Source organism: Argiope bruennichi, chromosome 3 (assembly GCF_947563725.1).
Source record: "Argiope bruennichi chromosome 3, qqArgBrue1.1, whole genome shotgun sequence".
In the NCBI taxonomy this organism is placed as follows: domain Eukaryota; kingdom Metazoa; phylum Arthropoda; class Arachnida; order Araneae; family Araneidae; genus Argiope; species Argiope bruennichi.
In genome coordinates, this window is record NC_079153.1 from 73,239,085 (window position 1) to 73,311,173 (window position 72,089).

General features: G+C 29.1%; 1 long non-coding RNA gene across 1 annotated transcript; it reads left to right on the forward strand.

Annotated features, from left to right (window-relative positions):
- The first annotated feature begins 10,877 nt into the window (after positions 1 to 10,877).
- LOC129963106 (uncharacterized) lies at positions 10,878 to 38,847 on the forward strand. The gene is made up of 3 exons (XR_008783954.1): positions 10,878 to 10,962; positions 18,886 to 18,959; positions 38,539 to 38,847. It is a non-coding gene; the product is annotated as an uncharacterized LOC129963106 (long non-coding RNA).
- The last annotated feature ends 33,242 nt before the right edge of the window (positions 38,848 to 72,089 follow it).

The following is a 72,089-nucleotide window of genomic DNA, read 5'->3' on the forward strand; positions in this document are numbered from 1 at the left end:
ATGAGGAAAGCATAGGATATAAAAGACAAAATCATTGTTTTTGTTTGTTTGTTTGCTTGTTTGTTTTTGCCTAATAGTTTACTTTTCCTTGAAAGCTTGGATGTAGAACTAAGGATGGGATAAAGTTCCACTTTTGCTATCTTATAATTGCGTTTAGTTTGTTGGATTCGTTTCTTAAAAGTAAAATGTTTATCTATTGTAAGCCAAGGTAGGTTGTATCGTAATTCCAAAGCATGTTCTTCTTGAATAGATTAGGTGGTAGATTTCTTTTCTAAGAAAAGAAAAACGCTTGGCATTTACTGATGTTTATTTGTATCTTCCATTGAATGAGCCATTTTTCACTTAATTCGAGATAACTGGAAAGCTTCCTGACAATGAAATTGACATTTTTGTTATATATAGAAGAGGGCTTCATCTTCAGCAATGGGACTAATTCTGATGTTTCGCAATCTTGAGATATCTTGATGCAGATATTGAAGCAAGTAGGATCAAAACAAATCCGACAAAGATTTTACTGGTGTAGAGAATGAGTTTTTGACTTGTACAATGATTCCCTGTTGGAGAATGAGGAAGAAAGGAGTTTAATAGTTCCATCAAGAATTTTCATATGAATCATTTTGTATGATGAAATTTTGTTAATGAATTGGACAAAATCGGTCAAAAGTTAAACAAGCTGGGTTTTTTTTGTCTATTCTTGTGAGAAATATCTTAAATATGTTAGCACGAATTGCACTACATTTATCATAGAATAGAGCATATGCCTGTTCGTCAACAGATGCCTAAAAAAATGATAAATAGAACTTTGTAAGTGGGAATCAAATTACATATATAATAACATATATATTTATTGTCATATATAAAATGACAAAATATATGTAAAGCAATTAACATGGCTTTAATGTTTGGCAATTTATCGGAATCATGGACATGAAATTATACTTAAATGATTTCAATGACCTTCTATAAAACAAAGATCCCCGGTGAACAGATGGAGAAAAGCTTCATGAAAGACGAATAATTGTTACTTAAATTATAATTTTTAAACTCCAAAATGGCATAATTTGATGCATGAACTAAAAAGGCATATTATTATTAAAAATATAGGCATTATGAGTTGTCTTCTTAATTTGGTCTTCACGATCCAGCCAGTTATTTTTATAACAATTCCTTTTCTTTTAATTCAATTAAAATTGAAAAACACAATAATTGAAACATGTTTCATAAACATATAGCATTTATAATGGTTTATTGACTTTTGATGCCTGAATTACTCTATAGTGCTTACAACTTCGTATCATGAACATTCAATATTTTATTTAAAATACAAAAATGAACATAAATTATTGGAATTTTGGTTATTGATTAGTGCCATTTTATCAGATATGATAATTTGTGAAAGGCTATAAGAACATCTGGTAAAGTTTTTAATATAAATTCTTAATGTAGAAAGGCAATTCATTGAAAATTGATTAAATTTCTTTGGTACATTTCTTTCATTGCAATTTTCATTATTGCTCCTTTACATCAGAATGTCAAATGTTTTGTATAAATTTAAAAAGAAATTATTTTATTTATCAGCTATCATGTGTAAAAATTAAATTTTCAATTTATGATAGTTTTGCAGTTTTTTCTAAAAAAAGAAATCAAAAAATTTAATTGAATTGAGGTTACCAGTTTAATTAAGAAAAAATTCTAATTCGAATATTCATGCAAAGTAAATTTGGCATTAAAAAATCCATATTTATATTCTTGGAGTGAAAATATAATATATACAGAAGTGTTAATTGTTCAAGGTATGCGACAGCAAGGGCATTGAAATAAGTTTTCTAATGGCTAACGATCAATATATTTGCTTCAGTAGAATCCTCAAATCATAATAAATATTAAAAATAATCGGAATATATAGCATATGGTTTGAAATATGAACAGGAAGAAAGAAATCACAGCAAAAAATCAATACAGAAGGTTTTGCCTTGATCTAATAGAAGGCCTTTTGATCTGGCGGCCGTGTGGTCTTAATGTGAATCTTTGGGATGGTCCCAGATGGCAGGTTGACAAGTCAGACGCACAGGTATCTGCAGGTGAATTCACACAACACTTCTCACCTTTGTTTAACTGCATCATCTTAATTTGTGCGACCCACAACATGCGCTTGCCAAACTAGATGGCGCCGAGATGTTTTGAATGGGCACGGACATTTGTAAACAAAGGATAGCGAATCTTCTGGACTAGGTATTTCAGGCTGTTTTCATGTAACTTTATGCAATCGATTCGCAAGTTCTTGATGTCGTGGAACTGGTTATCTAGAAGGTTCTAAAAGCTTATAATAGCAATGATGGAATATTTTGGTTAATGGGACCTATATGTATAAACCAAAAAAATTAACAATATGAATTAATGGAAATGCTTATAATGAATTCTGCAGCATATAAAAATTCGAACACCGGTTATTTTTGATGTTATACATTGAAGTTAAAAATGTATTAGTGTCATAAAAGGCTCATTTTTAACGATTCTCTTTATTTTACTTTATACGGTGAAATAAAAATGTCGCTATTGCTAATTCCTTTTGATTGACATTGGATCTTCAGTACTTCCCTTGTTTCTTCCATTCCTCATGGCTATACTGTAATAGCATGCATTTCATCGAAAATTCATTGAAACATTAAGACATATAATTTATCGTCGGATTAACGTCTGTGTAGAACTAGCTCTAATAATATGATTCACGTTAAGTATTATCGGCAGGATTAAGTAACATCGACAGAATTATTAAAAATCGCATGTAATCTTACTTTATTTATTTGACGCATAGATATTTATTTGTAAATAAAAGTATTCAGTGTGGATCAAGTGTCGATGGCTTATTACTTCCATTCATATAAAAAAACTGGCAACAATCAGTTGGTTCGTTGAAGCAAATACTTATTCTCTTTAACTTGAGAAAATCTCTAGTATATTTCTTTGGTCTTCTCAATCGATCTAAGCAGTTTTACTAATTCTTTGTCTTATATTTCATGATTTGGAGCTCTAATTTTTTTCGGTTCCCTTTTTTTCGGATTTGTATAATGCTTTTTAAAAATTCGGTCTAAGACAGATTACCCAACGTTTCCGAATGTAATTTGAAAAATTACATTCGGAACGCTAATATTCGCATTCGAATATTAACGCCTTTTGAGTAAATAGTAAGACTAACTCTTGTATTATTCACAGTAAATAATATCAACAAGATTAACACAAGTACTAAAGTTACTTATAGATTCAGATAAACGATTCTTTCTGACTGTTTTATATGATTTGCTAATTGTATAAAATTTTGCTTTTAATTTTCAAATGTTTGGGTAGCACTGTCGTGTACTGGAAAGTCAAATATGGAATTTATGGTCACAATAATTTTTGTTCTCAAATCAAAATAGCATTAATCAAAAGGTACCTGCAAATAGAACTCATGATTAGTTAAAGTTAATTTTCTTTTAGACAAAATGAAATAAGGCTATAAATATCAATTTTCTTATGCTATTGAAATCGATAGTTCACAATTGTTCGGTAAATATCATAATCTAAATCTGTTAATAAACATTTAGCAGACGATTCCTTTTCAGACATTTTATAAATGCTACTATTTTTATTTCTGTTAAAATATTATTAAAAAGTAAAAGCAAATGATTTTTTTTTGATAAACATATTTTATTAATATTATTTCGTTTATTTTTTGTATAATAGCTGATGATGAATTGTAAACCTTCTGGAATCTGGCAATGTTTGTAAGATACGCTGTTATGTTTAAAGAATAAACAAGCCGATGGAATTCTAAATTGCTTGGAGTATTATTTTAGTTTTAAGAATTTAAGATGCTCTGCAAGCTATAGTTTGAAGCTTAAGAAAACGGGTAGTTTTCTAGAAAGCATGCAAAAACAATAACAAATGGTGCTCTCAAATAATTCATTACTAGTTTCGCCAATGGCAGTGCAAAATAAAAGTGCTTAAAATAATAAGTGAGTTGTTGCAAAATTATTTTATGAAAAACGCACTTGTTTTAAAATTTATATTTAATGAAAAAAATAAAAATTTTAATATTATTTCAGATTTTAAATGTAGTAATTAAAAAGAACAACTAAGTCAAATTCTTCAAACTTGTTTGCTCTCTCTATATCTGTGTCTGCTCTCAGACCAGTTTCAATCCATTTTTATTCATTAATGATAAAATGAATGAGATCAATAAAAACTTAATGAAAGAGGCAGAACAACTGCTACTCGTCTTACAACCTAATTATAGACTGTTCCTCTTTAATTAATAATCAGAAAGTGAATGAATATTATTTAGAATTGTATTTTAATTAGAGTGATTTAACAGTCGTTATAATAACATAAAAAATGCGTTATTAAAAAAAAGGAGAAAGTTACGCAATTCATTGAATACATTTCAACGTAAGGTGATTCTTTCCTATACACAGCAGGTTTAAGATAAGAAACTGGTGAACCTTGATCACAAATTTATGCAGATATGCGGCAACCTTGCGAACTATTCCAGTCTAGAACACCATCCAGGGTCAGTGAGTTTTCTATCTCATGGGTATTAATTGACACTTTGTAGCAACAAGGTTTGGGGTCATTTTTTAAATGTGTGCTTTTATTTTTCAAAAATTTTGTGAATGTTTCTAATTATTTGCTCGGAAAAGGAAAAGGTTTAGCTTTGTTGAAAATGAAATAATATGGTGAAAGAGTTTTCCTTTTAGATATAAATTCAATAGAAAAGGAAAAGCATGTTATATAAATTGATTTCCTGTTTAGAATTGCTGAATTTTCATCTACTCATCACAGAAGAAAAAAATTGAAACTTTTCTAATTGCCATTTTCTTATACACTTATTTCCTATTAGAGACATGACATATAAAGTAGGGTAAAAAATGATAGCTTTCATGTGCTACTCAATAGAGCGATATGGATTCCCAACAACAAAAATTGTCTAGAAGTATCCAAAATTCATTTTTCAAATGACGGTATTTTTCTATTATTATTATTACTATTTTGGAACAATTATCAATCATTAATAATAAAAAAAATTTGGGAATATGTTATCAGAGGCAAATAACTTTTATAATTTTTTAAAATTCAAAGTAAAATTTTGTTCAATGATGTCAGTTTGATTATAATATTATCTGTCTTTAACTTCCACATTTCTTAGCAGTAGCAGTTTCCGTTAAACTAAATTAATTATTTATTTGAGACAATGGAGCCATATTAAACGCCAATAAAACCGGAATAATCGTTTTTATTTGATTCCTCCCCTTATTTTTTCAACAATGAATAAGCAACAAAATGGTTTTAAGCTTGTCATTTTGTTTTCCTTTTGCAAATATAAGAAAATAAATTAATTTAAAGAAGTAAAAAAAGTAGTTAATTGCAACTTTTTTCATTTAAAGACTCTGTATCAGATTAAATTATGCAACTTATTCACCGTACATTATCAACTAGTACTAGTTATTATTCAGAAATTATTAAAAATTTTTAGTGTGTAAATCATTTGTAAATTCTTTTAATAATTCAAGCTTAGAATTCCAAAAATAAAATAAATGGTAAAAAGTAAAACTGTCTACACTATAGATATTAAATATATGTACTCAATCTTATCTATCTAACTCTCTTAATTTTGTAATTATCGTGTAAACTTATATCTGAACAGCCGGATTTCTTTGAACAGATTTTACACAAACTTTGATAGAAATCTGTAAATTTGGTGTTAAGACCGTATATCAAATTTAAATCGTCTAGCACAAAGCGTTTTTATGTTATATTTGTCACAAATAGACAGACAGACAGATATTTTCTAAAAATTCGTTTTTTTTTTCAAACTCATGGAGGTCTAAAACGTGAAGATTTAACAAAATATCGAGTTCAAATTTTTTGGCGTTCACTATACTTTATGTTATATATATATATGAGAAATTAAAAAGCACCCTAAAAAACCCTATTGTGTTGAATCTACAGATATTCTCTCTACAACCATGTGTAAGCAAGATATGTCGCCATTACGACCTCCATCTTATCAATCAAAGCAATTAAATTTTGTTCTGAACTTTCGACAACACAAATGTCACCGGCTAACAGTGATTTTTTTAAAGTAAACAAATGAACAAAAATAAAATAAAAAACAATCTAATGTTACAACAAGGAGTAAGTAATAAAGAACAAAGTATAGAAAAACAATATAAATTTTGCACAACTTCGCTTCTTAAAATTTCCAAATTCAGCTACAAAAGAGACTGATAGTACTCCAGTTTTAATAAAAAAAGCAAATGATTCAGCAGTTACTGATAATGTAGATTCAATTTTTGTATATTCCAAGCTGAACCTATGCCACTGAACAATCTCCCAGCTCACAATACTGAAGATGAAATTGCATCAACTAAATATGAAATAAGCTATTACACATATGAAAAAAAAATGGTGGGAAACAACCCACCAGTTCTCAGCTCCTTTTCATTACAGATTTAAATATTCTGAAAAAAAAACGACACTGAAATAGAGAACTGTTAAATAATTATTTTAAATGAATTAATGTCAAAATATTTTGCAGTTTACTGTATATTCCTATACATGAAAAATACTTGAAAAAATACTCCTTAAATAGATTTCACCGAATTTTACTCCTTTTAGAACTATACAGTAACTATTATCATAATGTTTTTATATAATATTTGTTGTTTGGTGTTCATTCGCTTGTTATTTTAGGGAGTTTTTTCAATTTTACCTTTTATCTAATGTTTTATATAAATTTAAAAAATATCCTTTATAATTAGTATACAATTCTCCAAAACTGGCTCCACTACTTACCATCTTCTCGATTCTATATTCTTCTTTAAAAATCTTATTACATACTGCTCTGCAGAATGAAATAAATTTAAAAATTCAGCAATATGTCGAACTGAATTACCACTATTAATAAGAAAAATAATTACTTTTCGAATTCTTCTTGTCATTTCTTTACGAATAAGAACAATTTTAAAATAATAAATAGAACATAGAGCAAGCAACAACAGTAAACAAGCAAAGATTAAAGCCAAACGATTTTTAAAATGTCACCAAAATGAAAAAATAAAAAAAAATTGACGATAACTTTAGTTATGAATTTATCTGAGAATTTTTCGATTCACGATCATCCAGTGACAAGCTTTATCTTTGATTTCTTTCTTATAATTTTTATTAAAAATAAAAAAATGAATAAATAAGATAAAATCTGCTTTTAGTCCAAATTATGATTTTATAAAGAATTAGACATATTCAAATTCAATTCCAGGCAACAATCCTTTTCCTTCTTATTTGAAAAATGTATTGAACGCTATTGGGAATCACAGTATGTCTCCACGTTCTGTGCCCCGCTTCAGGAACAAAGAAGTGAAATTTCAATTCAGGCTCTATCAGAATCCCTGGTTATTTAATGTTTGAACTCAAGATTGCTCGGCTATATTATGATATTTCATGATAATGAAATTTAAAAATATGTAATATATAATAAATACAGCCTCACACAGAAATATTATTTATTTTCCTTTCCGTTAATTTGTCAAAATGACACACTTACAGTAGAAATGAGACATGTATATTGCATTCAAATTGCTAGAAAAATCTAGTTTTTAAGTTCGCTTTTGATTTTGTTCGGGCGCATGTCTTGCCTTCTATTCTTCTACAGTAATCAAAGTGCATCTTAAAAGTAACTAAAAAGTAAATTAAAATATGAAAAAAAAATTTCATTAAAAAAATTGCAAAGAGGGTATAATTTTAAGATGATTCAAAATTCTAGATATTTATGAAATCACCATCTTATGAATGAAAAAGATAAATGATTTGAAATCCAACAAGCAGTTTCATTTTTAAAAAAATGGGGGGGGGGGCATTGGAGAAATAAAATTGCAAGTACCTTTCATGGAGTATAGAAAGAAAGGGAACAAAGGGAGAATAGTATATTATATATATATATATATATATATATATATATATATATATATATATATATATATATATATATATATATATATAAAGATTCATGTCAAAGGACATTTTATACCAACAGGGAAAAGTAATTTCTATCAGAAAGAATTGTCGATTTCTGGTTAAATGCTGAAAAGTGAAACATTAAGTTCAGAGATGATACAAGTATAAATGTGCTCCAATTACCTTCGTTTAGCGACGGATTCAATCATACTTTAATTAAAATTGTTGAAAATTAAAATTAGGAAACAAAAATATTATTAGAATCTTGACCTCATCCAAATGTATTGCTGGAAAGCAAAGAAATTTGCTGTAAACTGCAAATACGACACGCAATTTGTAAGCAGAAATGCGTATTTATTGGATTAATTTGGGTTTTTTTTCAGTCTTAACAATGATAAAACATCGGTTCGTTCGTAAACTGCGCCACTGTATCTCACTAAGAAGCTAATGTAAACGTCATCGGCTTTACTGTCAAAATTGTCATTCGCAGTTGCTGGGAAGCAATCAAAACCGGTAATTACAAGTGCTATCTTAGAGAAGTATGATCACTTAATCACTATCGAACTTTATTGCGACGTCTATTTTTGAAAGCAGGCGAAGAGTCGATTAAAATTCAACCTTGCACCGTTCATTTGCTCAATTGAGGTCAATTGAGGGTCTGATTGTAGAAGGCTGAGATTCAAAACAAACATTCTGGAGAGAAAAATATGTGTACTCGTAAAATTCCAAGAGCAACTGCGCGGGAAAGCTTTGTTTTCAAATGAGAGGGCATTGATCTCAAAGCAACGTCAGTGACGATAGGGTCTCTAAACATTTTTCAAGATGTTGGATATGTTTATTATTTTGTTCCGCATTTGTTAGCGAAAACACATGCTACTAGCCCTTCCTGATCTTACTTTTTAACCATTTGAGAAATGATTTCTTCGAAAGAAAACAGACTGGTTCGAATAGTAAATCCTCGTGCAGTAGATGCTGATTTTAAACCAATAACTTGATTTAAGTTGATGAACTAAAATATAATGTTGACTGATCTAGTATGATATCAATTAATTTGACTACTGATTTTGACTTGTCTTCTTTTTGCTATCCTTTTATACAGTTAACATGGAAATGCGACTTAAAAATTTTAGCTTTTCCTTGTATTGCAAAATGCCGAATTTTTGTCCAAAGTCAATAAGTATCGACGAGTTCATGAATGTTTTAAAATCATTCAATAAATAGTAATGGAAATATTAAGTTTAATCAACTAAAAGGCATTCTTTTACAGGTAATTCATTTCTTGGTGTGCTAACTGTTCTTCAAATTCACCATCTTTTCCAATGGAGAATTCTATGTTGCATAAGCAACATAGAATTCTCCATTGGAAAAGATCAAAAACGACAAAAACGACTAGAACGAAAAACTACAAAACGAAAGAACTACAAAACTACAAAAACGACTAGAACGAAAAACTACAAAACGAAAGAACTACAAAACTACAAAAACGACTAGAACGAAAATCTAAGAAGCTTTTCAAACAATTTCAATATATTTTTATTTAGTCAAACTCATTTTAAGAGGCATAATGAGCTTTTTCACATAGTATAAAATAGCAGAAATTCCTAATTGAGTTTATGCAGTATTTAAATTTTAAATCAAAAGAGATGTAACCTAAATTTTTCAGACAGCATTAAACTTTAAAATTTCATTATCTTAGAATTTCTATACAATTTTGAACAGAAACATGAATATCATTTTTACTAGAAATAATACATAAAGTAAAAATGCTTTTCTCTTGAAAGAAAACTAAGAAATATAGTTCCAGAAGAAAAGGAAATATCAAGGATATAAAAATTGCAATATGATCTACAATTTGTTTTTCTGTAGTTGTTAAAAAGTGTGTTATTTTTGATGATCACACATTTTTGATAAGCAAGCAGATATACATTTTTTTTTGTTCATTATACGGGCATAGCCATGGAAGCAGAATTATGAACGATGTCAACAAAATGAAAATAGAAAATAATATTTCTGTTTGGATTACATGGTAGAAAACATTTTTAATGTGTTAATGAATATACTAAAATTGGAAAACTACAAAACGTATCATCTAAGAAAATTTAACTGAAATATTCTAAGAAAATTCGACCAAAAAAATTAGAGTGAAACGTGTTTTATATGTTTTTTGATATTTATACACTTGCATAGTAATTTCCTTTGTGATAGATGCAAAATGTATGATTCAAAAATTACATACAACGCTATACAGGGCAGACCTCTGAGACTAGATCGACCAAATATGACATGAAGTTACTTCTTGAGCATTATATCTCATAAAAAAATGAGAATTTTGAAACTTTTAATTAAATTTTTATTTCAAAATCAACTCAAATTTTTTATGCTTTCCCTCAATAACTATGAAGTATATTATCACTCAAAATCATCCTAATACCACTTTAAAATTAAAAATTAAGATTTACAGTGATGGCAGTTTTATTTTCGTAAATTTTTTCTTCAATTTTAATATATTTGAAGTATTTTTTAAAATACTTTTTATTGCATAAATTATTGCGCTTATGCAAATGCGCGTTTTAATAATACCAAATTACATTTTTTGTGTGCACTTTATAGCTACTTTATAAATAAAATCAAACTTTAAAACACAATGAGACGAATCAAGCATTAAAACTTCACCGAACCAAATACAAATTCCGTTTAATTTTGCTTATGATTGCTCTCAGCGTTTGTACATATATTTTTTTAATCATTCCATTCATGCTACGTGGCAGTTACTGATTAATAACAGCGAAAAACAAATATATAAATGGAGCAATTAAAAGGGAGGGCCGTGGAAAGTGTCCCTCTTTCGACAAGTCACCAAGGCAATAAACTCCCACTCACAGAAACCTCGTTTCCCGAAAAAGTAGTGAAATTCGTGCCACGACCTGTTCTGGAACGATGCCAAGTTCGGTACGCATGAACTCGCCAACGGTAATGAATTCTATTTGTCTTGATTTGCATGTCTAGTGAAACATCCATATTTGCTCAATCGGCAGGGGGGAAAAAGCGCAAACTCATAAAATTATGTAGATGTGAAAGCGGTGATTATCTTTCATTACTTAGCAGTTCAATACTGTAAGCGATTTTCTTGCTTTGTGTCAGTGCTAAATTTCTTATATTGTGTCAATACAATTTTGGCACAAAGTTTTAAATGCATTAATTTGAATATATCAATTTATTTCTATTTACTAGGTTTCGTACTAGATAAAATTTAATGATTCGCTAAATAACATTGAGCTCATTATTAATAAATACATTATACTGAATTTTTATTATAAGGAATGTTACTATCAAAAAATTTGTCTTATATGATATTCAAATTAATTATTCTGTGTTTTGTATTCGCTGTTTGAATACTTGATTCATCTACATTGCATCTATATTATCTGCCTGATATGAATAGAAATTAAATGGTGAGTCAAAATAAAAAAAAAGACATGTGTTAAATATAAGCATTCAAATTTTTTCCAATTCTCATACTAAAAATAGAGAATATAACTATTTCAGGCTGTGGAACAATATTTTAAAATGGTGAGTTAAAATTTAAAAAAATGCCTGTGTTAAATTTATACATTCAAATTCTTATCAGTCCTCAAACTAAAAATAGAGAATATATCTGTTTCAGACTGTGAAACAGTATTCAAATAATGAGTTAAAATTTCTGTTTTAAATTTAAGAATTCAAATTCTTATCAATCTTTAACTTAAAAATAGAGAATATATCTATTTCAGAATGTTAAAAATATTTTTTTAAAGTTATGTTTCTTTTATATTTAACAGATAAACCTAAAATAAGCATTCATGTAATGTATTTTTATGTAAAATTACTTCTCAGAAAAATTTCAAAACATTATTATTCTAAATATGAAATATATTTTGAAATAAATCCCATATTACTCTGAATAAGATTCTTCATCTAAATTTGCAAAATACTAACTTTTTTAAATATATCTTGTAGTTGATAAGAAAAAATTAACTATTGCATTTTCAAATTTTTTCGAGATATACAGTTTTTTTAAATTTCCTTTCAGAATTTACAAAAAATCAAAAATATTTTTGAAAAAATGCAATGAATATTTAAAAAAAATGGAGATAGTTTTAATTTAAACTTATGCTAAGATTTAAATTATATAAAAAAAATTTTAACTTATACTAAATTAACTTATACTAAAATTAATTTTCTTTATTTTCCTCATTTCTTTTTTTAAAAAGAACATTTTATAAAGGAGTAAGAACTGCAAATAAGGTAAACTTAAAATTAAATGTTTTGAAATTTACGGATTTGTTTAAAATATTTGTTTGCTATTTATAATATTAAAATATTGTTTACTTAAAATATAGTTTGTTATTGTATGCTTAAAATATTTGTTTGCTTACGGAATTTTACATATTTCAACAAGTATCACTGTTGCCATTTGTTTCTATTGCATTACGGTTCAACTTTTTATCTGGAAATTTGTTTTGCTGGTTTAGAATAAATAAAATGCTACGATAACAAAGTCATTACTATATGTTATTTTGAGTGATAAAATGTGGTTTAGAGGATATTATAACGGTGAAAATTAAGAACGCTGTGCAATATATTTACTAATATTTTTTACAAACTCATGCAACTTGACTAATTTTTTTCACACTTCCTTGTTATAAAAATTTACTCAGCAATAAAATGTAGATCGATGATGTATATCATGGCTTGTCAAAATCATGGTTTGATATAATGTCACCTTGTTATGTTATTTTCTACAGCTTTTTTCATCATTATATAAATTCAGTATGTGAAACTACTGTATGAGGTTGTGTTTGCAGAGGTTATAATTGGTTGTTTTACATTCACTGAAAAATTCTAGAATGTTACATTTGATGACGGAACAAGCTGTAAATGCTACCTTCCCGTGTAATATTTAAAAAAAATTCTTTAAAAACTATATTATAACGATTATTTAAATTTATATAACAACATTTGTTTTGTTTTTTATACATTGCGAATTCAGTTACATCATCACAGCTGTACATTTCAAGACGTGAATCTTTCATAATTTTGAAATAGTTAAAAAAGCAAAACTCTGGAATATATAATTAGAGTAGTGTCGCTGCTTTAAGGTGATGCTGTGCATTTAAATTAAGTATTATCACAGAAAAGAATTATATAATAGATTATTATTATAAAATTTAAACACAACAGAACAGCATATTCCAAAATAGCCATTCCTTAAACTGCAAGAAAATTAAAGCGAAAAAAAAACATTCAGGAAACTTTGGAAATTACAAGAGTACCAAGAGAACTATTGAAAATAATAAAAGATTTTTGGTAGCTGCGACAAAAATCATAGTCATTAATTTCAGAATTAAATTTGTTGTTGGCGATATGAAAATCATTTTGTGCAAGTTTATTTCAAGCTAATTCCAAATTCTCAGTTAACAACTCAATTACCATCCTTACGATCCAGCATTCTCAAATGGAAGAAAAGAAGTCGGGATTATGAGGAAATAAATCTGGGGGTGGGGGCATTCAAAAGACTCCATAATAATGGATACCAGTTGCGAATTTAAAACTTCTCAAAATTGTCTCTGTTAGACAAATTATAAAAAAAAAAAATTATAATATGAGAATCTTAGTTTTTGTAGGAAATCCTTTTTTTTATTTGTAGTAAATGAATTTCAGAAATAGAAATAAACTTAAAATACAACGTATACTATCAGGAAAATAGCAGCTTTCTAAGTTTTAAAAGCATTTTATAAACATATATCTATTAAAATATTCCAATGGCTTGTCTTAGTTGCAAACGCAAAGTGCTTATCGTACTTCTTCAGGGTGCACAATTTCATACACTTGATATAGCTCTGCTGTTGAGATTTGCAACAGTATTTATTATGTTTATTTCAGATTAAATAAAATTAAAATTCAAGAACAATTATAATTATTATAAGTTAAATAAAATTGTTATAAACATATATTAGTATATTCGAAACTCACCATTTTGCTAACCGAGTATATAATATCCTGTTTTATGCAGACACAACTATTTTATCAATCATATCTCAATCTTATTCATAAAGATGTTATAATTCTTTGAACCTAATAATTTAATTCATCTAACCTAAAATCCAACGAACAGTTTAAAATTCATGAGAGATAAATCTTATGAGATAAATGGCATCGCAGAAAAAATAAGTTAATTTATTTTACTTCTCCCAAGATAACATCAAATAAAAATAATTAAATAACACATTTCTTTTATCGAATATCGTTTATCACTATTAAGAAATTCTTCTGTAATCATAGTTATTCAAATTACTTTAGAAAGTTGTACATGAATTTTTATTTTGAAATAACGATGTGTATCATTTTTCATTCTTCCTACATATCAAACATACATCAGAAGGTTAACACGTCCAAAAAAGTTTTTCCTCCTCTTCCAAGGCACGAAGAGGAAGTATTATCCCAAGGAAACATACTTCGAATTGAAAATAAAAAGATCTGAAGGCTCCCAACAATTAAAAGTTCTTAATTAATCACCGAAAGAGACAAAGAAAGCGCATGTGGATTCTTTGCCGTACTTTCGTTTACACGCGTCTTCCCACAACATCCTTGGTGGCCTTCAAAGAAGATGCATTCACGAGCGACCACACGCTGTAACCTTACTAATCAGAAAGCTGTCAGGTGTCAACTTCGTAACTATTCTACAGATAGCATCTGGACGTTCGAGTTCTCTGACGGACAGCCTCGTGTTCGAAGGGGAAAAGAGGAAAAAAAAATTACATTTCGTCTAGCGATTTCATGGATTCAGGACTCCTGGCTCTCTTCCAAGACTGTTTTTCATTTAATTTCTTCAACTTCTATTCTATTGTCAAGGATCACATTTGCAATTTGAAAGGAAATTTAGATCTAAATTTCAAGTTGGATTCACTGGCATTCAGTCTACTTACCGATTCCCATTAAATAGAGCTAATAGCAAAACTGCATTGTATTTTAGATAAGAAAGTTTTATATGAGCAACATTAAATTGTATGTACAGTACATTCCCGAGTATCCAGGTTCGCGACAGTCCGGCCTAGTTTCCTTTCATCGTAGTTAATATAGGAAGACAGGGCGTTACATTGGCAACATTGTTTATATTTCCTGCATTTAAGTTAGGCATTACAGAATTTATGATTAAATGTGAGCAATTTATATCCTTTAACTTACTTTTTCCATAATAAATTCTTGAAACGTGCAGTGCAGTATATAAATATATATAAATTACCAGTATAGAGCCTTGTATTTTAACTCGACACGTTATCGAACTCCTGCTATGATTTACCAAGCCGTGGTAGCGTTAACATTATACGTGACTTGAAATAAATGAAGCGTTTAGTACTCAATAAGAAACGAGAAAATACGCATTATAACAGTGAGCGTTGGTATAAGGTATATGAGGTGTATGCATAAGTATTGTATGTATAAGTATTGTTCTGGTATTAGCGAGCAAAGAAATGAGTTCATAGAACTCCAGCCTATCCGGCCTACCCTTCAGCCACATTAGGCCAGATACTTGAGAGTCTACTGCATTTGATAAAAGCACTTGAAAAAAAAACATTTTATTTTCAGTTTCAACCATTTTCACTTGAATTGCAATTACTCTTGTTGGAGCTTATAGATATTGCAAACCCCACCTTCTCTCCCAAACTCGCAAAAAATCGCCTGAACATATCCTGTTGAGGTCTCTCTTATGGAGTACGGTCAGAAAAAAATATTCTATCTCATGGGCTGATAGAGATCTTTCGAAACTTATTCATCTTTCCTCTTTTAAGTAATTTTTTACTGAAATTCTATAGTTAATGTTTTCATTCTGGTCTTTGAATTGGTATTGATATTGCTCGATTTTTATTGCATTCATGAAATAGTGCCATCCAATTGCAAATTTTGTTTGATTGTTATTGCAATGATCTTATTTTGCTATAATGAATTTGAAAATGTAATATGTCATTATTCAAATGGAAAAACAGCGGAATGGATAGTCTTCTGATGATGTGGATCTGAATGGATGGCATGATATTTGAGTACTTTGCGACTTGCACACACCGGATGGTGTCTCACTCGAATGATCTGGAGTTAATTTCTGAATATATAGGGTGATTTCCGAAGTCCCTTTAAATTCAAATCGTATAGCAGGGAAGTAATGTTTTCCTATTGTAAAATGACTATGTTGAATCTATTGAGACAGATTAAAGCATCTCTGGCGTTGGAATAAGGAGGTTGTAAAAAATAACTAAAAAAGTAATGGAGATCGGCCAAAAGTTCAGTTATGAAAATGTATAATATAAAAACACACAAAAAACCGCAATAAAAGATTTTATATAATTATTTGCAAAATTCGTATAGAGATATTTTCGAATAATATTATGAACTTTATATCACTTATAAAAAGGTTAATAGAAAACTGGGAAATGTTTTCTCTGGTATTATCAAGCAGTTTTCCAGAGTTAAGAAATGACGAAGTGAAATTTCGGCAACGAAGGAAGTAAATAAAATGATTAATAACAAACTTGAAAAAAAAGAGCACTCGGAAGAGAATCTGAGGGTACGTTTTTCAATTTTATTACAACTCTTTTTTTCAATTCACCAAAAGTTTATAAATTTAATTGCAAACATCTCTGCCAGTTTTACAGATAACCCCATGAAACTTTTCCCTTATTTTATTAAAATATAGTGTACCTTTTCCTAATATAACTTTTTGCTGATCTCCTTTTTTTTTTTTTTTGTAACTTTCTTATTTTGTCGCAAGGGCCGCTATAATTTGCCTCAGCATAGTCACTCTGCTATATTATTTCCTTGGCTATACGAGACGCTATTTAAAATTTAATGAGTTTTAAAAACTTGACCGATTACTCTGTATGTAAACAACTTTTAAATAATAAATATTATAATAAACGGAAATAAAAAATATTTAAATATGATTAACCTGTAAGAGAATTAATTTCATTATCTTGCAAAGGAAAAAAAAATTAAGTTTGAAAATAAAATCAAACAAAATGATAAACAATTTACAAAATTTTTTTTAATACAGTTTAAATATTTTAATTTATAATTTTCAATGTTGCTGACATGAAGAAATTCATCCACTTTCAAACTACGCTACATCTGCAAGAGAATTTTTAAAAAATAGAAATAATTCCTAAATCTTATATTCTAAAATTTTACGGCTCTAGAAAATTAAGAGGGGGCCATAGCTAAATTACCTGGAAGATAATGAAAAGCAAAAGAAACCTGAGGCGTTGGAGTTTTTTACAAATTTGTAGGGTTCCTAGGTAGTTGCTTGCTTGGCAATTTGAAAATCCTACCTTGACAATAGCAAAACAGATCAATTGTAAAAGCAGATTACCAATGTTCTGTTTATTTTCATATAAACGTTTCTCCTTGCCGTATGCAACACAGATGTAATTTCAACACTTCTTGAAGAATGAGAAAAAAATTTAATTACAGCCAAAATATGTTGAGGCAATTTTTGTCATTTATCTAGTTTTTAAATTTTAATATGGTTCATAAATAAACAAACTTTATAAACTATTTATTTATTTATAAAGCTATAACTTATAAAAGAATCAAAGAAATAAGCTTTTTTTTATATATCAATAATTTTTCAAAATTATCTGTTTAATGGTTGTTTTATTGCGGATATTTGAAATTCATTTCTTATCATTTCAAAATAATGGACTTAAATTATGGGAGACATGTTTCAACCAAGCAGTTTATCCAAAGCATTCGTAAAGTAAACACATCTCAGGCTGGATTTACCATACTTTCTGAATACCTTCTTTTCCACACACAAACTATAAATATAGACACAAAAAAAAACTTTAATTAATCGGAATAAGCAATTCAGTTAATCAAAAAAAAATTTTTTATTCTTTTTCGTTAAACATTGTACTAAAAAATAAATCCAAAAAATATTTTATTTATTCATCAATTTATTAGAATTCTAATTTTTGTTCTCTTATTATGGTTCTGAAATAAAAATCTGAAATTGAAATTTACTGGCTGCTAATATAATATATTTACTGGCTGCTATCTCTTATATTATTACACTACATGATGATTAAACATTAAAAAAAATGGTTTGTAATAATAATTGAGTTTTGAATTCCTCTAATTTTTAAATATTGTTTTTATTTTTTAGAAATATTCACATCTAAAACTAAGAACAATTCAACATTACAATTTCAGAACAATATTTTTACAATTTTCTGCAAATTTTTAAAGAAGGAATGATTAAGAATCTTATTCATATTATGGCAATTATATATTTCACAACAGATTTCATTATTTCGAAAATACATAATTATTTAACGCTAAAATTCAAAAAAAAATCACAAAATTATAATAAACTTTTTTATCAGGTCTTGATTAATTGTGTAAAAAAAATAAGAATTTAACATTAATATTTTGTCAATCTTTAATCTTTGAACAAAAAATAAAATATACCATTTAGCCTTGCAACTTTTACTAACTTTTTAAAGATTTGTCAATATCTGAAGAAAAAGAAACATTTATAATTTTCTGTTAATAAAATTCCACAAAAATACTGTGTCTGTGAAAGGACTAACAGTTTTTCCAGTTCAGTTCAATGAAGCAGGCAATTGTTGAAAAACTTTTTCGAGTTTTAAAAGTCATGAAAACTTACGTTTGAAAAGAATCAAATTGTTTCTTTTGTTTATACATCTAACTTTACCACAGCTTCAAAGGTAAACGCATAAAAAGGATTTATTCTGTTAATACATTTCAAGAAATCGTTTATTTTGTAAATAAAGTTTATTTGCACTTCTTACTCATGAGAAACATTTTTAAATTTAGTAACTTTGACGTCTGTTCAAATAGAAAGACGTTGTTCAGGATGCAGATCACTAAGAATGACTCAAAAGGCGATTGCGGTTTTTTAAAAGTCTATTCAGGTAAGTTTTTCCTTATTTTATGTATTTATTTTTTACAGAATAAATAAGTCAGTTCAACTAACTGTTTATCGCCATCTTGTAATTTAACAGAAAATATAATTTTATACTCTCAGCACAACAGATCTTCCTTCTATTAAATTAGTTATTATACTTTACTTGATTTTGTTTCATGTTTGTGACGTGAAGAATTCCCTTCGAGTCTGCTGCAAAATCTGGAGAGAATCGGTTGACCGAGACTCCTGGCATCGGACACTGTGACAGAAGCATACTTTGAGATGAAGTGCGTAGTTTTGAATCAAAGCCCAACAATAAAGATAATCTCCCCCCTCCCCCCAATCAACCAATTAGCGAACACTTAACACTTAATCTAAGATTTAACTTGCATCGAAATCGTATACATAATGAACAGTTCATATTCACCGTGGATATAATTGCTAAATCAAATTTTCTAGTGAGTGGTCTCAGAAACTGGAACACTCTAATTCCAATGCCGAGATCTTACCATCAGATCAACTAGGCCGCTTACAAACAATGACTTTTCTTGGTTTTCACATTTCCTTGCTGATATAAATACTTTTCTCCATCCATTATGCTCGCATCATTAGAGTTCATAATAAGGTAATGTTTAGAGGCAGGTGTTTAATTATTAATGCCAACAGCACCATGCTTCATGTGACATGCAGAATTAAAAATCACTCGGTGTGTGTTGTTTGAGCTATGAGATTTTGTTTCTTAAATAATAGCTTTAACAATAGCTCAATTAATTGGTTTTTAACGATTTTCCAAATAACGTTGGACAAAATTTTACAGTAAATTTCAAGAAATAAGCTTTTGAATATTATCACTTTCATTTCCTTGCTATTTTTTCACTAATTTTATAAATTTAAAAATTTATAAAATTAGAGATTCAAAAATTTATAAAATTTAATTAGTGATAAATTTAAAAATTTATAAAATTTGTTATTAAATAATTTTTTAATAACTGTACTTAATAAATTTTTAATAAAGTATTAAATAAATTTTTTAGGGTACATACATTACTATTGTTACAATAATAAAAAGTAAATTTCAAAAATAAAATAAAATATTATATAAATATTGCAAATTACAAAACAAATATGTCCCAAAACTTTTAAGATCTTTGTTCCCTTCAATTTTGATTTATAAACCTCGGCTATTTACTTAGAAGTTCAATTTTACTGTTAAGAGAGAGAACACCTTTGATATCATTCTTTTTTTTTTCTTTAATAATTTATATAAGGAGATATGACGGCATGTGCGACTCCATTTGTATACAAAATACTTTTAACTATTTCGGAAGATAAGAACATTTTTCTTTGATAATTGGGAAAATGTTTCAGTTAAGAGTAAACCCATTTTAATTGAATGCATAAAAATAACATTGAATCATAATGAGAACGGACACGCAGATTTATTTGAGTTAGACAAAAATTCTAATTCTTGAGATGGAATATTCATTGTTTAAGGAAAACGTGACTTAGAAGATATGAAATGTGAATTAAACTAGGTTATATCAAAATGTGTAGTTTTATTTTCTCTAAAAGTTACCAAGTTTCTTTACGAGGAAGAAAGAGAAAAATCTTGAAACATCTTAACAAAGACTACAAGATAAGAGATCAAGAAAATTCATGCCCTCAGTTCGTGGTTATTACGATTGAATAACAAATGAAAACAGATAAGAAAATTTACATGGGATTTTAAAAATTAAAAAAGATTCAGACTCATAAAATTTTGATTTTATTATTATTATTTGGAAAAATTGTTTAAAAACATAGAAAAAGAAAATACTCCGAAATTTTCTAAAAGGAAATCAGAGCAGGTAAGGAAACTTTAAGAATAACTATACTATTAGTTTAATATTTTTTTCTTTAAACTGATTCAGCTATATTTGTAGATTCACAGCGTATTTTCTTTAAATAATTAATTTGCTCAACAATATATTTTTTCTAAAAGCAAATTATAGACCGTAATACAGCAATGAACATAGTTAAACATAATGATATATAGTATTCTCCATTTTTTTTCATTCGTATTTGGGCATTTTCATTTATCTAAATTTTAAGAGGAAAAAAACCTTAAGAAAATATCTTTTAATAAGTGCATTCAGTCCTGGTAACTTGATTGAAAATTCTACTACTTTTTAAATAGTAGAAACAGTTCATATTAAATTATGCAAATATATATATATATATATATATATATATATAATCTAGATATTTATCCATGATTACATATTATATTTCGATATGAATTATTGGCACAAATTACGTCAGGCATATTAGTGATGAGACTATCAAGTATCGTTGATTTCTTGGCCAGATTAGCCGTCCTACTCATGGTGCAAAAATGTCTGACTGGCCACGGGTTAAAAGTTTCACATAATTCTGATAAAAGTTATTTCAATATAATTTCCACAAATAATTAAAATATTGCATTTGCAGTCTATTTATTATTGTGCCATTAGCAAAAAAAAAAAAAAAAAAAAAAAAAAATCTTGCTAATGACTCAATAATCAACAACTGACTGTAAACGAAATCCTGACTGACTGACTCCTAGATAGACTGAAATAAGTCAGTAATTACTTTGCATTAGCCAACAGCACATCGATGTAGTCAATAACAATAAACAAGATTACCATTAACGAAAATTAATATTGTCCAAAGGAGTTATGAAATTGAATAGACATTATTCCGTAAAATACAGTAAACACATCCCCATATGAAAACGAAACGAAATAATTATCTGGAGAAATTGGAGAATTTTTTCTGTGTGTCCAATATATGAATAAAATGAAAATTCTAAAAGGAGAAACTAGTATTTAATTCTAATCTTTCAGAAACTAATTTCTTTTAATTATTTCTACCCAACATTTTTTTAAACATTTTAATGTAAATCAGTTGATAATAAGTAAAAAATCTAGCAGTCTGGAATATTTCATAACAAACCGGAAAAATGCTGTTTTTTTAATGAGGGCGTCTAGTTACCGTAATTTATTCACTTCAAAGAAGCCTTTTCAAAGAATGAAACATGAAAACATGTAACTTGGCGTAGCAAAAATAAAAAGATTGAACAGATCTTATTGAAGATATCATCTTCAAGTGCCAAACACTTCATTTCCTGTTAAAAATTATCCTCTTGAAAGGTCAACAATGTTTTCGAATATCTTTTCTTGCGGTTTTTACACTGAGATTACTTTTCTTTTGAAATGTAACAACTGTTATTCCTGAAATAATATTTTTACAATACACGAAGACAGTACATTTTTAATATATAATATAAGAAATATTTCATACAAAATTTCTAAATATTTTCGCAATGAAAAAGGTGTTGCTAAAAATAGCGGCAACAGATGAAATTACTCGTTATTTTTATATTTAATAAGCTAATATTCTCGGTATATGTTTTAACTTTCAAATACATTGATGTATTGGAGCGCAATTGTAATTTAAATTTAAGCAACTATTACGCTGTTTAATAATTAACTCCTACGCAACTAAGACACATGAGGTGCGTAGGAGTTAAATTATTTCATTATGTTATTTGTATACGGTCCCCACCACAATTAGAGTGAATTTGGAAAAAGACCGAAATTTGAAAACCATTTAATATCGGAATTGGCTGTTTGGCATAAAAATTCTGCATTTCCTTTGGCAATGACTACTTTATATTTTCACTTGACCCCCCCCCTTTCCCCATTAAAGGATTTAGAGAGCAGCTCATTCACAAATTGCTAATAATAACATAATAAGCCGACTATCTTTTCTATAAAAAATAAAAAAGCAAGAATTAAAATTTAGTCTTTTTATAAACTACTTGAAATAGCGACTAATAATATTCGAAGACATTATTAAAATTCTTATCAACTTAAAAATATATTTCTCCCACAAGAATCCGCATATTGCATATTCTACGTTGGAAATTAAAAAAAAATATTCTACATATTATTTTTGGAGAAATAATGTGTACAGATAGGTGTAAGTAAACATTTCGATACTCATTTCCTAGTAATTCGGCTGGTTAAGAGATCTCAGGACTCAACAATTACCCATGGAAGCAATAAACTCAAGCTTTACCGACAATTGTAGAAATCCGATAAAATAAAATATTTTAATAAACTTATATTTTGTCCATTGTATAAAATCTTTCACACCTTACATATTCATGTGACATCTCAAGAATCTACTGACTTGTTTGGAAATCATTTCTGACCTTCAGTTTATGATGTCAATTCCTAAACTAAACGAATAGTTTCAAAACGGAGCATTAACACATGTTAATATTCAATCATATACATATATATATTTTCAAAAATAATATAGGTAAAGGAAGATTTATGAGTATTCAAAAAAATTTCAAATGTCCATATCAAATATATTACTAATATGAAAGAATGAAAAGTATTTACCACTTGAAAACTATGCACTGTAAATTTAATTATTTTCTATATTCATATCAGCTACAAACCAGCGGAAGGACTGAACTGAAACTTTCTAATAAACATATTATTCATCAACATATTCCCTAATAAGCATATTATTCTTCAACATATTCCTTAATAAACATATTATTCATCAACATATTCCCTAATAAGCATATTATTCTTCAACATATTCCTTAATAAACATATTATTCATCAACATATTCCCTAATAAGCATGTTATTCTTCAACATATTCCTTAATAAACATATTATTCATCAACATATTCCCTAATAAGCATATTATTCTTCAACATATTCCTTAATAAACATATTATTCATCAACATATTCCCTAATAAACATATTATTCTTCAACATATTCCCTAATAAACATATTATTCATCACCTTACCCAATAAACATATTATTCTTCAACATATTCCCTAATAAACATATTATTCATCACCTTCCCCAAATTGTGGACCTTCAGCAAAATTAAGATTTTCAGAGCACAGCACATGAACGTTTTGTGCTTCATAGTGTGTTGTGAAGGAAACTTTGGATAGCCAATTGAAGCTAATATTTGGTACAGAACTTCAGTTTATTTCATGGTTTGGTAATAAGATCACATTCCAAATTTCATTTATCTAAATCATTGCGTTTTTAAGTTATCGCATTTAACAGCATGCGAATGTACAAACCATCAGAGTTGACAGAATCCATTCAAAATCTGACATAGATCTACACTATAGATATTAAAATTGTGTGCCAAGTTTTATCTATCTAGATCTTTTTATTGTTTGGTTATCGTGCTCACTTATATTCGGATAGATAAACTTCCTCTGAACGGGTTTTGTTCAAAATTTGAAAAAAAATCTACAGATTTTATGTAGACTACATACTTTATAATCCGCCAAGCTCATTGCATTTTCGAATTTGATTGTATTTTTAATCTACAAATTTGATGTAAAGACCACACACTAAATTTCATCCGTTTAGTTCAAGTATTTTCGAATTATTGTGTTCACAGACATATATAATTCCGAATGTATTTTCCGGGCTCATTGAGATTTGAAATGCGGAAGTTCATTAAAATTTCTGTTCGATTTTTTTAACGAATACCATATTTTCACTTTGTACACCTCGTTTATGATAAAAGAAAACCGTTTTTCTAGTCTGAAATTAAATAAGCAAATTTCACAGATCATTGAACTCTACTCGCCGAAGACGCCACGTGAATGTACGTCTACGCATTTTTTTTTCTTAGTGAGAGAAATTTCTCAAAAGGGCATGAATGAATAAACTATAAAAAAAAACTACGAAAAAGAAATTACAAAACGATTCGTTTAACTGTGTTGCTGTTATTGAGTAAAGTTTAAATTATTATTTGCAAATTTTTATGATGGCTCTTCTGTAAAACAAAACCTTATGTAATTTCATCTAAAGATTTTATGCATGAAATAATACAGAATGAATATTAAAGTCAAAACATAAAAAAATATCTTTGTTACTCAATTCTTACAGCCAACGGGAGTAGTCTCCACAAAGTTTTCTTGCATAATATCTAACAAGGTACTATCGCCTAGATCAAGCAAAGAATTTTGGACCTTGGATAAAGCCACAAATGACTTGCATAGTATAGACGAACAATAGTCACGAAATATATATCTTTGGCTCGAATTAAGTATTTTTACTAAATCTATGTGTTCCTTGGTGCTTTTTTTTTTGGCAATTAATCCTTGATATGCGATTAATAGAATCTCAAAATAGTTTTTAGACGCGTTTTTAAAAACCAATCAAGACCCAAATTCGAAACAGAACTATAATTGTAGTCACACACAAAATCTGATATGTTTCGGCCATTGCATTTTTGCATTGCTGTCGCATTTACATACTGGTAAAAAACGAACAAACAGAAAATCAACTCTTTTTTGGAACTTTTTTTCAAATATGACAGATATCTACACTTTAGATGGTTAATCTCTATACCAAATTTTATCCATCTAGTTCTATCCCTTTTGTAGTTAGCTTGTTAACTTATATTCTAACAGCCGGACGTACGAACTTCTTTTAATGGATTTAGTTCAAAAGTTGATAGAAATTTATAAATTTAGTTTAAAGAACGTATATCAAATTTCATCCATCTACCTCAAAGCGTTTCTGAATTATCTTCGTCACAGACAGACAGACATAATGCCGAAACTGTGTTTTTCGAACTCAGGGAGCTCTAAAATATGTAGATTAGTCAGCTCTTGAATTTGAACTTTTTAATGATTACTCTATACCTCATATACAAGAAAGTAATAAGGATTTTGTTATAGATTTTAATCACCAAGATAGTATTATTTTGACCACTACAAATCAATTTTGGTGCATTGCCTTATGAAAAAGAAAATTATTAAGAGAAAACTTTTGAAACAAAAATAAATCTAGAAAATTTATATATTCAATTAGTATTCTGTTTTATTTTACTTGAGAATAAAGATAAAACATTTATTTTAAGCGTAATTATGACAAAATGCCCATTTGAATAAATATTAGACAAAGTATTTGAACTTCCGAAAATGCTGTCTTAGTGGCTGCATGTGTAACATGAATACACCTGTTAAATCTGGACCCGCTAATTCCAAGTATTTCGGTTAAGAGTTTTTTTTTTTTACATGTAATAACAAGTCAGTAATGATGAGTAAATAAATGAATCAGGACGCAAGTTTTAATAAATGTGTAATAAAATGTTTCCTATAAACCTTACAGCATGTTTTATTGCTAAGTCTGCTTTCTTTTGCAGCAAAACTTTTTTATTTGGTTGGTTATGGCGAAAGCGTATTTTTTTTAATACAGCGCTTTGTCACTATGAAAAATTAATCTTTTTTTTTTTTTTTTTTTTTTTTTTTTTGTAGAATGCTCGCTTTTTTTAACAGCAGCAGAAGCAGCAATAAATAAATAAATAAATAATAAAAAAATAAAAATTAAAAAATTAAAAAATCTCGTATTATATTTGTGGATTGCTCCAGCTGTAATATCTCAATCTTATATTATCAATTCTAATGTAAATACAAAAATGTTCAGCTATTCTTGAATATCGGACATTCTTAATGATCAGAAAATACGACTTCAATCTATACTTATATATAAAGCTCAATGTGTGTGTGTGTTGGCGCTCTTCAGAAAAGACCATTTGACCTACAGCTACCAAATTTGGTACATGTATACCTTGGAGGTCGGGAATGTGCACCTGAGGTCCCTTTTTTTAAAATTTTTAATTAGAATTTTAATTATTAATTAAAAACTAGCTTTCCCGCCAAAAAAAATCTTTTCATTTTCCCCACCGCCAAATGAGTAAGGGTTCAGTTTTTTTTCCCAACAGTAATGAGACTAGGCTTAAGATTTTTCGGCTGATTATTTCAAACGATTCTGTTTATTTTCTTAATGTTTGATGCATTTAAAATTAAACATTGTTAATAAATCGATCTTTCAGATTCACTCTGAAGTACTTTTGAGTTAAAATAAAATAGAATAAAGGAAATTAAAAATTTCTAATCTGCATAGCGTTACCCCAACTGGAGTAGAAAAACTCACGCATTTGCGTTGCCGTAACTGGCGGTGAAAATTCACGCATGCGCATTGTGTTCTGATTGTTGACATGACAACCATTATCAACGGATGATTTAAATTATTTTTAGGTTAGTTGCCTGCTTTTGTAATTAAATTGTATTTATGTTAGTTACATATTTTTTGTATATGCTTATAGTTTTAAGTATATCGTTTTTTAAGTAGTTTTTTTTAAACCGGTTTTGAATCGATTATTTTAAACGATTCGTTTTATTTTCTTAGTGTTTGATGCATTTAAAATTAAACATTATTAATTAATCGATCTGGTTATGATGAATCTGAGAAAATTTTGTTGACAAATTCTTGAAATATTACATAAACTAGCCGCCTTTGGCGACCAGCCGGTTCGCCAATCTTAATATTCGTTTAAATTTTAATAATTAAATAGGTTGAACCTTAGTTTAACCCCCTTCTTCGCCAAGTTGAGATAACACGCCAAAGCTGGCAATCTTTATTATATACTATAATTGAACATCTGCTCTTGAACATTTCGCAAGGCCGTTGTTGGCGATTTTTAAAAATGGCGCCAAGCAGGGGGTTAAACTCCGGTCGTACCATTAAATATTTTAAGCAATTCCAACTTTAATAGATTCTTCAGCAAAATATTTTAAAACTTCAAATTTTGATAGTCATATAATTCACTCTTAATATTATAAAGGCCTTCAGTCATAACGTGATATGTATCTCTCTAATTTTCTGTTACCCCTCGTAGTATTTATGTTTTAAATTAAAGTGTAAATGATTAACCTGCAATTAATATAATAATATTTTTTACTGAAACAAAGCATTTTCTTAATAATATGATTACTGATAATAGAGTCACTGAGCGTTTAAACTTTATGGGCACTAAAGAATATCTTTCTTAATTTATGTAATATCTCAAGAATTTGTCAACAAAATTTTCTCAGATTCATCATGAACAGATCGATTAATTAACAATGTTTAATTTTAAATGCATCAAACACTAAGAAAATAAAATGAATCGTTTAAAATAATCGGTCGAAAACTGGTTTAAAAAAACTACTTAAAAACCGATGTACTTAAAACTATAAGCATATACAAAAAAATATATAACTAACATAAATACAATTTAATTACAAAAGCATGCAACTAACCTAAAAATAATTTAAATCATTGAAAACAAGTTTAAAAAAACTACTTAAACAACGATGCACTTAAACCTATAAGCATATACAAAAAATATATAACTAACATAAATACAATTTACTTACAAAAGCATGCAACTAACCTAAAAATAATTTAAATCATCCGTTGATAATGGTTGTCATGTCAACAATCAGAACACAATGCGCATGCGTGAATTTTTCTACGCCAGTTGGGGTAACATTATGCAGAATCGTTTGAAATAATCGGCAGAAAAATGTTAACCCTAGCCTCATTACTGTTGGGAGAAAAAAAAACTGAAGCCTTACTCTTTTGGCGGTGCAGAAAATGGAAGATTTTTTTTGGCGGAAAAGTTGGCGGTGGGGAAAATGGAAGATTTTTTGGCGGGGAATTTAGTTTTTAATTAATAATTAAAATTCTAATTAAAATTTCAAAAAAAGGGACCCCAGGTGCACACTCCCGACCTCTAAGGTATACATATGCCAAATTTGATAGCTGCATGTCAAATGACCTGTCCTGTAGAGCGCCAACACACATACACACACACACACACACATTGAGCTTTATTTATAAGTATAGATTAAGAAAAATATTCTTTAGTGCCCATAAAGTTTAAATGCTCAGTGACTGTTTTCAGTAATCATATTACAAAAAAATACTTTGTTTCAGTAAAAAAATATTATTATATTAATTGCAGATTAATCCTTTCCACTTTAATTTAAAGTATAAATTCTACGGGAACTAACAGAAAATTAGAGAGATACCTATTATGTTATGACTGAAGGCGTTTATAATATTATGAGTGAATTATATGACTATTAAAATTTGAAGTTTTAAAATATTTTGATGAAGAATGTATTAAAGTAGGAATTGCGTAAAATATTTAATTATTAAAATTTAAACGAACATTAAGATTGGCGAACCGGCTGGTCGCCAAAGGCGGCTAGTTCTTAATAAACATGAGCAGTTTTCGTAATAAAATTCATTGATCTCCATCCATATCTATGGATGCATTTTTTTCTGGTCTTTAATCATTCACGTTTTACGAATAATGAAATTAGAAAATACGTCCGGTCGTAGACTTGCTATTATTAACTTATTTATTTTTATCCATTTATATGTTTATATTATTTGTTTATCTATTTATTAAGCCTTTGCAATCGTAAAGATAATTCGATGCATAATTATTCATTTAATACATGGATCTATTTATTACACCAAACCAATAAGTTGAGTTTCTCTGAAAAATGAATTTACATTTTTTTTTAATATTCTGTAGGCATTTTTAATAATGAAATTTTAAAAAATAAATAAATGAAATGTCAAAATGATGCACCATCTTGAATGGTGACTGAGAGAAGACATTGGAGCGCAACGGGTAATTTAATCAGACTTTTTTTCTTTTTTTTCTTCTTCATTCCTATCTATTTTTCCCGAATTAACTTTGCAGTTTTTTTTTTTTCATACTTTATCATCCACATACAACTCGAAGTTTTAAATTAATCGAAACAATAATAATAAAAAGACGTATGCTTAAACATAATTTCAGTGCTATTTTTGCCATTGTTACAATTAGATGATTGGTTTAAAATTCTGAGAATAAGCCAGAAATTCTAATTTAGGAAAGTTTTTGCTAAAAAAATGAATTTAAATGCAATGGGCGTCAAAATCAATCAAATCAATGGTAATCTAAACTGCGATAAATTAATTCAAAACATAAATAGTGCCGATCATAAGCAATGCACGTGATAAGTTCAATAACGTCTGACAAAGAACCTGCTTCGAAACATAAACATTCCCATCCCGGGGCTGTCTTTTTCTGCTATTTGGGGCGGATCCCTTATGTAAACATTACCGGTCCAGTGCATCCTTGGAAGGACGGTTGCGACAACGGTGTCAAGGACGACCGCCCAGAATCCAACGACTTGCGCCCCACAAGTGTGTGAATGAAGCTCCGTAAGACGGCATTACCATCTTTCCCGCCAACCACCTTGGCGTCACGAGGCTCGAAAAAAATCAGGCCGAATTAGCAGATATTGATAAGAATCTGCATTCTTAAGTTCTATATTTATGAGCATAATCCTATCTTCCCTCCAGAAAGCAATAAGTTACAAATGACAAAGTCACAGGATGAAATGTATGGGCCAATTGTATTTTCTTAAGGGCAAGGAGAACGTGGCCTTCACATAAGTTTAAGGATAAGGCGTGTTTAGAATTGATTCATCCTCATTTGCAGTCACCCACATGAGATTAAGGATAAGATATATGTAGAACTGATCCATTTTAATTGTAGTTACATGAAATTTTCTTTATTATTATCAGTAAAAGTGGTACGTAATAGGCGATACACAAGATAAATGACAACAGTTTGGTTTATTAGTATTGCTTTAAAGTTTTGCAAACATTTGCCTTTACAAATGAGAAGATATTTTTTACTATTTTAAAATAGTGATTCTTTTCTTAATTGCCCATTATCAGGTATTATAGTTCGACTTTTATAGAATCCAGTTATTTAATACTTAAGTTGAATGAAGACTTTGACGCTCATTTGAATACGTATGCAATTTTTTTTTCAAAGTTTGGTACCAGAGTTTCAGATTTGCAAGTGAAAAATTCTCTGGTTGAAATTTCTAGCAGATAGATGGTTATATGTGACGAAGCATCGATATGATTTAGAAGATTACGTTATTGCGTATTTTGCAGCTTGCCTGTGACTTCTTTAATTTGCTTGAGATTATATTTTTTCCCATTACGAAATTGATTAAAAAAGTGTTATGTTACTTAAAATGTTACTTATGTTTTATAAGTTATAGGTTTTCCTGCTTATATTCAAAGTCAATATTCTCATTATATCTTCAATTCCAGCCAAATCATTCCAATTTTATCAACTGAAGTAGTCCCTAAGCTCAGATAAATCTTCCTGTAACACCAAAGTTAAAAAAATTATATGCCTTATAGATTTATGAATTTTTTAATATACATAGCTGTAAACAGTTACTTTGACCATGACTTGATAATGATTCAGCGTCTGTATCATGAATCTATAACAGTACTTGGGAGATTGATTTGACATTGTTGTTATACCAGTTTAAACCATTTTCCAAAAACGATCTTAAAATAAAATATTTGCCAAACATTTGACATAAAATCTATGCTTTTTAGAACACGAGTAGGAAAATGTAACTACCGCCGCCGGCGTCCTGGCATAGGGGTAGCGCGTCTTTCCCGTGATCTGGGCGTCTTGGGTTCAAGTCCAGGTTTGGGCATGGTTGTTCTTCCGTTGTTCTATGTGTGAATGTGCCCTCCTGTAAAAAGGGGTTGTGCAAGCGAATGAGTGATCCGTGAGTAACAACGTCGTGCTCTTGGCTCTAGTTGGCACTACTAAAAAAACAAGAGGCGCACCCCCATCGGCTTAAATTGCTGTCTTCGTAACAGCGGGCTTGTCCATGGCGAGTGCCATAAGAAATAACAACAGCAGATGTTCTTATCGATTTGATAAATTTTGTTTCCCTGCAAGAAACAATGTTTTGTACCGTACATGGATACTCTTTAAGACATAATACAATTGTAATGATAAAAAAACACTTGGTTAGTCACTGTTTAAACAAGAAAGTGCCATCTGCAGATACTATTTTGCATTTGAAGTGAAGTGCTCTTCCAGATGTACCATTAATAGACAGAAGGACAGTTTCTTGTGCTCAATCTTTTAAAAGAAAGGAAATTTATCGAAAATGAGAAGAAATTTTACAATAGACATGAAAAAGGATCAAAACGAGCGCTGATAGCTTGATCAAGATACCAGCGCTCTTACAGACGACATCTGAAAACAGCTATTCTATATGCACTGATGAACAGAAAGCTTATTAAATAGATTCCAAATAGATATATCAATCTGGTATCTTATTTTAATATAAATCGATAGCCGCTTAGACATCATTCTGTGTGGGTTTTTTTTTCATTCAACAAATATTTCTTGTTTGTATATTAATATTACGAATATAATTTGTGACTGTGATTAGATGAATTTTTTCATACATTATCTTATTAATTTTGTTTATATGCCGGAAATTAACCATCCAGATTATAACAAATCTGCAAAGATGTGCGAATTTTATAAATTGAAAGCAATTGCTATATAGGCTAAACAAATTACATGGATCCATATCAATTAATTAATTTAGGTCCCAGGGCCAGAGTATTTTGGAGCCATCAGAACAGTAATCTTTATCTAGGCAAATTAATTATCAGACACTGAAACGAAATATTTAATTGGTTGTTTTTCTCAACCGGAAGTATACGATTGTCGAATAACTATTCTGATTGATTGTTATTTATACTTGCGAATTTCTTTTTGTCTTGGCTCTGCAATCATTGCAGCAGACTGCAAATTAAGTTTCTTTTAAACTTCTTTATCACGTTTTAATTTTTATTTAGATGCTTGGAGTTTAAATTTTCGTTAAATGATGCTTGCTCACAGGATACAAACTGTAACTAGGAATATGTGCGCTATAATCCAATAAAAATGCTAAAATGATAAAATAATGGCATAAAAAATAAAATCACTTGCTTATTGATTAAAGCCTTATAATTTATAAGTAATTTTTAAATTCCCTTGAATTAACGGTATTTCTGAGCTACACCCTAATTAACCAATTGATTAAGATTGCCTTAAATTTACACATAAATGTGAAAAAAAATATACTTGTTGAAAAATTAGCTTTGTATTTTATTTTATCAAGTACTTAGTTATGGAATGACATAATTTTTCGCAACTTACGTTTACATAAATCACTGAAATAGAGAAAATATTGCTTCAAACGCTTGCAACAACAGCAACAAAAAAAGTTGCATGGTTTTTAGAAACATTTAAGTGCGTTTTTCTTTCAATTTGCTTACTTTATGGCAGCAACTGCTGACATGAAGTGATGACAATCTCCTGAACTTTGATGATGAGAACTTTCGTGTTGATTATTTCTTTTCTCTGATAAAATATTTTGTCCGATTTCTTATCGATTAAAAAAATTTTGTCTCGCACTACGGATATAACCATTGTTGACAACTTTCCATGGGATCGGTTGTTTTACTTACTCCACGTGTCTGAAAAAATAATCGAGTAGTAGTAGTAAAAGAAAAGGGTGTGTATTTCCACGCGCTCCGAAGATCGGCGGCCGAGTTGGTGGCTTTGGCCGTGAAACCAACACCACGTGACTTCCTGAACTACTGGCATTTCTTTGCTCTTACGAACAGATGCTTTCAATTGCTTTTTTTTTTCTCTCTTTCCATTTTTTTTCTCAGTTGTTCAGTTTTCAGTTCTGTTTTCCGGCAACACCACCCACTCTAGAGCACATCAATGAAGATTCAGAAAAAAAAATGACAAGAAAAATCAAGAGGAATCAATTCCATTGAATTTCAGTCATCAATCATTATTTTATTTTCGAATGTTCAAGCTTAAAATTGATTTTAAGACAGTAGAAAAATCTGTATTAATCTGAAGCAAAATTATGCTTATTTATTACAAAGCGAAAATGACTTAAATCTGCTTTTGTAAGTAATGCCAAATGAAAGAATACGTTTGAAAAGTTAGAGTATATGTTTATATTTCTTTATACTATATGTTTTTCTTTTGTTTTGTATCTATCAATTGGTAAATTCCTGGGAGTAAAGATTATTAAAAATGCTCCTGGTAAGATATGATTATCTCTAGGATTAGTGATATTTTGAATCAGGAAGCAAGAGTTTTTTTTTTCTCTTAATGATTTCAACTTATTGAATCTTTCTGGTGGCATCATTCTTCCAAATTTATACAAGTAAATGCTATTTGTAAGCGCATTTTGATATTTATAAGATTGAATGAATATATGGTTTGTGGCAGCAGCGGTAAAGAGCTCGTTAGTATTTATATTAAATAAAAATAAGAATTTTGCTGGCAAAAAGCATGTTTTGAAACACATTAAAACAAAAATTTATAAGGCAACTTATAGTGGATGCAAAAAGAATACAAAAAAAGAGAGAGAGAGAGAGATAAAGAAAATAATGATAAAAAGTAAAGAAATAAAAAGTTTTAAAAGGAAAAATGACAGGAAAAAAGTGAAGCTAAAAGAAAGGAAGAGAAAAAATATAATATTAATACTGAAAAAAGGATAAAAAGAAGAAAAATAATGGAAAAAAAAATAGAATTCACTGTTGTTTAAAATTCTAAGTAGCTCAGACCAAGGCAGAGTTCACATCTGAAAAAAAAAGGCTGAGCAGCTCAAACAACAGCAGAGTTCGCTAAACAATGATTAAAATTGAGGGGCTCAGAGAAGTTACAGAATTAACTTGCAATAAATTGAATAGCAACAAAATGTTCAATGAAAATGTCTAATCCAGTTATAAAATATTATTCTCGTGTATTCGCTATTTGTATGGAAAATTGAGACGAAACATCTTTTTATGAGCATATATCTCAAAAACTCTTTTGAAACAATGAATCGGTGTTTTTATCTTTATTCATTATAGAAAATTTAATGTAAAAAAATCACTAAATTAGTATGTAGTTGCATGATTGTTCGAAGTTATAACAAAGAAAGGAATTCAAAAATGCTTGAAATATTTTATCATAAGTTCTTTGCGTTTCCAAAGATTCTGAGAGAAAATTTGAAAAATTATTTTTAAAAATGATATACATTATTTCACTTTATATTCGATGTAAATATCATCATAAATTTAAAACTTGACAGATATCATATATTTTTTTTAATTATGCTGGCAATTAGAATTATATAATAATTATAGGAATGCTGTGTGAAAATTAATAATTAATACTGAGCATTTTTATACAACAAATACTGGATAATTGTATACAATTATCCATACAATTATAGTTCAAGATATAAATGAGTTATGCAGTTTTTTTTCTCCCATTAGCTAAATACTCTCAAGAGATATAATATAGAGAAACATGAACAGGACAAAAAAATTTGACAGGGAAACGTTGTTGGATATTCACGTTATAAACATTCTTACGTTTTGAAAAATAATATTAATTTTATATTTGACCTTGCATATGTGGGCCATTATGAAAAAATTATGAGTGAAATTTGGCGTTTTATCAAAACTGCACGTCAATTTCAAATTTTTAATTAAATTCATCCAAAAAAAAGTACCTTTCTTAATCTAGTATATTCAAATTTCTTCACCCTAATATAAAATTATTGAAAAGAGACCACATTTAATAAGTTTATTTTTTAACACACACACACACAGATATATATATATATATATATTACTTATTGTGTTTTTTAATTACGTTCTGCCACTTTTTCATATACAATGAAACTGATTTTACAATTAATCACTTTTTTTGTGGATACTATTAGACAATATTTAATTTCAGAATACAATGCATAATCCTTTTGTCTTATCTTGCTACAAGAAAACATGTAAAGTAAGTTGTGAATTATAAGTAGAAATAATTATAAATAGAAGGCGCATAGAGAATCAATTGGATTCATTTGAAAAGGATATTCAAATCTCTCAAAATATTCAGTCACTAAAATCAAGATTTTTATGTAAAATATTTCAAATTTTCTGGATCAATTTTATTCACATAATCAACGAATATTGTAAAGAACTTGTATTATATGCTATATTGATCCTAAAATTTATGTTAGCAACATGTATGTAACACCTTTATAAAACAATATGTCACAATTTAACTACCTTCTAAACCTTATGAAAATGACTACTGTGATTGAAAAGTATATGGAATGCTTTATCTAAAATACATCTATATTTATTAGATATGATAAAATTCTTATAAAACATTTTTATGTCTTCTATAAGCATTTGGCAGCATTCAGAAATTTATTTCATTTCATCGTCTGAAAATTAATTTGTTTTTAATAAGATAAGAATTTTAACTTCATCGATTTTCCAAAATGGTAAATGTAATCGAAGAAAGAATATATATTAAAATTTGTTAGCGCATTAAGCTATAGGAATATTTAAAATGTCGCAAAAATCTTGAAAAACAACTGTTTTCAGAAGTAAGAGTGTTTGAATGGAATAAAATATTTAAAGAAAGTAGTGAATGTGTCATAGATGATTCATCTCGTCTTATAATTAACATGCCGCTCTGAATACAGAATTGGCGCTTAATTATCGCCATTTTACAATAAGAGATATTATTGAACAAGTCCTTATATGGAAAACTTCAGAAACAATAAAAGCTGTAGAGGAATAACTCATGAGCGTCGCAAAACGATAATGCGTCTTTTCACAGTACCATTATCATTCCTGAATTTTTAATTAAAAAATTATCAAATTTGGCTACACAATATCCATACGCATCTGATATGGCACCGGGTGACTTTTATTTTCCCATGGTTGATATTGCTTGTTCGTGATCACGGGTTTTGAGTCCATTCATTAGACAAAAGGAAATTAGTTAAGTACTCTGAATTGGTTTTAAAAAAGCGACTTAAAAGTATATTTTTGCTCATTGAAAAAATAATAACTTTGGCAGAACTGTATTGTAATTGGAGGAGATTACAATGTAATATTTGAAGGAGTTGTAATAAATTTTAAGTAATAAATTGATACCTTTTGTTTCATGCCACCATTCCGAAATTTTTTTATCATAGTAATATTTCAATAGAAACTGCAAATTCATTTTATCGCTGTAGAATTAATTAATATGCAAATTGGTTTCCAATTATTTCTTATTTTTTCATAGTTTATCGAAAATATATTAAAAAACAAGTCATATTTTAAGTGGCTAAAAGCAATACAAATAAATCTTTAAATGCTGAAAAACCTTCAGAAATTCTTGAATTTACATTTTATTAAAATATGCCCTAATAGGATTCGATTTTTATAAAAAATCTTGTAGATGCTCATTGTCGGCGCTGCCGAGCTTTTTTATTAATTCTTATTTCTCATCAGAAAAATTAATAAGGCAAAGACTGCCCTTTTAGTAAATAAATGTAAACGAAAATAATTGGCCTGACACCATATTTAAATTTTTTGATAACATTTAATTGACGTAGGACGAAATATAACATATAAGAACACTATTACAAAATTTAGTACGTTAACATCATAGAACTTTCCAACATCCAACAACCTTCTCAGTTCTCTCGGCCCCCTCTCTCCCGCCGTCCTTCTTCTCCACCTCTTCCCTTCAGTTCGTTTTCTGGTTCTAATCATCCGCAGCGCCCTCACACTCATGCCACAAATACAGTAAGCATAACGAAACAGGATTTATCATAAAACAGGATTAATTCACTTAATGAAGGTGGATTAATAAAAAGGCCATTCATGGGATCGTCGCTGTAGATATTATAAACAGTAAACAAAAACAGTCCTTGCATTATTATGATAATAAGATCTGCCTTTTTTCAGTATAATAAAAGGTTCATTCTATTATTTCAATTATCTTGCACTTTTCAGCTTTTATACTACAATGATTAACGATTAATATTTTTGAATCTTGATACCAATTTTTTTCCAAATTCATTATTAGCCTGCTGTCCCCGCCTAGTCTAAGTTAAGCTGTTTAGATGTTTGGCATAAAAGCTATATTTGGTTATGCTGCGCCACTCGAATGGTAGAAAAAATCCAATTCGTGTAAAAAAGTAGTAATAACAAAATATATATAAAAAGTCAAATTTCGAAAGTCAAAGTATGTATTAAAATCAAAATAATAAATCCCTCGTCTAGAATCAAAATTTAATTAAATTAAGCGACTAAAATAATAATAAGTTCTGAAAATTTTAAAAAAAGTTTATTAATAATGAAAAATATATTCAAAACTATAGTACAATGTAACTCAATTTCAAAACTATAGTACAATGCAACTCAATTTCAAAACTATAGTACAATGTAACTCAATTTCAAAACTATAGTACAATGCAACTCAATTTCAAAACTATAGTACAATGTAACTCAATTTCAAAATTATAGTACAAAAAGTGAGAGAAAACTCCACTGCAAAAGTTTATAAACGGGAAACTAGCTAAGTTAAATAAAGATGAATAAAATTCATCATGTGACTTTCCAGATTTTATCAAGCAAATTTTCCGCTTGAGGACCGATCAGTCGGCAAAAATATTTCCAAAAGCATTTGCCGCTAGTGTTTTAACTTATTGAAGATTTGTATGCACAAGAAATCCTTTTAAATTCCATTAACCAAAAAAATAAAAGAATTTCTTGTCTGAATTCTGTCTACCTGTACTCTTTACCAAGTGGCGATCTTGCTCGGGTTTTTCCCCTTCTAGAAAGAATGCATACCAGGGAATAACGTGCTTCGCAATCAAAATCGCGAACGAAATGAAGTTCTGAAAACTAACTTCTCGGCAAGGAAGGACACATTCAGCACCGAAACAAAAGAATTCTTTTTATTATTATTTACTTTTCTTTTTAGGATTTGGGTTAACTTACATATTTATGCCAGTTTCGCCATCGCCAAAATATACAAGTCACTTCTTAAAGAGAGAGGATCGTCCTCCAAGGTCGAATGGATGTGTTCTTGCAACAATTAGAGGTGATTGCGACAGATTTCTTAAATCTTTATCTTAGGTTTTTATTTCCTGGGAAGGATTGAATGATGGCTGACAAGCAGTGAGAATGCGCAATCAAAATGGACTTCTGAAGACTCGTGGCTCCTGGTCCCTTTCAAGCGCCTTATTTTAATCATTCGCTGGTTTAATTAAATTTTATTAAGTTTTGTTAAGTGACGAATGCAAAAAATTTTTTTCTACTAAAAAAATAAAAAATAAAAGTTTATTAAAATCTGTGTAACAGTTAGGACCTAAAACAGGAAGGCCTTTTATCAATGCACCTAGCTATATTAAGTAAAGATATTTTTCGGTACATAGAGTGTAATTTAACTAAATTGCAAAACATATTTTCACATTAAGCAAAAAAAAAAAAATCATGTTTTATATAAATAAAACAGGAACTACTCAGTGCAGTACTTTTATACCTGAAATCTAGGATAGTGTAAAACGTCTATTAAAAAGCAAAACAAAAAAATCTCAAAAGAACTAGACATTCGAGAAATCACTCTTCTCGAGTGATATTGTCATTCTATATGACTCTATTATATTTCTCGATTATGACATTTGGATGTTATAAGACATTATCGTATTTCCTGAGGTAGACATTGGCATGTTAAAAATGTTTCATGAAAATTAAAATTTTTTAACAAGATGATGTAATTTGGCTGGATTCTGTCATTAAATAGCATCATGCGATATGGCTGTTACAAAAGCCTTTCAAAACACTCTGTTGGAAAGGCCGTTGAACCTAAAGTTGTCAGATCAAGTGCTCGTTAAGAAAGAATACAATAGAATTTTATTTCGATATTTTTTATAAAAAAATTAATTGCCATGCCATCATTCTCCCTCGATAATTTGGAGATGTTATCGTGCAAAATTATTTTCATACCACCTTAAAATTGGCAAAATAAACTTTTCTGAGAAATCAATTTCAATTTGATGCCTTTCTTTCTTGAATTTTTTACATTAAAAATATTTTGAAGTATATTTTTCCTCAGTATTTTTCATTATTCACATTATTTCTGCCTCAATTAGAAATTTTTAATAACAATCAAATTTTAAATAGAAGAATTGACAGATAAATGACATCAAAACCTTTCCATGCTACGATGTTTCGAATTAAAATATAAAAATTCCTTTAAATTTTTGGTGTATTTGTTGTACAGAACTTCAGACAAGAATCTTATTTCGAGACTTTAATTGCAATGATTTATTTTATACTTTGATAAAATAAATAATAGTAATAAAGAAATAGATTTGTCATTAAAAATTTATATAAATATCTAAATGATTCAAAACATTCTCAGGCAAGGATTGAGAATGTTCAATTGAATATCGACTCGCATTGTTTCTCACATTCCTGCATTACAGATAATGGTCTGATTATCTGTAATAAAAATACAATAAAATTCTCTTTTTTTCCATCTTTATATTCATTGTTTTTAAACAATCGCAAAAAAAAAAAAAAAAAAATAGAAAAGAGTGAAATCACAGGGAAAAAATTTGGCACATTACCGATACATTTCAAGGTAAACAAATAGGTAAAAAAAATTTTAAATCATATTCCTTTTTTAATTTTAAAATTGAGCTTATTTATGTATTGCATGGTCTACTTAATATGTTAAGTAACCTTGAGGCAGAAAAGACATATGGCGCCAGCGTAGATAGAGACATCATGACTTCATGCTAGCGATTTAATGGAGAATGGTTTCTAAAAACTATGACGATGACTTGAAATTCTTTTAATACTTAAGATTATTATAAAACTACGCTTTTCTAAGAAGAAAAAAATATCATAAAGTTTTATGTAGATTCATTTTTACGAAAGAATAAATTTAAAAAAATTTTTTTCTTAAAATTATACATTTATTTTAGATCATTATTCTTTAAGTTTTAATAATGTATAGAATATTAACTAAGCAAAAATGGGTCAATAATATTTGCACTCTAAGAACACATAAGATATTTTCATGGAAAACTCACAGCTCATTCGTGTCGAAAGCGAATTGAAAAAAAGAAGTGTTGTAATATCAAGTGAATTGATGAATTACAGGTAAATCTTTATATAAAATTACGTATTTGCAGAACATAATTTTGTGTTGAATGTAATTGTTTTATCTTTCAATCTGCGAACATTAGAATTTAATTCATACGTGAAACTGTTCAGCCTGGGCCTCAGAGCGATATTATAATGAAGCCAAAGAAATCATTAAAATTACAAAAGAAATGGGCAGCAAAGAATTTTGAGATGTGGTAAAAGGAAAAGTCAAAGAATTTTGAGATGTGGTAAAAGGAAAAGTCAAAGAATTTTGAGATGTGGTAAAAGGAAAAGTCAAAGAATTTTGAGATGTGGTAAAAGGAAAAGTCAAAGAATTATTAGAGAGTGATAAACTAAAAATGGTGAATAAAGAATAATCTAACACCAGCAGACATTAAAAGCAATAAATCATTGCCCCAATCAAAATTCCATGATTTTTTAAAAATTAGTATGTAGTTTATAAACAGGAATAGAAATTCTTCGATTTTCTATTTTTATTTTTTAACCTTTTAATTATAAAAGTATTTAGATTAGTTTAAATTATGCATATTTTCTTAATTTGAACTATATCTAACGCACTTTTCCACTGTAGAAAGTTAACTAAGCAGTACGCGATTTTATCACTCTTAATGCATTAATGACATAATCCTCCGTTTCCAATAAGAATTTTTATAATCTTATTAAAAATAGCTTAAAACATATAAATTATTTGACAGCTTCAGTTCGTGTATGATAGCATTATTAGATAAAATTGCTGTTTTGAAAACGGAATCGAGAGCAAATTTTCTTGCAGATGAAATTTCGACTGCGTAAAAGAAAATAAAAATACTTGAAAAGAAATGGGCCTTCCGCATTTGAGGCCTCGAACTTCCTGAATTGTAGTCATATGCTCCAAATGTTTGAGCAATTGCTGAAAAGATGCAATTCTGCCATCAATTATTTCAAGAGCGAGACAAGGTCACGGACATAGATATAGTTAGGATAATTAATTCTATGGACTAACTATATTGCCGAATAGCATAAATTTTTGCTAAGTAAATAAATGGATGAGATAATGAAAGAGACTAACTGTTGATCGTAGTATTAAAGGCTCGATGTAATATTTTTTCCAATTTCAAGAATGAGTCCTTGAACATGAGAATTGAGAATGAGTTCTGGAACATGCAGATATTGAACTATATCATACAATTCATATATGACATCATTAAGCACTTAACGATATTTTTAATATTGATAATATTGTAAGGTACAATAAAATTATTATATAATATAGGGCAGAATTGTACATTAACGCACCACATGATATACCTGCGAAGCCGGGGAGATTACATAATAATTTTGCTAATTTTTTTCATGGTAATTCTATAATAATTTTATAATTTTTGCTAAAATAAAACATTAACCAGCTTTGACTGTCAGCTGGTTCGCTGGGAATAATGCACATTAATTATTTCAATTATATTTTATGTAATTTGATCTTCCTAGCTGCTTCAGCAAAATATTTTTGTCTCAAATTTTGATGTTTATATAAATCAAATATTAAAGTTTCTTATTAATATTATTAAGCCATTCTATTCTTTGTATTATGTATCCTTTTAATTTTCTGTCAACTTCCATAAAATTAAAACTTTAAATTGAGGAGAAAATCATTAAACTTCAATTAATACAAAAATTTCTTTTGTTTAAACTCCACATAATTTTTAAAAATATGAGTATAGAAAACATAATCTTACAGTATTGAAGTTTTATGTGCACTACAGAATATTCCTTGCATTTTATGCAATATTTCAAAGAATTATTGAATAAAATTTCTCTGATTTATCTTAAAAATCGGTTTTTAGTTTTTTCAAAAAGATTTAAATGAAGTAAATAATATTTTCTTTTCTTTCAGTCAATGGTCGTACTTCTGAAAAAATTATGTAGTCTAAATTTTATTCATTTCTTTGGTCTCAAGGAAACATATTCAGTGAAATATTCTTGGCATTCCAACTTTTAAATTAAGAAACGTTTCTAATTTCTGCGACCAAAACTGATTGAGTTATGAAGTTTTGAATATCACTGTTTTAGGGCAATCAACAATTTCATAATTTTAGACTAATCATTTATAGGGAAATTCTGGGCGCTCATTGTCTTATATTCTTAAGAACGGTCAATGGAGTGGTTTAAAATATAGCCTTTTTTTTAAGATGGTGATATTCAGATTTTCATAACTCGCTCAGTTTTAATCGCAATAGAATGGACTTCACTTTGTATTTAAAATACTAGTGTTTCAAGAATATTTTACTAAATATAGGATCGAAGGTATATATAAAAAATAAAATTCGGAATCTATCCGAACATTTATGGATTTAAACTGCATAAAATAGCATTCTTTAATTAGACCATTCTTCCTATTAGATGAATATACATAATACTAAGAGTTTAGAAATTAAGCGTTAGGACCCCATTAGAGTATATATCTTATATTGTGTATCTGTAAAATTAAGTAGGCCTGTCCCTAAAATTAAAAACGTTACATAATATTAGTTTATTTTCATTAAGTGAAAAACATACTGAAATTTGAAGTTATATGAGAGTTTCCACTTTCTGGAAAAATAAAATTAATCATCTCCGATTTTGTAGCGTTAAATATTTTGAAACATACAGTTATAGAGGTATGAATCATATTTTATATTCACAATAACGAGACAATGATGCATTTTAAGAAAAACATTTTTTTAAGCTTTGATTTCCTCCATATTTCACCTATCCTCCATATTTCACCTATTATTAATATTCCTCCATATTTCACCTAACAAACAATTAAAATTTTCTATGCAACTGAATGAAATAGTTTACCAGGAATGTTTTTTTTAATTTTATTTTCTCTGATATTGCAGTATTCAAAAATACACAGTATTAAAAAAATCCATAAATCATTCTGACTATCTTTTTGAACAACATTAGTTATTTCTAGTATGTCTCAGGCTATTAATGTTTTAGTTTTAGAATATTGCTGTCAATCTTCAGTAAACCTTAATGTTTGTCATTTATTTCTTCCTCATCACTACAAAAATTCAAACTGCTCAGTTGTGAGCTTCAAAATCCCCCCCCCCACAAACAAAAAACTCAATTTTGAATTTTAGAGTAATATCAATATTAAAAAACGATATTGAACTTTCCTTCAAAAAATACAACTTATTTTTTGTATTTGTCAGATTTTTCTTTATCTAGTACATTTGTGTGAAAAGTTTAGAATTTTTATCAAGTAGCTCCTTAAAATAACACTCAAGTTAAAAAAAAATGCTGATAAACTTTTCTCTCCAAAAAAATTGATTTTTCTCCATGAAATTAGAAACTATTGTCGAAACTATCGTAGTATAATGATGTCTAAACTTAATTCTTAAATTTTTAAAAAAATTTCCTTTAAATTATATATCAACGAAAATGTGTGCACAAATTATTCTTAATATAGTCGCTATATGCTTGAATATAAATCTAGTTACTAAAACAACTACTAAACGGAATGACACCAAATTTTGCATGCATACTGTGGAAGACATGATATGATTTTCGCTAAAACTTTGTTAACTAACATCGCCGGTAATAGTAATTGAAATTGGATTAATAATTCCATACACCACAAAAAAATGAACTAAGAAAGATTTCGTTAATATTGGAGAGATAAAAAATTAACAGACACAGACGAACGACATACTGTAAAAGAGTCACAGGAAGTTACCTTTTATTAATCAACATTAAGGTCCTTTCGTCCAAGGACAATATGCTTTCCCAATTTATATATTACTATTAGTTTCAAGAAAATTATTTTATAGTCTTCCTGCATTTAAAGATGTTTTTTAAAAAAATTAAAATTATTCGGAAATAAATTTTAGTATCATTAAAAAACTATTTTTAGCAATTTAAACTCGAGTAAAAAAGGATTTTGTGAAATTATATGCTCTAGAAATATTAAGAAAAAAATTTTAATTAAATATATAACTGGAATCATAAAAATAATTTTAATTAAAATTCATATCAAAATCTGAAATATCTTTTTCTTAATGAACATCTGTTATTCAAGAAGTAACTATGTGCAAAATTTGGTTGCTCAAGGTCAACGATCTGCTCTTTAGAGAGTTTTGAACGATTTTTTCATCATGCCTGTCACAATTTACTGAGAGTATATCAGCCTATAGATATTATCATGTTTAAAAAATCATTTTTCAGTATTCCAAGTATAACACTGACAAACTGGGATATTTGTTGAATTGACTGATCACTTATCGAAAGTTTATTTCAGAAAAGTTATTTTCAAACTCAAAAACAATATTTAATCTCTTAACTGTTTTATTTTCTTTACTATATAATAAGATAACACCTTCTGTTTAGGGGAGTATTTTTTTTATTTTGATTCAAACGGAAATACATTGAACAATTGACTTATCTATGTATTCGAAGTAATTTTAATATTGAATTATAATCGTTATGAATGGTTTGTTTTTTGCTTACAACTAGCAAAATTCGATAAATCGATGTACATATAGCACTCGGGCAAAACAGTTAAGCGGTTAATGCATTAGAATTTTTGTGCAAAAAGACATTAAGAAAATACTTCAATTTTCTCAGATCTTTAAATAAAAATCCACTCATATTTAAATAACCTTCACTTCTTTTCTTTATTTGGAAAATAAAACCAGTCACGGAATCTTAAGGCAATGCCCTTTTAAATGAAACCACTAATGGAAACTTTCACTAAAATATTTAATCATTTTAGTGATGACTGACCCTTTATTACGTAGCAGATTCATATCGGAAAACCCTATTGCAGGCTTGTGTAAGAATTTTCCAGACTCTCGGCGAAGGACACAGTATGTATTGTATCCATTTCTGGAGATCACGCGTTTCATTTTTTAAGCGAAAAATTGCCAAAAAAGTTAAGTTTACCCATGTCACGCGCCATCAAGCATCGACCAAAAAGGATGTGTTTACAAACAATTCATCTGAAGTAATGTCTTTGTCTGAACCATCCGACCACCCAGACAGATCCAAAAGAATAAAAGATTCACTGTATCTACGAGTCATTGCACTTGTTGGAGATGGCGTTATGAGATAAGTGGTGTCGATTGACATCTTGGAGGGATATCTGCACGAAGTGATTGAAAAAAAATCTAAAAAACATACACCTCAAATTGATTCCAGCAAAAGAAGGCAATCGAATTCTCAAAATTAACCTATACTGACATATTTAAGTGCCATCGCTCTCTGGAAAATATTTGCATCAAATAACATATTTTTGCGAACAAACGGTTTAGTGAATGGAAAATTATCAACTTTGAATAAAAAAAAAAAAACTGCTGATCACAACAAGTCTGTTGTCAATGATTGATGAAGTGTCTTAGACTAAATATAAGACAGATGAGATTTAAAAAAAACACAAAAAATGCTTCCCAATCAAAAAAAAAAAATATTTCTAGGAATTAGCATTTTTTAAAATTTGGGTTTTTTTAAATTGTTTTTTCTCTGAGAAATCGAATAACAGCATTGCTCTCATAGATTAGTGGCATTTATTGACATGAAACAAATATATTTAAAAATGTAGGTTTTTCACTTACGGGCTTCCATTTCGTTGATTCAAATTTCAATTACCATTCGATTTATTTTACCGTACATTTTCCTAGTTTCCCTTTCTATGAATCACTAAAAATATTAAACTCACAATTTACCGAAATTTAATGAAAATATTTCATCCATCGATATTTCTAAGTGTTTTCCTTTTAATTATGCGTTTTTTAATATTTTTTTATTATTGACTGCATACAACTTTTAAATTATTTATTCGTTTTACAATTTTTAATTGTTGGAAGAGTTCATTTTTTAAAAAAGCACTCTATATCTGGAGATTTTTCTGTACTATGCACTTTTTTCCAAGATAGAATGAACTCTCAGTTATTCAGCTATTTGTCTTCCAGATTAATAACATTAATTTAGTAATGTCAACCAGCTTTAATAAATAACTCTTATCTCACTAAAATAATTATTCTTGTATTATTCAGCTATTTGCCTTCCAGATTAATAACATTAATTTTGTAATGTCAACCAATTTTAATAAATAACTCTTATCTCACTAAATTAATTATTTTTATACAATTGGTTAATCATGCATTGAAAGAAGTGAAATTATTGGGTGAAATCGTCTCAGTTGTTGAGACTAGTGACTGTGTGTCAATTTTTTATTTTCCAATATCTTTCGAAGATAAAGGAATGAATCAAACACAAACGATGATGTATTTGAAAGGAATGCTTTCAAATAATAAAAAAAAAAAGGTGAGATCTGTGCAAAGGTTGAATTCAAAAACTCTATTGTTTTTTTTGTTTTTTTCATAGAGAATAATGACGTAATGTTTTAAAGATTTCTCCCAAAAATAGGAGGGGATAAGCAACCATTATGATGTGTTTAGATGTCATGAGCATTCATATGAAATAAAAAGTACCGAAATCAGACCTGTGATTGGAGTTGGAGGACCGATTATCTGCGCACATTTTTACGGACAGCACTCTTTTCCTATTCGTTATCAGCTCAGCTATCTGCTGGCTTAATATGTGGGACATTTAAAAAGAAACGCATTTTAATAGCATTTATATTTAATGCCTAAAATATCAAATTTATGTAGTAAATGTATCAAAATCCGAGCAGCAGTTTATTATTTACGTCACGCGATTGTCATGAATATCGAAAGGCCATGATTTTATTTCTCTCTTTCACGCTGTCCATTTTCATTTCTGAAAATATTGGATTATATAAAGGGAGTCGGATTGATAAAATATCTGGTTATAGAAAGATCATTCATAACTATGAATGTTGAAAATGTCTTTCACCTTCCTGTAAACGTTACTGAACTCATCATACATATTTCATGATGCTAACATATTTTGTGCGAGTCACCTGAAAATTCATTTTTTCCTTCTATGTAGATACAGATGCGTCATACAAGGCTCTTCACCAAGACTTAAAATTCGTTTTCGTCTGACTTTGTAACGATTTTAGAATATCTTGATGCATCTTATTTTTTTTTAGATAGTTCAATCAGGAAGATTAAATTTGTATAAGAAATCTGATAAACTGTAAGTAAAGTGAAATTATTCAACTGACAAAAATAGTTAAGAGTTAATTAAATAGTAACTTTAAATCCAGAAACATAGCTCCAACTTGTCGATGAATACTTTCTTTATAAGTTATTGCACAAATTCAAGAAAAACATTTTTAAAACCAGGAAGTTCCCCTTTGAAATAACCTCAATTCCATTTTCCTGTAAAAAAGTGGAGATTTCTGAAAATACACAATGAACTTCAAGTATTAGTATTTTAGAATACAACAATATTTCAACTGCAGTATAATTTTGGATTATGACATTGAAATAAAACTAGAACATTTCCTGCAAATATTTTCCAAGACCGTTCTCCCACAATTAAAAAAGCGTATTATATTCAAAACGCAATCCGAAGTAAAAGTATTAATTATTTTTATTAGTAAATTATTTCTTACAAAATTGGCCTTCTTCAAGATTGATCATCGATATAATTATCCTAAATTTTTCAAAAAAGAATCTGTTCGAGATTTATAATGCAGCATGTGAATATGGCTGTCTCTCCGATAAGCTCATATAAAATCGAAGATAAAAGAAGATGAAGCTTAAATAATAGATGTTACATCATAGATGAAAAACAGAAAGGAAAAACATCGTTTGCTGATTGGTATCGGTTGAAGAAGTACGCAGGGAAACTAACTATGCAGTTTCTTAACTGTTTGGAATTATTTTCTGAATGATTTTAGATAAGAACGATGGATGTTTTGAAGTAAGATTATTCGTAATTATGCATAGTTTGAATTGTAACCAGTGTTTTGATGTTGTATATGTAGTTGTAAAACTGAATGCAATTATTAAGATTTTATCGATAGTGAAAATCAGATAAAAATGTGTGCAACAGTATCTAAATGTATTGCAATAACTCTTTAGTACATTATAAAAATGCTTAGTACTAAAGAATTATTGGAAATTAATACTTTACTGCTTAAGTACATTTTACTATCAATTTTTTTACTTCTGAAATAAAGTATAGTGTTGAGAGTACCGTGCTGTTCTTCTACTGCAAGTTGAAGAAAATAAATTCTTCTTAGGTATAATGAAGCAATTTTGTAAGCTATCAAAATTCATAAAATGCGTTAATTATTCTGAATATTTCACATGTAGAAACATTCAGTTTGTCTATTAAAACAAAGTAATAATTTTTAGAATTCTATAATGAAATGAAATTTGAAAACCAATTTTTCATACACAGTAAATTTATTATTATTCATCATAAGTATTACCAAACTGAAGTCAGGAAGATTTTGAATTACAAATTCAGTGTTGCATATCTAAATTGTTGATGGTTCGATACAGGAGCAGTTAATGAAATGATTTTCAAATTGATAAAATAAGGTTTCTTAAATAAAGCAAATATTTATTTTCTTTCTAGAAGAATTTAATTTAGAATTCTACAAAGAATTGTGTGATCGTTGAAACAGACTGAAATTTCCCCATGTAACAAAAGTCGGTTGTTTTCCTCCCTGAAGAAGGATGTTATCTTTCCGAGAGGATTTAGTAACCATGATAATCAATAGATTAAAGCAAAGGGAAGTATATACAGAACTGTCCGGAAATTAAGGAGCTAACACAATTTCTTTTTTACACTATAGTTAACTGAGAAGGATGAAAGAGGCTGGCTTGATTTCAATGCATAGAAAATAGGTATTATCAGCTGATTGATGAAATGTAAATATTTTGTTTGACAAACTAACAAATGAATAAAAGCAAAAACTATTAGGTATACATTAATATTAAGGACTATGTCTTTTTTCTTGATTTAATGAGTGATGCAAATAACAGAAAACGTGCAATATATATATATTACCCATGAATGAATTGTAAATAAAATTAAAAAGTTTATTCCATCAATGTTGGTAAAAAATTGGGAAATGATAAAGGAATTATCAGATGGTTGCGAAACAAAATTTAGGACATAGAAAATTTAATTATAAATACTATAATTCTAATCGATTAGTCGAAAAAACTATCAAAGAAAAACGTTATCTACTAATAAAAACCAAAGGAAATCGTCGGCTAACTGCTGCCACTAAACTGGCTGAATTGAAAAGCACGAACACTAAAACGTTATGCCATATATTGCAATCACCTTGATCTTATTCACCTACGGAAGCATAAAAATCATTTGCAGCAGACAGTTAGATGAGTTCCATTGAGTACAGGGTTAGCAAGAAATAAGTTACCCATTTCAGAGGGCTCTAAAATGCGTTCTATTGGTTCAAATAAGATAAAATTTGAACTACAGATTATTCAGACGATGCGCTTTAAATTTATTAATTAAAAATAGTACAAAAATTCACCAATAGATGGCGCTGTAACACAAATGACATTTACTTACATATATTGAAAATGTGAAACATTATTTGCGTTACAGCGCATGTCTATTACCATTTTTCTTTGGATAAAAAGAAGGCGGATTCTGCACGAACATTAGGTTCTTCTCTTTTCGTCATGCCTACGTTGCAAGAAAAAGCACTACTGGTGAAATTGTTCTACCAGAACCAACAAAACTACTTTGCAGCTCAAAAGGAATTTCGTCGTATGAAGCAGATACGAAGAGGTCCAATGTCTCCAGGTGCCCTACGCAAGATGATGCATAAATTTGAAAAAACTGGGCAACTTGGCCTTTTTCCAGGTAGAGAACGAAAAAAAAATCCTGTCTTCCAGCTTCGAAAATGTTGCGACTACGCTCGTTCAAGCCAACAGTCAGTCGCCGCATAATAATGTGAGTTTGCCAGTTGTTTCCCGTGTTCTAGATATGACGTATTCAACTGTAAGAAAAATCGAACGGGAGATTTTGCATTTATATCCACACAAAATCAAGTCTGTGCACCTGTTGTAGGACTGGGACTTAGAGGTCCGTAAAATCAGTAAAACTTCTGCACTTCAGTTCCTTGCTCGCATGGTGGTTGACAAAACTTGGCCATGGAACATTCTGTGAAGTGATGAGGCCCATTTTTGCCTCAATGGGCAAGTTAACACCCACAACTGTAGAATTTGGGCAGAGGAAAACCCTCACGTTATCCAGGAACAACTCTGGCATCCTGAAAAAGTAACAGTATAGTGTAGTTTTACAGCTACCTTTATCTTATAACTGTATTTCTTTGAAGAGATAACTTCAAATGGAATATAAACCTATTCCGTCACAGGACAACGGTACCATGATATGCTGAGGGAATTTGTAATCCTAATTCTTCTACAGTGTGGATGCCTTCAAGACATCATTTTCATGCAGGATGGTGCACCACTTCATATTGATTGTCATGTAAATAGATTGTTAATACAGCATTTCACAGAAGCATGAATTATCGGTCGTCATTTCCCAATAGTATGACCTCTTCGCTCGCCGGACACACCTCTTGCGACTTTCGGTTGTGGGGTTATTTGAAGGACAATATCTGCCGTCAAAGGCCATCATCTCTACCAGATCAGAAGCACAATATTGGGAGCGATATTCTTAATTTCCGGCAGACTCACTCCGGTCTTCTATAGAAAATGTTTCCCCGATTAGAGCATATTATTGAAAATGAAGGAGGACATATTGAGCAATTTTAATTTTACTTTATTTAACAATTATAAACTATATTAAATGATTTTATGTGTATTACAACGCCACTTAAAGATGAATTTTTGTACTAATTTTTTTTTATTTAATAAACGTAAAACGCATAATCGCAATAATTTGTAGTTCAAATTTTATCTCATTTGGATCAATAGAACGCATTTTGGAGCCCTCTGAAGAGGGTAACTTATTTCTTGCTAACCCTGTATTTGCAACAAAAAGAAGCGATGGAAATAACAACATGAATTTGACAACTGAAGTAATCAGTGCTGGGGAAATATACAGTTCATGGATGAAATGTGCAATAGATTTTATTCATTGTCCGATTTCAGATGTAAGTGAATCAAGAGCAGACTATTTTCCCGCAAATATATTGGAAATTAATTGTTGAGGTAATTGTGAGCATGAGAGATAGTTGAGTTACAATCTGGGCAAGTATAACTTTGAAAGGGCTTATACAACTTTACATCTTGGAAAATTACCTTAAAAGGAGTTATGAATGCTAGAACGTATTATCAGGATATATAAGTAACTCATATATGCAGTTTTCATATTATTATTTGAAACGTTTGATACTTATTAATGTTAATACCATAAGTATTGATCATAATAATGGATGTTAATACCATATATTGCATCTTGCAATGGATGTTGGTGGTCAGTTGTAAAATGAAAGAATGAATTCTACCTAAATCCGTAAAATATACATGGTATATCTTGAGAATCACATAGCAAAGAACATTTTATCAGTACTTTAAAAAAAAAAACTTGTTGTGATAATTAAACAGGAGTGGAAGAATTTACCTATGTTTCCAGGATAAATTGATAAAGAATATGAGCATCTGATGCCGTTTTTACATAAGAATTGGAGGGAGATATTTTGCTTATTAAGATTTTATAAAATATCTGTAATCATATTCTTAAGATTGTTTTATTTATCTGTATAAAACTTTTAAATTTGTATTTTTTTGTCATCTGTATCTTCTGTACATTATTATAAATGTTTTTAGAATAATATTTTTGTTTAAATTTGTTTATATTTTATAATTATGCCTTTATCAACATAAAATTACCTATTTTAGAAAGTTTATAAAGCACTGTTGTGTTCATTTTGCCAAAAAAAAAAATCTGATCTAAAACTTGCCTTATATCTTAACTTTTATTTGTACCAAAATCATTACCAATTAGGCATTTCGCCGCAATTTGCTTTCTAAAAAAATTATCTAAAAGTCTTAAGCATTACTCCTTTTAAATATTGAATGAATAAAAAAAATACCAATGAAAATTATACACTGAGTTACGCTTTTTTTTTTTTTTTTACTTCCCTTGATCAAGTGCTTTTGTCAGTTTGATATATGTTCTTAAGAAAGTTGTAGTAAGCAAACCTGCATAGAGTAAATGCCATGTATAGAATAAATATGAAAACAAACTAATTGTGGTTTTTTAATTATAAAATTGATTTCTTAAAAATATAAATTTAAATGGTTAGAAAAAGAATTTAATAAAAGAGAATAAACTAAATTTATTGCATGTATATTACATCTTAATAATCTTGTATTAAATACATCCTAATAATCTTTACAATTCATTGAAAGTTTTTAATTTCATATCCAGTTATGGTTGAAATCCTTTACATAAAGATTAAGTCTCTTGAGATGGAGTTATGACGATGCAAGTCACGAGACAACACTTGAATAAGAAAGTCGCCATAATCTATTACTTACAAGTAGTGTTGGCAATTATTTCTCATTAAATCAGTCTGTGATCATTTAGGAACTCGTATATTCCTCATAACTTTCTGCTCTCTATATTTTTAATGTTCATGTTAACCCCTCAAAGAATGCAGTGTAGTCTCTTTTAATAAAAGCAAATGCAATTATCTGCATATAAATAGAACTTATGAACATAAAAAAAGGAATTTCCGTATCTAACATGAACTGTTGCCGGATGTATTGAAAAAGTAGCATGCACGAGATAAAGATGACTATCTTGAGGATACATAAATAATTACAACGTCTCGAATATTGCTTATGCTCTTAATTGAAAAAGAAAAGTTTGTATATGTTGGGTGAAGACTGTTAGAGCAAAGTTAGCTAGCTAAAATCGAAATTATTTAAGAATACCAGTCTTTTTAGTAAATTTCTGTGAAAAATAGCTAGCTTTCTAAAATAACCGAGTGGTGCGAAATGTAAAATGTTGCCTCTGCATTAATCTAAATATTGAAAACAATGAGGGTAAACTAATGAGCAGGACACCGTCCAAACCAATGTTCCAATTTCGCTATTTTTTGTATCGTATGAATGTTTATGATGTCTAGATGTCACGAAGGGTCATCTGCACTCTACCACCTTCCATTTTTAGAGAGATAAAAAAAATTGCTTAATTAGATATTCTCAAGAGAGGAAACCCTCTTCAGAATTTATGAATAGAATCATATGAATAGATTTCAAAAATTTTAATTTCATATAAAAGTTTAAGATTTTTAGATAATTATCAAACGTTGTCCGCTCTTGCCCACCCTCCATTTTCTAAAGAATTCGAAAAAACACTACTTCATTCTGCATTATTTAAAAAGAAAACTATAACAGAATTCTTCAGTAACAACTATGATTCAGTTTCAATTTTTTTTTTTTTTTTACTTTCTTATGAATGCTCACGACTCTTTTGATACACCATCATATATCTTCTTCCCCCATCTCTTCGTTTCTAGAGATATCACAAAATAACATGCATTGCCCTCAAACCTCAATAACGAATGGAATGATTTCGCCAATTTTTATCGCTAACTTGATAATTTCGCCAATTTGAAGTATAGCTAAGAATGCGTTATTATTATTATACTGATATAATTTCAAAGAATACTATAGTTTATTTTTGCATATGTAATTGCATTTTTGTGGTGATAAGATGTATTTCATCAAAAATTGATTGACGTGAATAATTAATTTAGTACTAGCCACCTTTGGCCACTGTATCAATGCCGTTGATATAATCATGTTGATCAATCTGATGTAGTATGTCTTATCAAAACTAAAGAAAAATTATATTAAATTATGTTTGCATAATAGTAATAGAATTTTTTTTCATACATATAGAATGTACTGGAATGAAACATCGTTTTTGACATTTTCTTCAGAAATGAAAGTCGCGTGAGAACAGGGAACCTATTTTGCAATCATTTATTATCTCTCTTGACAATTTGTTAGAAATCATTGCTGCTACATTTTAATGTTTGAATTAATTCGTTTTAATAAAATTAGTAGATTTATTTTATTTATCAAACTAGTTAATTTTATGAAAATTATTAGTTTATACAGTGTTTGTCAATAAAAATTGCAATGCCAATTAAAAAAATCGAACTGAAAGTGGCATTTCAAGTGTTTTTATGGTTCCAGAAGTATCTAGAGATTTTCGTTTTACTTCTTTGAGGTTCTTGCTAGTCTGCTTATAAGCCACTTCTGATTACTTGAGAATCAAGAAATCTTGAATTATACAAACAAATAATAATAGACTTTAGAAATAACTGTTTATAACTTTAAAAAGATAGAAATTTAATGGAGAAATGTTGGAGTAACATAGAGGTACAGTGGAATCTAGCTTAACGAGCACAATTCGTTCCAGATTCCTACTCACAATGCAAAACATCTGTTAAGTGAAACAATTTTGTTCCATGAGATTGCAATCAAAATAAAACAATGCGTTTTTCCATTTCGAAAAAAAATATTACCAAACAAATTTATTATGAGATAATTTATTAAATATACGCATGTTGTTTTTTTACAAGAAAGTTACCTAAAAGCATTTTTTTTTTAGGTTTTAAGTTTATTTAGTTAAATCCATTAGTTATTAGTTACTATATTTCATTCAGTTATTAAGTCTTTATTAACAAAAGATATTAAATTGACACAAATTAATATGATTTTGAAGAATCATAAGAGTTTTAATAGTATTTTAGTATTTTCAAAATTATATCAAAATATATTCGAATTCTTTTTACAAAGCAATTCGTGTTATTTCTGTGGTAGATGCCGAATAAAAGCGCTCTAGTTTTATGTATATCTCAAACCTTATCTGCTCATATTTTTATATTTAAAAATCTCATTTCTTTTTCTCTAAAATGAAGAAACCAGAGAGGATACATCAATCTATTCTACTCCGTTTTCATAATAGCATTTCACACAACCGCTGCCGGAAACACTTTTTCAGGTGCCATTTCTGATATCGTCTATTATTTTCTTAAAAATCGTTTGCATAAAATATTTAGCTTTAACTATTGGAATTGTGTAAAATTATTTTCTATTTCATTCATCACTCTTTTTTCCCTGTCCTATTCACTTTTGGGGGCTTAGTGCCCTTTTTATCTAAATGAATAGACTAGAGCTTTCATTATACTTTAGAGATATCTTATAGAACTATTAAACTGCGGAATCGTTTATGAAATGAAATCAACTTAATAACTTATATTTCTTATTCTCGGACATATTGTGATAATAATTGTTCCTTATTGTGAATGGCGGTATTTGAAAAAAGCCATCGAGAATATTCAGAGCGTATTCAAAAAAGTAAGCAAGGGTAATCAGAATTAAATAAGAAACCATCGGAAGGAAATACTCTAAGTGGGAATTCCACTTCGAAAATATGTTTATTTGTCAGCTCAATTCTGTATTTTTAAATGGTTAAGGTTTAATCTCACATACAGAATTCATAATAAAAAATATGGCACGGTAAATTTTTTTTATTCTTACTGTTCCATTGTTCACTGCTTCATAATTTTAGTATAAATTACCTGAAATTCTTTCCTGGCAATATCCTGAAATTTCTTTATCTTTTTATCCAAAATGTGAAAAAAAGTTTAAAGATATTCTTAGCCTTTCTAATAATCTTTTTGCTTATTTTGAAATATATTCGCAGTAATTCCAACTAAAAAAGTGTAAACCTATTTTTTTCTGTGCATAATTCTCAAAAACCCAATGAAAGATTTATTTTTTTTAATTGTATTTTTTCTTAGTACATCCAATTCTCCATAATAATTGTATAGTATAACATCTCCGACAATTCGATTTCTTCATTTCATTGATTCGTTTGATCATTACTTTCAACACTGGTCGGACAACAAGGATGATGTATACACAAAATCTCACTTTCAGAAATAAGAATAGTTTAGAAATAAGAATATTTGATTTACTATATCTTTATTAGCCACTCACTTATAACAAATTTAGGTTAAAGTAAAACCTGAATTCAATGTTCATAAAAATTGAAACGAATGGTTTTCGATGATATCTTAGCATCCGGCCCTTTGTTGGCAAATAATTTTTAATCTGCTTCACATTCAGCCGCAATTCTCTCGTGTATATGAATTTTCATAGCCATCGTTTAACGGAAAGCTTATTTATTTACTTTTCCAAAGGTATGATTTTTCGAACACTTTAATTTTTTTTCTTCAGTATTTCAAAAAGAGTATTATTTATTTTACACGTTAATCAAAAAATAGTTTTGTGTACACAATTTCTCTCTCTCTCTCTCTCTCTCTCTATATATATATATATATATATATACATGCGAGGAAAACAATATTTCCTGTATGTAATTTGCACAAGCATGATCTACTTATGTAAGATGAATATTCTAAGCATGGAATTGTTTTAATTTTTTCTCTCAATTGCTGAAAAGGAATACAAACCTTATGAAGAACTATCGTTCTCTTCATGATAAGCGATTGCCAACAGGCAATATTTTGAAATGATTTTCAACAGGTCTTTTATTGGATTAATATCATAATTCAGTAAGTTTCTTTGTTTCTTTTATTCAGTTATCATCAATAAATATGTTTAAAAATGCTAGAACATACTGAAAATACCAATCAGTTTAGATCCGATAAATACTGGAAAAAATCCACAAAGAAAAGAAGCTAGGATCTTCTATATTTCTTCTGTTGGCAAAATGTACATTTATCTTTTTCTGTCTTATTTTTCACTGATGAGAATTTTTTAAAAAATCAGATGACGATTTCTATTTTTATTTTATTTATAAATAAAAAAAATGGTTACATTTATTTACTTTTTAACTGCAGATCAGCGTCTATCGTCAGAAAATTGCGAAATCCTAATTACATTAATGTCCAATGCGCACGGTGTTCTGCGTAATAACTCCATCTGGAAAGTAACTGTTTGACAAGAAACGATTGCATAATTGAACCCAACGCCACTGGCTAACGAATGCCTACCACTTGCCATAAAAGTGAAATATTTCCGAGATGGAAGTCGAGAAGCGGCTGGAACCGGATTGCTTTTGTGTCAAGGTCGAAAGAAAGTCAATGCGCTTGCCACGGGTAGATCTGACAATATGTCCAACTGTCCGTCTGATCAAACAGAGGAGAGGCAGGCGCCAGACAGTCCTGGATTTCGCAGACTCATATTCGCCAACTGGAAACTTATATATTCCTATCAATCAACTCTGAGAGAAATAATTACTTATAACAGTGCGTTCAGCAGCAAAGAATAATTAACGGATTGTTCTTGCGCAAAAGAAAGCGAACATTTTTGCCTCAAGATGAAGCGTTCTTCAGATATTGCGAAATAGCTTACAAAATTCGTAGAGTTGTTGCAACACTGATGTACGTCTGATTATAATATTTTACTGAAATTTCATTTAATTCGCTGCATTAAAAGGAATCACGATCACCACTTGTTCGTTGTAATTTATTTTACTTAGATAAAAGAAAAATGCGTCGAAAATTTGAAATTTAATTCTAATAAAATGACTCTCTATTTTTTTCTAAAACCTATTTAATTATATATTTAAAAGTGAATCATAAATATAATTGCATAAATTAGAGCTAATTTGACTGTCCTTTATTATTTTCATTGGGTTTTTTCCCTGGCATATATGCCACTTCTCTATTTCCTGCTCTGTTTGAAAACTAGCTGGCATCTTAAGCGTCTAATATCCATCTGGAAAAACTGTTTCTTATAGACATGTTTACCATGTTCCATTATGGTGGTTTCATTTATTAGATTAGACTAAAGCTTAATAACAAATGACGATATACATCCATTAAAAAAAAAGACTGTAAGACCTAATTATTACAAATCTTAAACATTTTTTCATTTCAATACTGCCCAGACTTTTGATGAGTTCTTTTCATCATTATCGTGTTTTGCTTAGTCATTTATAATATTTCGACACATACTGAAATACTTCAGTTACATTTATATATATATATATATATATATATATATATATATATATATATATATATATATATATATATATATATATATATATATATATATATATATATATATATATATATGGCTAATCCCTTACATCAGTATGCAATAGTGTGTAATATTTTTTAAATCTTTTGAAGCAGCTTCATTTTTAATATATGCGGCTATAAACGTAATGAATCCATACAAGCTTTACGAATACAAACTTAAAATGATATTGAATATTTAAATTTGTAAATTTAATAACAGTCATATTAATGTGGGGAAATTAAACAGTCATATTAATATGGGGAATATTAATTGTGGGGAAAAGATTGTTGCATTAGTTGCAGCTCAGCATGAACTCATCAGAGCTAGCTGTATGGTGTCAAACTTGCTAAATACAGTTGGATTCATCTACTTCAATTGAACCTGCATTTATTATTATATTGCATTCTTGATAGAACTGCAAAATATTGAAGTAAGCGCGATTCCTTTTCGCACATCCATTTATGCCCCATTCACACTATAAAGGAATTCAGACATAGTGACAAAGAAAACAAAATCGTGTTTTGACTGAAAGTTCCAGATAAAATTTCGATTTTTGTTTTGTATTAAAAGAAATTTTGACTAATAATTATACTGTGTCTGGGAAACCGATTGCAAACTGAAGCACTATTTTAGTTGAATGTAAGCTGCGTTAGCATCTATTAGAATCATCTGTTCTGGTAGATTGTAAGAGACATTATTGAAAACTCTTGGCACAAAATAAAAAAGAAAAAGAAATATATAATATCCAAAATTATTAATAAATTCTTGTGAACTATATAGGCAATTTTTCATTTTTTTTTTATTTTCTCAACAATCCAAAGAAGTTATTATAATTTGATATGTATATTCTTTTTTAATATGATGACTGACCTCTTAAGAATCATCTGCTAATCAGACTTATTTCATATTTCTGGAAACGATTTTGGGCTAATATCATATACCCATTAAATCTCTGAAAATTTTAACCTACCTCTATGAAGAGGATATTACTAATAAATTTTAAGTTGAATCTTTCTATTTGAAACCTTTTAAGTTTATTCGTGATAATAGCATAATTTTGATGACATTTTCCAACACTTTCAAACCAAATAACACAACAAGGTCTAAAATCAATTTCTGACAAATCAGCAAATATGAATAACAGTTTCATACCGACATTTCAGCTGGTATCTGTCTTTGATGAATGGACAGGTGCTTGTTAGGTAAAAATCTGTTGGAGAATGTTCTTGTTGCACATGAAGATTTGCTCTGTCTTTTGGCTCGTTTAGAATCCTTTACCAGTACATAGTCTTCGAAAATGTTAACCTATCCTTTTTCAGAGTACAGCTGTGTGCTTCCAGGTGCCTGTCACCGCTCGTGTCTACAAACACAGCTGCTATCTCCGTTCACCTGCCGATGGAAGAAAATGCAAAGGTTTTTCATTCAGAGGATGTGTCTAAAAGCACTTCTGTAGCATCTGTATGTCAACATATGCTAAATTGCTGAAGTTAACGAGAAAGTGAATGGATCATAAAGTGTCCATGCATCCTCCGGATATACTGCTATAAGGATGTAGGGAAAGAAATTGTATTGCTGTGTTTAGTTTTGTTTAAAAAAAGATAATAAATTTGACTTTCATCAATTGCAGTAATGTCGAAATTTACCTAAATAATGGAAAATGAATGAAAAAAATAACTTCAATTAATGATGAAAGATTTATCTAACTGCAAATTTTATTCTTTATTAAAAGTAGAATCATAATTGAAGCGCCATCAATTATAATAAAAGTTTTATTACCGAAAGGAAATAAAGTATTTTAAAGAAAATAGCATGCTATTTCAGGGAATGAATCACATTTTCGACAATATTTACGTTGCGTGAAAATACATCTCGGCTGTCTGAAGCATAAATCATTAATGCAGTAATAAGACATATTTTAAAGAAAAATCTGAAATTGAATAATTTATATTTATTACATTATATTATAGTTTTAAATGCAAGTTTGTTATCTAATAGGTAAAATATTTCACTTTCATAAAATTAAATCAAGGTAAAATGTGATTAATAAAGGTTTCTAGAGTTATTTTCTGTAATATGATGGCTCCATACACAGAATGATAAAGAAAAAGACGAAATCCTTTCAAACTATGAAATTTTGCTAACATTCAATATTTTATGTTTGAAAAAAACTGTCAAAAATAAAGAAAATATATTTTCAGGTGTCATATGCTGAGATGTTGTTAATGAGACTGCTATCCTATAAAATGTGCACTTATAATTACAATAAAAAAAACTGCAAATATTATACCGTAAGACAAATGTTTTGTGATAGAAACTAAAAATCTCTACCTATTCATGCAGTTTGGAATTAAATTTATAAAAAGATCAATTGTAAAATGAAACTCTCTTTGCATTGCTTAGATTTACTGTTCTAAGGTAAGGCCTTATTATTTGTCTGAACTCCAAATAAGCGTTGTGTTTAATGAAGTTTTGGTATCCGAATTCTGTATCCGAGAAAAGAATTAAAAGAATGTTCCTCTTACAGTATCTCGAGATGTGCAGTTTCTACATGCTGAATCGATTTTTCATTGCCGTTAGAGTTATCATATTCTTGACCCATATCCAGCGAGGAATATGTAGTTTGTTCTTCAAGCTTAAAAAACGTGAATTCACTGAAATAACATCTTATTTCTGTTAGCATCCCATGCAACAGTATATGAGACACGCTGCAGACTTAGTTGGAGATCATATCTCTCTAGCTTCTGTTGTTTCAGACAGGTTGGGACAGTTCAATCTGTATCAGTGTGGGTTAAGTAACAAAGCCATCGGGCATCATTTAAAAGCGTTTTTCAGTTTTTCTGTTACAGCATTATGTCATACATTAGTTAATTCAGTTTATTTCTTTTTTTTTACTTTAATAAAAGATAGGGGAGGATTTTTCTCTTTTATTTCAGAGGTAAGTGAGTAAGAATATTTGTCAAATATTTTTCGTCTAGCTATACAAGAACATCATCTCTAGCTGGTTCACTCGCAAAGCATTTATTATTGATACTTCATCAAACATTGCATCAAACCAAACATACTCTTATAAATGTACTTGTGTATTCTTAACCACGCCAGTGGCAAACAATAGTTACGAAAAAGTCTATACAATCTTTGGTGGGTTTTTTTGGTAATTAATCGCTTGTATGCGACTAATATACAAACATCAGAAAACAGAATGGGTATTTTGGACAATTTTTTTATCGACCGATTCAAGTCAAAATTTGACATAAAAGTACAATTATATTCACAAAATCACATAAAGAATTGCATGTTTTTTAGTATATGCATTTTTAATCTATTGCGTTTACATTCTTGTCGAAGATAGACGATCAATCCCTTGACGAATTTAATTCTAAATGTGATACATATAGACACTTTAGATGCTAAAACTGTGAATTAAATTTTATCCATCTCTCTTTGTTTTGCAGCTATCGCATTAACTTTTATTCGAACAACCGGGAAAACAGAGTCCTCTTAGTGGATTTTATTCAAAATTTGATAACAGGATAAATTTGGAGTAGAAATCATATATCAATTTTCTTCCATCTAACTCAAAACGTTATTTAATTATATTGCTTGCTCACAAACAGACAGACACGATTTTAAAATTGTATTTTTCAGACACAGAGAGTTTGAAACATGGAAATTTTTCAGAGTTTCGAGTTGTTTTTTTTTACGTTTGCAATACTTCATTACATTTTGCAAACGAGAAAGTAAAAAGTTGAATGGAAGTTTATATCATACTTTGAACTGCGTTTTCTTGGGCATTTTCTATTACTGGTGTACATATTTATTAAATAACCTATTATAGATAAAAAGAATTTTATAAATAATATAAGTGAAATTTATTTAATACTAGCCATCTTTGATCACCTGCTATTTAAGGCAATTTTGGTTGTGTTGTTTTCATCTCTTATGCAAAACTTAATATTCATAATTCCCTCAAGAATATATTTTTAAGTATCAAAGTGTGACAGCAATTAAAACCTTATAAGTTAAATAAACCAACAGCTGCTCTAAACTTTATGCAGATCAACTATTCTAAAGGGTCAAATTCAGAGGCATCGTAGCACATAAAATCTTAACCGTTCCATTTCAACTACCTTCGATTTTTTCCCAGTACTATATTTCATTTTGAGACCGTGAGCCTCTGGTCTTGCCATTCTATATTTATACCACTAATTGTAGCATGTAATAGCATACCATAACTGTCCCCATAATGCACACGAGTGATTAGTGGCTATTATAATTAATGGCACTTCAAATCATTATTCTTCTTTGATGAGTTGCGTGCCGTTAGTGGATAAAACTCTAGATCACTTAGCTTTCATTCTCTCACGCATCGATCATCAATTGTAAGGTAAGTCCATATATCCGTAGCTATTTGGTTCTCCAAGCATTAGGATGGAAAGCTTTCAAGATACATACACGACTTTCTATTAATCGAAACCTCTTTCATGGACGGTAGGACATGGAAAATTAAAGTGAAACTGCTCGCGTCGATATTGGAAGAGTGAAAACATTCTAGGGTTTTTTAAAGTTTCAGAAGCGAACATGAGATGAATTCTGCTTTTTTAAATTTTTTACTGGACATATATTTCTTCTCCCACTGTCTGATCAGAAATTGTGATAATCCGTCTGTATAACTACCCATTTCCAACGGATGTACAAGTAATATTAAATATAATTCTTTTATTAATAGAAAAGGAAATATCAACTGCCATTGGTTTCTGCATTATAACAGTAGGGGTGTTATAACTTATTACATAATAAACACTATACTGCTCAGTGTTATATTCTTGTACAGTTTAAATTTCTTCTTTCTTTTATTTGTGAAAAAATTAATCATTTATTAATAAAACTAAACTGTTGAATTAAAAAAAACTTTTTAAATGAGAAATTACTTATTTAATTAAAAATTTAACTTTAAAATATGTGTATGTGCCATTGTTATGTGGTGAAACGGCGTTTTAAATCTCTAGTAATATTAAAGGATAATATGTGTATGTGTTGGCTATGTACAGTGCAAACCATTTTATTTGAAGCTATCGAATTTGGCACACATATACTTTGGGGATTAAGCATCTTGGTGCATTTTTTTTTTTGAATTTTGAATTTGAAGCAACTTTAATTAGAATTTTAATCAATTAAAAATTATGCGAAATTTTGAAGCTTTTTCGCAATAACTTCCGAATTGATTCCCTTACAAAATAATTTTTACACCTCCTTAAAATCTAAAAAAATATTTTTCAATGATGCCAGCTTTGTTGCTATAAAGATCTTGATTTTAAATTTTAAGCATATTTTAACATTTATATTGCATTATTTGCATTGCTGTGATTAAAATTTAAATCGTTTTCATTGTTTCTTCAAACACTTAATAGCATGATTTTTTTCCCATTATTGAAAGATAAGAAAGAAGGATTCTATTCAATATCTATTGTAATAAATTCGGAAATTCGGGGTTCTTTCAATATGTTGGTCGATAAAGAAACACTATCAACAGGCCTCAGTAACAAACGACTTTTATTAATACGAAGACAAGAATACGCAGACCACAAATATATAGCCGAGACGTACAAAAGCAACAAACAGAAGCCCTACAAGTAGTAATCGGTAGTAATAACAAACACAGCAAAGCGGCAACCCCTTGAGCTCCACACAACGCTTGCGCTTAGGCCGGATTGATCCAACTATTCCGCCTTCTCTTTCCACGATTGTCTTCAGCTAAGATTGCTAGCCTTCTATTGTTCCCGGAGCCGGGAAGAGAAACTTCTTGAACAATCAGGCATATCTCCGTTCCTATTAGCTCTATCGTCAAAATTCTGGAAGATTCCAGTATTATTTATTTTGTCGCCAAATTCATCACCAAGTCGCCATGTTTTTCGTCAAGCCCTGACGTCACTGATTCTGCATCCGACAGAGCGGATCGTAAAACGGTCTTCCCAGTGATTGAGCTAACCGGAATGGGAAGCAACATTGCAGATCTGTAACACTATAGTTTTTGCGAAAAATAAGAAAGTGAAGTCATACAGTATCACAAAAATTAGAAGATAGTTGAACTGGACACTTATATTTTTAACAGCACTAGGATGTCATTAGAATTTAGTCTATTAAGACAGTTCGCATGCGCAATGCACAGAACAGGTGTAAGACTATTAAAATAATATGGCTTTAATAACGGACAATTTAACAAATTTCTGGACATGAAATTACGTCAAATCAATTTTACTGAAATTAAATATTACCAATATTCCTAGTGAACCAGCTGGTCGTCAAAGGCGTTCCATGAGGAATAAAAAAAAATGCATTTACGATGATGTGAAAATTAGAAAGCTTATCCGATCAGTTACATTTTTAATAGCATTATGATGTCATAGAATTTGACACTATTAGCAAATTTCATTTATACGATAAAAAAGGCAGATGTTTGGATATTAAAATAATACAGCTAGCCGTCTTTAGCGAACAGCCAAAGGCAGTTAGTATTAAAATAATACAGAGCCTTTTATTAAATCTAATTTTTTTTTAATGTAATGATGTTTTTAAGTTGACATACTATCTGTACATTGAGTGTTACCACATGCATTATTAGAAATCATCCAAACCTCTCTAAAAGGCAAATTATTGAACTTAGAGCCCAAATTTGGTTAATTATTGATTCTTGGAAGAAAATTCTTATTAAGAAAGGATTTTAAAATATTAATTATATTTTTAATTAAAAATTAGTAAAAATTTTAACGTTGTTCTTCAGCAACCTTGGAGCATATTATCGAAGAAAAACTATATCTATGCCATTGTAAAATTCAAAGATTATCTATTGAAATTTAATTTCCCCATAAGTTTTTCTCTGATTTTTTTTATAATTTTTTTTTCTTTTTGGAAATTTTTTTATATTTTACAACAATAACTTTTTTTTCAATTATTCGATTTTTACTAAAGCGTATTGTGATGATATTAAAATATCTTTTATGTGTATATTATCGATTAAATATAACTAAGAATAACATTTGAAAATAAAATAAACAAATCAAGCCTACAATATCTTCTTGATGTTTCGAACCAGAGGTTAGAAAGCTCTTTATTTCTTTCATATGAGTAAATAACAGATTTCAATCGAAAGTCTTCCTTCGTTGCCAATAAAACAAAACAAAAACAAAAATATAGAATCTGACCGCTGGCTGGAGGAAAAGCTGGGAGGAAAAGAATTCCCATTCAAGAAATGTTCTCGAGTGTACCTGCGGCCATGTCACATTCCATCATTCGATTAATTCAACGCATGGCGCCACAGAATGCAGCTCTGAATACCGATTAAAGGGTTGCGCAACGTCAGTTGAGTGAGTTATGCTGCCAGTATTTCTTTCACAAAATTTTGTGTCACAACTCAAAATAAAAATTTGAACTCACGTGATACGGGAGGGAGGGGGACGCTTTGAATAACAGATAGCATTCTTTTAATACTATGCATACGTATACACTGCGCACATATATTGTATTACTTGTTCGCAGAATAAAAAATAATAGTCAAACAGCCGTTTGAACAGGAGATAAAAGAATGCTGGTTGTGAGAGGAATATGCTAATCGTGGAAGGCAGAGGAGTTTTGATATGATGCAATTTCATGCTAAATTTCATCCAAAAAAGAGAGAAATAGAGATAGGAATTGTAAGTTGAATATTATTTTTTGAAGATATCATTCGAGCTTTTGAAAATGACAAATGACTATGTAAATGTTGGAAGTCATGAAGTGAAGGCATTTTGAATAATTTAACATCGGTAACAGGTAAAAATGCTGTTGTGTTATTGTACAGAGAACTGGAAGAAGTTTAATTTTGTATATAGCACTTGATATTTTTTACCGAATTATTTTTATCTCGTCATCTTTTTTGGATTTGCTTGATTTAATTTTATTCCTAAATGCAACCAACATTAAATTTATTAAGAGTTAAGATTTTATTTTGTTGTGTGACTATTTAAGCCAAATGTTTGCGCAATAGCTTCTGAGGGCAAAGACCCCTGAGCACCCGAGGGCAGAAGTCTGACTTCTATATCAAATGAAGATAGCACCCACACACACTAGCTTGCACAATCCCTTTCGACCGGGGGGCTCATTCATGCACCTCACAGAGAGAACAACCATGTCCGAACCAGGACTCGAAAGCGGAACGCCTAGATCACGGGTAATACGCGCTACCCCTAGGCCAGGACGCCGGTGAGTTTTTAGATGTTTTTAATATAAATAATGTCAAATTACTTTCCTGAAAGTAGCCCATCTCATCAACCCCAATCACAACTTTGAAATGTCAAATGTCTCGTGTTCAGAAAGAGAGTAACCTATGGTAAAAATTTTACAGAAAAAAAAATTGTAAAAAAATCAGATGTCCATTATCCAAATAGCGCGGTGTTGAAAGAGCATGCATAATTCGTACTGAAGAAATGCATAATTTGTATTCATTGAAATATTAGAAATATTTCAGTGGGCGAATTTAATCAAAATAAGAAATTCAAATCATAATGTAATCAATCAAGGAATGCAGTTAGGAAGGGAGACAATAGATCACAACATAAATCCCTTAGCTTAAAAACACAAAGTCATAAAAGCACATATATACATCTCTCATGTAAAGTCACTGTATATACAGAAAAATTATATAGTACAATGAGCATGAAAAAAATAAGAAATAATATATATAAATATCAATATACCGTTTATCAACAGACCAGACATCTCCGGTCCGGCTGTGTAAAAATTTTATGAATCTTTCTGATCAAGAATTTAAATTTCGGAGTAATTACTATGGTGATATTACTCCCGTATAACAAAGTTCACTCATTATGTGTCCCTTGTCGAACAACCAGCTTTTGCTCTACCCGACTAGAATATGGAGACGAGATGTTGCCATATAAAAAAGTAGATTCTCCTCAGGGTACTATAATAAGTTATGACTACTTAACGGCGTCATCGCCGATGAAGGAATGGGCATCTTTGTGATTGCTTTCAACATGTCAGGCCCGTAATGGATTATAATGGATTCTATAAAGTCTCAGCGCCCGTGTATCTATACTTAGAGGTCAAGTCAGTTAGTCACCGGATGTCCAAATAACAGAGTCGCTCGTTCTTTTGAAAATTTATTAAATCTATGGACATGTAAGCTTAAGTTTTCCGAGCTATGATTAAATAATCCAAAATATTCAAAAAGCATAATTGTTAATTCATTTAAATCTAGCAAATTAACCTATAACTTTTTGTAGCTTTATGAGTCATATATTGAAATTTACCAAAAATTTTAAAGTAGTGTTCTATTAAGAAAGATGAGCCAGACTTGACAGAAGACTGAAATGAGTTTGAAACTAAGATGTTTGTTAAAAATGAAAATAAACCCTTTGAAGAAAAAAGAATTTCATAAAGAAAATTAAAATCCAATTTCCTCATTAAATATTGTGCTTAATTTACTTCGGACATCAATGGATTATTTGATAATTTCATCTTATTATCCATTTTTTATTATTAACAAACAATTCAAGTGAGTAATTTATATGAAAAAAAAAAGATCCAAAAGGAACATGGCAAAGCTAAATAAACACGGAAGACGGTTTACCAGTACATAATAATTGTTCCCTTGATATAAATATTTACATTGTTGTCGATATTTGACATTTAATATAATAGAAGCTATCAATATGATTACTTAGGACGGACGATCTGGCATCTAAACAGAAATAAAATCTGAAAAAGTTTTTATTTATAAAATAAGATTTTATGTCTTTGTTACTGTTCTCGTGATCTGTAACCCATATAAAATATCAAATAAGATCAAGGTTAAGGAAAATATTTTTGTGATGAAAGCTTTATACATCTCTTCGTCTTGCAATCCTTTTACGATGGTAAAAGATTTTTTTTATATATCGAACTCAATAATTTTCGAAGCAAATAATTCTTTTCATCTTCAAACTATCACAAGGGAAAATTGAATTTCCAATACCTCAATTAGACATTAATTAGTTTTATTAATCTACTTTTAAAGAAAACATAATTTGGAGAAGAAAAGTTGGGCAACTAGAAGATTCTAGGAAAAAAAATCGATTTTCTATTTTGGGGTATAAATATTGCTATACACACCTCCAAGTTTTTCTTTCAATTATTCACTTAATGTTTACCAGAAAAATGCTGATCAAAATTTTATTTAAACAAGTATGTCTTGACTTTTTTTATTTTGTTTATATTAGCTTTTTATTGCAACACTCATGGTTCTTATTTTTCTCTTGTCAGTTACAGCAGACAACACTTTTTTAGATACTTCAAAGAAAATAAGCAAGCGATGAAAAATCAATGACCGTTGACAAAGTATTAAAAGCTCATTAGCATGGGCGGATGGCTTATGGACTCTGGAGAACCTTAACACTTAAACCTTTTTTCAGTGAAGAAACTTTATCACTGGTTTACAAAAATTTATAAGAAAATATTTACATAAGTATTATTAAAGCCAACATTCGACATTTATAAGTATTCTAATAATTAAGTAACCTTAATCAAACATAAAAATAGCCTGGCCAAATTTTACTGGATTAAACATTAATATTGATACTTTGTAATCCATAGGATTTTTTTTTGAAAACTTTTTTTGGCGAGTAGGTTAATAAAGTTTTTAATTAGATCTGCTTGATCTAGGACCAATTGTCTCAGCCAATTGATCCTAGACAGCTGCCTAATCGGAAATCCCACGCAAACAGTAGTTAATATGGGAACGATACATTTAATTTAAAGCTCTATTTATTACAGAATGTTATACCATAAGATGGAAATTTTTCTTAGAAATAGTAATGGGATATTAACATACACTCATCTAATAATTATAACTCCATTAATACAGAATCTGTCTTTTAAGGAGAATCTTTTAAACTTAAAATGTATTATGTTTATCAGAATTTTTTTTGGTAAGAAAAGATTGCTAGAAATTTTTGCAATGATAAGCTGAAAAGGGTCATCACAATTAACACGGATGAAATATGCATGTACATTGTTTAAGTCTTTGCACAAAGAAGGATTGAAGACCATGTGAATCATTTTCAAAATTTAATTTCGAATTTTGAAAATTTATCAGAAAATGCTTCCGAATGTCGCTCCGTTGTGATCCTTAACAAAGAACGATGCAATAAAATGTGTCATAGAGAAATCCTCTTTTATTTTCTAAGCAGCATTGTTCTGAAATACAATATATTGAAGGAAATTATAAGCATCAGTTCCAAAAAAAGAGAGAGAGAAAAAAAAAAGAATTCAATCTGGTTTCTAAAGCAACCGACATAAATATCATCCATGCGTGCAAGATAATCATGTAAGATCTTATTATATTCAGATATGTTTTATTTATTTATTTTTTAATCCGGACGGCAGTTAATCATCATAATGTAATAGCAGAGATTAATTTAAAAAAAAACAAATATATTCAATGCTTTTTAATAATAATAATGAACTTTTTTTCTCTTTTGTTCTAAGTAGATCATTAGCAATTACCTATTTGATGTATTTCACAGGAAAAGGGAAATCTAAGTACAAAAAATTAACTGACAAAAATATGAAGTTCCGTTTGTTGCGTAATGTTCTTTTGTGTGTTTACATAAAATCCGTAATGATGCATTAAATACTCATTTCCTATTCACTAATAGTTTTGCTTCCCAAGAATTGTTTGACCAGAGAATTTTTGTCATTGGGCTATTACTTTTTTCGAAACCTAGTGTTCCAGAAAATTACTTGATTAATGAATACAAAAACTTTAGTCGAATGAAGTCAAATATCTTTGTGAAATACAGCATGTCAGAACAATATTCAGCTAATTAGTATCTCTACTCAGAGAAAATTCATAGAGAATTCTGATGTATGTAGAATGATTCTGATGTATGTAGAATGATTCTGATGATGTAGGCTATGTAAGAATCATGAACGCAGTGTATTATTTTTGCTTCTGTATCACAGAATACTCACAGAATATTATTCTGATGATGTAGGCTATGTAAGAATCATGAACGCAGTGTATTATTTTTGCTTCTGTATCACAGAATACTCACAGAATATTATTCTGATGATGTAGGCTATGTAAGAATCATGAACGCAGTGTATTATTTTTGCTTCTGTATCACAGAATACTCACAGAATATTATTCTGATGATGTAGGCTATGTAAGAATCATGAACGCAGTGTATTATTTTTGCTTCTGTATCACAGAATACTCACAGAATATTATTCTGATGATGTAGGCTATGTAAGAATCATGAACGCAGTGTATTATTTTTGCTTCTGTATCACAGAATACTCACAGAATATTATTCTGATGATGTAGGCTATGTAAGAATCATGAACGCAGTGTATTATTTTTGCTTCTGTATCACAGAATACTCACAGAATATTATTCTGATGATGTAGGCTATGTAAGAATCATGAACGCAGTGTATTATTTTTGCTTCTGTATCACAGAATACTCACAGAATATTATTCTGATGATGTAGGCTATGTAAGAATCATGAACGCAGTGTATTATTTTTGCTTCTGTATCACAGAATACTCACAGAATATTATTCTGATGATGTAGGCTATGTAAGAATCATGAACGCAGTGTATTATTTTTGCTTCTGTATCACAGAATACTCACAGAATATTATTCTGATGATGTAGGCTATGTAAGAATCATGAACGCAGTGTATTATTTTTGCTTCTGTATCACAGAATATTATTTTCAGAATCTTAAGACATGGCCATAGATTCTTCGTTTCTCTCTTAATTATGACTTCCATGGTGGTGTTTAATATACATTTTTGCACCTTTCTCTGTATATTTTGTGTGAGATAGTACCAATGCATTGAAATCCTTAAATATAAGGGATGCTTCCTTAGATTGAAACTGATGAAATCTGAATCTCAGCTCTGACCAGATAACATTAAGGAATCTTTAATGTTTCACAACATCAAAATTTCAATGAATCAAAATATCATCAATATCTGATGAAATGAGGGAAAAACTTCTTTGCCATATTATTGACATTTAACTATACTTTTTCTATTTTCGTCCAGAAATCTTATGCATCTGCGACTGTCCATTCAGGATGCGTTTTAATGTTCGTATTTATAAGTGCAGTCAATTAGATGCAGAAATAGATATTTATACAGTGCTTTTATTATCGAAATTGGATTAAATATGGAGAAATTTCGGATACAGTCTAGATAATTGCCTGATTTTGATGCCGTTTTAAGAAAGCGCTTAATATGTGCGGAGTTACTGTAACACAATGAGAGAGTTCTGCACAAAATTTATAAGATATCATCATTATAATCCAACATTTATATAGAGAAAATTAGTTTTTGAGGTATTACTAGACTAGATAAAAGGTAGATAAAAATAATCAGGGAAAATT